The sequence below is a fragment of the Hyperoodon ampullatus genome, assembly GCF_949752795.1.
Source record: "Hyperoodon ampullatus genome assembly, chromosome: 11".
Classification (NCBI taxonomy): Eukaryota; Metazoa; Chordata; class Mammalia; order Artiodactyla; family Ziphiidae; genus Hyperoodon; species Hyperoodon ampullatus.
This window is the reverse complement of record NC_136924.1, coordinates 99,460,151-99,521,098: the sequence shown is the minus strand read 5'-3', so window position 1 is coordinate 99,521,098 and position 60,948 is coordinate 99,460,151. Positions and strand designations below refer to the sequence as shown.

At 47.5% G+C, this 60,948-nt stretch overlaps 1 protein-coding gene across 1 annotated transcript; it reads left to right on the top strand.

Moving 5' to 3' along the window:
- Positions 1-369: 369 nt before the first annotated feature.
- Positions 370-38,726, top strand: TULP3 (TUB like protein 3; the record flags this gene model as incomplete). Its single annotated transcript, XM_079714879.1, has 11 exons — positions 370-410; positions 15,156-15,207; positions 24,868-25,027; positions 25,742-25,918; positions 30,927-31,060; positions 31,438-31,635; positions 34,172-34,284; positions 34,572-34,686; positions 36,908-37,006; positions 37,668-37,839; positions 38,394-38,726. The coding sequence occupies 11 exons, from the start codon at positions 370-372 to the stop codon at positions 38,525-38,527; spliced, it is 1,395 nt and encodes a 464-aa protein (XP_079571005.1). The 3' UTR covers positions 38,528-38,726.
- Between the last annotated feature and the right edge of the window lie 22,222 nt (positions 38,727-60,948).

The window sequence follows — 60,948 nt, the reverse complement described above, 5'->3', positions numbered from 1 at the left end:
GGCGGCCCCCCATGAAGCGCCCTGGGCGGGCCTCCGGGTATGGACCGCTGGGTGAGGGCAGCCTGGGCGCGCGGCGGTTACTGGGGGCTGGGCGGCTCCTCCAATCCAGCTGCGCGTAGCAACCAGCGCGCAGCAACCCGTCCGTAGCAACCCTCCCGCGGCGCCGCCACCTCCCCTAGCAACCACCCGCGGGGGCGGTGGGGAGCAGCGGGCGCGCGGACCAATGGGTGCGGAGCGGCGGGAGCGCGATGGCCAATGGGCGGCGGCGACAGTGCGAGGTGCTGTTGCGGGGCTGGGCCGCTGCGCCAGGCTGGCCCCCAGCGGCCACCGCGCGGGTGTGGTCAAGGTCGCTGCTCTCGGGGCAGCGGGATGGAGGCGTCGCGCCGCTGTCCGGCGCCCCGCGGGGACAGGTCAGTAGCGGTGGCGACGAGCGGAGGCTGAAGGGGGCCGTGGCGTTCCGGGCTGGGAGCCGAGGGGACTGCGGGAGGCTGGGCGGCGGGAGACGAGTGGGGGCGGCGTGCGGGTAGGGGGCCGCTCGCGCCGAGGGCCGGCTCGTGTCCAGTCGCGCCGGCACCCGCGGGGTGGGTCCGGCCTCGTCAGAACGCGTTCGTCAGGGGCTGCTCCGCCTGGGCCGGGGGTGCGGGGTGGTTCCGGGGGCCAGCGGAGCGGTCGTGGTGGCGGCTGCATCCCGCCCCAGGCCCGGTGCTCTGGAGGGGTCAGCGCGGGCCGGGCCGGGCCGGTAGGTTCGGCCGGGATCCCGAAGCGTGGATGCGGGCGGGCGGGGTGGAATCACGGCTTCGCCTGGACCCGAGCCCGCACACGCCGCCCACGCCCGCCTGCTGCCCGGTACCGCCTGGTGGCGGGTCAGCAGCTGAAAACCACTCAAAGGCTTGTCGCCCAGATGGCCTTGCCGCGGACAAAACCCGTTTTTCTCTTTCATCGGGTTTTATTTACGTGAGTGTAGCGCTCTGTGAAGTTGGTTTAGTGCTTTTTGGTTGGTTGGTTTGTTTTTTTCTCTGAAGTCGAGAGAAGAAGAATCTGCGTTTCCAGGTGTAAATATGGAAGCGCCAGGAGGAGATCCCGTTTAAATTCAGCATCCTCGTTGCATTCGGATGGTGCTCGCTCGCTTGTGGGCATTCGGTCAATCTTAAGTGAATTAAGGCAGTAAATTTCCCGGCTACCAGATGTATGGTGTGACTCATGATTTTTGGAAGGAAAAATGGAATTGACTTTGAAATTGAGACCAGGAGGCAAAGAGGTTTTTAAGTTTTTGGACCTGAAGTTTCAATGGATCATTTTAAAGTTCGTCCCTCTTTTTCTTCCCAGAGAAACCAGCTCTTTAATTTTAAAATGGACCTCAAAGGGGAATGTGTGAGTCACCAAGTGTTTCTTGTGCTGTAGGTTCTGTCACTGGTTAACTGACTTGTTGCCGAGAGGGAGTGGAATTAATGTCTCTGACTTTTTTGGCTTCCAGTTGTGTGTTTAGGACGTTTTTGATGAAATACATGGATAGAGTTTTTGGTATCAGTGCCTTTCAGTGTGAAGGATAACATCTGACTTTCAAGTTTCCCGTGACTGTTTTTTTTTTTTCTTCTTTGAATGATGAGACCATTTTCCCATGAGGCAGAGTTATTTTCAACAAAGTAGAAAAATTATGAACAAACACTACTTCAGACATTTTTCCTGTATTTGAAATATTTAGTGGAAATTGGAGATGGAATCTGAAACAGCACTCTCAGATCCTTGGCTGAGGTTAGGTGTTTGTATTGTAGATTCCCCTGGAGATGACAGTGGTCGGCTAGTGCTGGAACTTGAGCCTCTCTGGCCTTTTGTTCCTGATACAGGATTGAAGATGTGATGAGAGAGACTTCTCCACGTGATGTGACCTTGTGACCCAGGGTTGACTGAGAAAGTCCTAGTGTATGGTTTGTCCATATGCTATGATTTTTCCTCAGAAATACAAACAGCAGTGATGGCTGGAGGTTATGTCTTGGCCAGGCTTGTTATCCTCTCTCAAGTTCTCTCTTTTTCAAAGGCTTCATTAGATGAATTAATTGTTGGCAAACAGACTTACCCAGTGCTTAAAAATAGTTAGATTAACTAATATGTGACTACAGTATGTTTGGCAGATATCAAAAGCTACAGTAAAAGCCTAATAACGTCTAACATCCATGTATTTCTTCAAATATGAAGGCTACATAGAGACCTAGGAAGGAAAGAAGAATCCCTGTAATAAATTTCCTTTCCAAGCAGACAGACTCAGACGTTTTTGGAATAGTTTTCATTTCTGGCTTCTCTTATTCTTTCCTTTGGAAATGCTGCTGTTTTCCCTGCCTTTGTGCCCACTGAAAGAAAAAGTTAACATTTCTTCTTACCAAGAGGAAAAGTATGCTTGAGTTACTCAGAAGAGGAGCTGAAGCTGCCTTGCTTCTCCATGTTTGAGGATTTTAGGACTAGAAGGGGTCTTGATAATCCTTAGTTCTATTCAAGAGTAGTTCTCAGTGGAATTGTTAAGGCTTCTTTCAAACTAAAATTTCCTGTGGTCTGCTTTTACTTCCTCTGAGTCAGTTCACTAGGAAGAAGCTCTTTGTACTAAATCTGTGCTGCCTCATCAGACTTTCTTACTGTTAGTAAAGGCTGCACCATTTTCCTGTCCTGGTTAGAGCCTGAATCTACTGATGCCTGAGAAGAGACACACTGTCCACATTCCGACGGCTGTGCTGTCTTTATTAACTCTTAGTACTTGTTATGAGTCTTTTTTTTTTTATTTAATAAATTTATTTATTTATTTATTTATGGCTGTGTTGGGTCTTCGTTTTTGTGCGAGGGCTTTCTCTAGTTGTGGCAAACGGGGGCCACTCTTCATCGCGGTGCACGGGCCTCTCACTGTCGTGGCCTCTCTTGTTGCGGAGCACAGGCTTCAGATGCGCAGGCTCAGTAGTTGTGGCTCACGGACCCAGTTGCTCCGCGGCATGTGGGATCTTCCCAGACCAGGGCTCGAACCCCTGTCTCCTGCATTGGCAGGCAGATTCTCAACCACTGCGCCACCAGGGAAGCCCTTGTTATGAGTCTTGATAATGAGGATTCTCATCTCTGACCCTTTGCTTTAGAACTTCTGTGACAACATTAATGATTATTGTTGTATCATAGAAGTCACGAGGACCCCTGGAAGGCCACAGTTCTGAAAGAGATTGCATTAGTACTTTAGTACTGTTTAGTACTGCCACCTGTTTATCAGGTGGCCCTTGCTGTTTTACCACAAGGCACTGTGGCGAGGGGGAAGCGCTGGAGGCTTCCACTGGGTTCCTGAGCTCTCGGCCCAGCTTTTCCGCTGTCCAGCAGTGCGATATTGAAGCACTTATCTACTTGTTTGGCTTCAGTTTTCTCCTCTGGAATAATAGGGCTTCTTCGGATTCCCTCCATGATTTATACTGAATTAATAAAATAACATATTTTTAACTGCACATAGCTCAGATTTCAAAAGGTACAAAATGATATTCAGTGAAAAGTATGTCTTCTTTTCTCATTGTCTTTGTGTCACTTAGTTCGTTCATTGGCAGGTTTCTTAGGGGGATCTTCCAAAGGTATTCTGTATATTAAGTAATCTCTTCATTTTCCTTTCCTGTTCTTAAAACGTGATGATTTTGAGGGCTTCTGGTGGCGCCGTGGTTGAGAGTCCGCTTGCCGATGCAGGGGATGCGGGTTCGTGTCCCGGTCCGGGAAGATCCCACATGCCGCAGAGCGGCTGGGCCCGTGAGCCATGGCCGCTGAGCCAGCGCGTCCGGAGTCTGTGCTCCGCAACGGGAGAGGCCACAACAGTGAGAGGCCCACGTACCGCAAAAAAAAAAAAAAAAAAAAAAGTGATGATTTTGAGTTTTAGGGTAGAATACGATAATCTAAACTCTGATATCTGCATTCATCATGGGCAAGATATATTTTTAGACTATGAACTATAGTTCCTTCAGGTTTTTTTTTCTGTGATAATTAATGTATAGAAAATAAGGCTTGTAGGAAGAAAACAAGAATTGTTTTTCAGACAAGCTTCCTGAAAAATAAATCATTGCTTCTTAGATTTGCTGGAAGAAATGTCAATAAATATATAGTTTGCCTTTGATTTTAGGTTTTAGAATGAAGCAAGTTTATAGAGGGTTGACTTGTTTTCCTATTCAAATTCAGTGTAATTTTGTTACAGCAATTTGATATGTCATATAAGCCAGGGGCAAAGTAGAAGGAGATGTTTTGACTGAGTAAAGTTGGCAAGCTGTGCTTTTAAAAAGGGAAGCTCTGTCAAGATAAAACAATCAATAATGATGGCTTACATTTGTGTATCCTTTGCAGTGTTCATAGAGCTTTCACGTACATGATCTCTTTTGAGCTTCACAACTCTGAAGAGAGCACGGCCACTGTCGTTATCTTTGTTTTATAGATAGGGAAATTAAGGCTCGGAAAGGGTGTGATATAGCTAAGTTACAAGTAAATGATGTAATCAAAACTAAAATCGAGAAGTAAAACTGGGCTTTTGACTTCTAGTCTCCTCTCTTCTTTTTCTCAATTATTATCAAAATATGTGTTCCAGATAATTTCTGGATGCCATTTGTGCACATAAATGATAACAACTGATACTGGTTACATCCTAGTAATTATTTTTAGGGCAAACAGTTGAAGAAATTGGACATTTTAGCAAAGTACAAATGAGTATTAATTTCATCCAATGGAATGGGAGTGGAAATATTTATTTGGTGTTGTTAGGCAAAAAAATGTACTTTCATCTTTACACAAGAGAGAAGGGAAATAAGTAACATTACTGGAGAGAAACTATAACCCCTGAGGAAAGGAAAATCCAGCAAAAGGTGGAGTGCACTGTGATTCTGAGTAATGTCCTTTTTTAAATCTATAAAGAATAAATGGGGGGACTTCCCTGGTAGTTCGGTGGTTAAAAATCTGCCTGCTAATGCAGGGGACATGGGTTTGAGCCCTGGTCCGGGAAGATCCCACATGCTGTGGAACAGCTAAGCCCGTGTGCCACAACTACTGAGACCATGTGCCACAACTACTGAGCCCGCACGCCTAGAGCCCACAACAAGAGAAGCCACCGCCGTGAGAAGCCTGCGCACTGCAACGAAGAGTAGCCCTCACTCGCCGCAACTAGAGAAAGCCCACGCGCAGCAACGAAGACCCAACACAGCCAAAAAGAAAAAAAAAAAAGAATAAATGGGTTCTTGAACTTCTGGATCAAGTCATTCATTTTAAATAACCTTTCTGTTTGGCTCACTTAAAAGAATGCTTTTTGCTTTTGCTCTGTGGGACATGCAAAATGGAGAGGGCTTCATGTAAAGCAGTCTTCCTTGCTGCATTCTCTGGGGCCAAATGAATCATCTGATCGGTTGCCAAGTTTTCCTTCTCATTGCCTGTCTCTCCCCAAGCAATTCTCCCTTCTCTCTGATTGTCTCTACTAAATGGGCTTCTTCGGAAATGGATCTTCATTCTCTAGCTTCAATTAAGTTAGTTCCAGATTGTGGCAGTCATTCAAGTAGAAGACAGTTGAGCCTAGAATATTAACAATTCTCTACCGATGAGGGAGGTTAGATTTCTAAGGAGCCTTTCTGGCAGTTCTAATTGATCTTTATATGCCTTTTCCCAGAAGCAATGTTTTGTTCCAGCCAGATGTGCTCTTAGGTCTCAGTGCATGTGAAAATATGGCCTCCTGTATTGACATTTGGGATTTGGACAAGGTGAATCTATTTGTCAGTTGACTTAGAGAAAATTACTTTATTAATAGCTATTGACCCAACTACCTGGCACTGCAATCAGTTCAGACACAATGAAATCTGATGACTCTTTTCCAATAGTATTTATACTGTAATCAACTGCTCCCAAGGGCTTCTTCAGAATCCATTCACTAGCTTCGAAATTCTGCTGCCTAAAAATACCAGTGAACTGGCATTTTGACTGAAAAGATTCTTGGGAGACTTACCGAAATACCATAGTAATGAAATCCCGGACTCTCTGCTGACCATTTGAATATTTGTGGTTCAGAGGTGCAGGTCTGCAGGCTGAGGCAGGTGGCGCTGGGACTTGTGGTTGAATTCCAGCTCTTTCACTCACCTGCTGTCTGACCTTGAGCAGATAGCTTCCCCTCTGAGTTTGATACCTCTGTGAAATGGGATTGTAGGTTTATTGTGAGAATTAGATGAGATGGTATGTAGAGTATTTAATGTAGTTTCTGGCACGCAGTAGTTATTTACTAAATGGGACTGTACTGCACCTGGCAATGTGACAACGTATTAATGTTTCAATATCAATAAAAATTCAAAGTTTTGAAGATTTATTTAATACAAGGAGAAATCTAGAAATGTTTAGGTTTCCAGCATAAGAAAGGCTATGAAAAAGTTTTTAAAAGGTGGTAATATCATGGTGAAATTATTAAAGTCCTGTCAGTGAAGACAAGATTAAGGTAATACATTTGTTTGTAGGCTTAAAAAAGTTGTAATGTAGGAAATTCCCCGGTGGTGCAGTGGTTAAGACTCTGCGCTTTCACAGCAGGGGACACGGGTTGGATCCCTGGTCAGGGAACTAAGATCCTGCATGCCATGCGGTGTGGCTAAAAAAAAAAAAAAGTTGTAGAGCAAAAATCTTATATAATAGCAGTCGTTGCATTTATTGAGTGCTTATATGGGCTAAATCTCATTTAATCTTCACAGTAACTTTCTGATTTAGTGCTCAATTATCCTCATTTTGTAGATGAGGTTAAGTTGTGTTAGAAACCACAGACCCATGCTTCCCTAAATGGGGAATTTGACCCTTTCGTTTGGTCTGCACCAGGGGTCAGCAAACCTATCCTGTAAGGAACCAAATGCTAAATATTTTGTACTTTGTGGGCCATACGGTCTCTGTCCCAGCTACTCAGCTTTGCTGTTCTAGGGTAAAAGCAGCTGTAGGGAATACATAAAGGAATGTGCAGTAAATGAAAGAGCGTGGCTGTTTCAGTAAGGCTTTAGCTATAGACAGTAAAATTGAATTTGATATAACTTGTGCATGTCATAAAATATTATTATTCTGATTTTTTTTTAACCTTTTAAAAAAGAAAAAACCATTCTTAGCTTACGGGCAATACGGAAATAAGCAGTGGGCCGAATTTGGCCCAGAAGCTGTAGTTTGCAGACCCCTGTGCTGAGTCACAATATAAGGATGTTTCTTCCTGGACAGTCATATTTATTCATATTATGAATATTATTATAAGAGAGAAGTGGGGTTTTTGTTAAAATAGAGCCAGTGATAATGTAATGTAGAATGCAAAGTTAAATTGATTTTCAGGGTACAACTTGAGGTTCTAAAGATAGAGTATTGTAGATGGTTTCTTTGGGCTACACTTCCCCTCCTTTCCCCATGAAATCACTCTCTTCGGCTGTTAGAGGCACTTTGATGGAAATATTGCCTGAACAAACCCACATAAACATCAGTGTGCCCATAATAGATTATTAGATATAAAATTAGACTTTAAAGGCTATTTATATGTCCATAAGTTGGAGGGAAGTAATGACTGGTGACTGGTTCTGAAATCACAAAAGTAAAACATGGGGTATGGGAAGCTTTCCTGTTTCACTACCCTTGTCTCTGATTTACAGCTGCTGTTGTAATTACTAATTACGTTTATAATTATAAATGTATAATTACTCATACTCTTTTACTCTCAAAAATGTCTGGTTTGGAAAAGAAGGCTTTTTTGATACCCTACCTTTGAGGCGACTTGTTAACAGTTTGTGTATATCCTGGAGTTCTGTGCCTGTGGACATCACACACATCTTTTTTTATTTTTTCCCCACTTAGAAACATACAATCTTTATCTACTGAAAATACAGTATATACACTGTACCTTATTTTTAATAGCTATATTGTATAATTTACATACTGAAAAATGCAACCATTTTAAGTATGCAATTCAATAGTTCTTAGCGTATTTGCAGAGTTTTGCAACTATTACCAAAGTCTAATCTTAGAACATTCCCATCATACACACGCCCCCATCAAAGAAACCTGCCCATTTACAATCATTCCCTTGTCCCTTCCCCCTACTCCTAGCCCAAGACAACCACTAATCTACTTTCTGCCTCTACAGGTTTGCCTATTCTGGACATTCCATATAAGTGGAATTGTATGATACATGGTATTTTGTGACTGGATTCTGTGACTTAGCAAAATGTTTCTGTGGTTCATTCATGTTATTATGTGCTGCATGTATCAGTACTTCATTCCTTTTTATTGCTGAATAATATTCTCTTGTATGGCTACGCCACGTTTTGTTTATCCAGTCAGTTAGTTGATGGGCATTTGAGTTGTTTCCACTTTTTGGCTATAACGAGTAATACTGCTATATGACCACTCGTGTCCAAGTCTTTGTGAGAACATATATTCTCACTTCTCTTTTGTATATATCCAAGTAGGGTTGTTGGGTCCTGTGGTGACTCTGTTTTACAGCTTGAGGAACTGTCAGACTGGTTTCCAAAATGGCTGTGGCAGTTTATGGGACCACCAACAATGTATGCGGACTCCAATTTCTCTGCGTCCTCACCAATACTTGTCATTGTCTGTCTTTTTCATTATTGTTGTCTTAGTGGATGTGAAGTAGCATCTCACTGTGGGTTTGATTTGTTTGCCTAACAATGAATAATATGCAGCTTTTTAAAAAAATTAATTTATTTATTTTTGGTTGCATTGGGTCTTCGTGGTGGCGCAGGCTTTCTCTGGTTGCGGCGAATGGAGGCTACTCTTCCTTGTGGTACACGGGCTTCTCATTGCGGCAGCTTCTCCTGCTTCAGAGCTTGGGCTCTAGGCGTGCGGGCTGCAGTAGTTGTGGCAGGCGGGCTCAGTAGTTGTGGCGCACGGGCTCCGCGGCATGTGGGATCTTCCCGGACCAGGGCTCGAACCCGTGTCCCCTGCATTGGCAGGCAGATTCTTAACCACTGCACCACCAGAGAAGCCCCTGCAGTTTCTTAGTCTGCCTTAATTTGCCTTTACTGACTTTGATAATTTTGAAGAGTAGACTGTTCCTCACTGTGAGTTTGTCTGGTGTTTCCTCATGATTAAATGGAGACTATGCATTTTTGGCAAGAATCCTTGGAACTTCCCTGGCGGTCCAGTGGTTAAGACTGCACTTCCACTCGGCTGTCAAAAAAAAAAAAAAAAAAAAAAAGAATCCCACAGACCTGATGCTGTGCCCTTCTCAGTGTGTCATATCAGGAGGAACATGATGTTGTTATCTTGCTATTGGTTTTGCTAATCTTAATCACTTAGTTAAGATGCTGTCTCCCAGGTTTCTCCACTATACAGGTACTATTTTCCCATTGTAATGAGTAATTATCTTGTGGGAAGATACTTTTTTTTTTAAACACCTTTATTGGAGTATAATTGCCTTACAGTGGTGTTGGGAAGATATTTTGACACTATGCAAATATCCTCTTTCTCATCGTACTTTTGCCTACCAGCTTCAGAATCCATTGATGGTTCTTGCCTGCAACAGTTATTACTGTAGTATTTCCTAATGGTGATTTTTGATTTCTATCATTCTTTTTATCTTTAGTCTCTGAATTTTTTTTTCTTTCTGTAAGGAAGAGCTGTCCCTTCTCCATTTCCTCGTTCCTTTATTTATTCTTTCATATCATCATGGCCTCATGGATACTCAGAGAAGTGTGGCTCCCTCACACTCACTGCCCTATTCCCGTTCTTCCATTACTTCTACCCTGTTCCCACCCAGAAGGGCATTCTCCTGCCTGACCACAGTGCTGTTATATCGCACACGGGACGCTTCCCATTCCTGCTCTTTCCTGATGTGGAGCTCATGGTCTGATATCCTCAGTGCACCAGTGAGAGTCTTTACTGTGTGTATGTCGTGGTCCAGAATTCAAGGGCTGTGTGTTATGTCTGGTTTCCAGAAATCTCTTAAATTTCCTCTACTTGAACCTAGAACAGTTCTCCAGCCTTTTGTGACGGGGGAGGATCTCTCTTGATATTGACGTTTTTGAAGAGTCCTGACAGTTGTCTTCCAGAATTTCCCTCCATTGGGTTTGATTCCTGCTGAATAGATTTAGGTTAAACATTGTTGGCAGGAATATTACATACATTGTGTTGTATTCTTCTCAGTACGTCACATCAGGGGATACCTGATATCAGTCTGTCATATCATAGTTGCTGTATCCCATCACTTGGTTAAGGCGATGTCTGTCAGATTTCTTCGTTGTAAAGTTACCTTGTCCTCTTTGTAATTAATGTACTCTGTGGGGAGATACTTGAGATTGTGTTGAATATCCTATTTCACTCAGTGGTTATAGCATCCATCGATGTTTCTTGCAAAAGTCGTTTATTAAATGGTGGTTATAAGATGGTCATATTCTACTTCTGTCATTGATTCTATATTTATTAGTTGACATTAGTCTGGAAGGAAGATCTTTGTTGTGACTTTTATTTGTTTATTTACTTAGAGTCAGTATGGATTCACGGATCCTGTTTTTAATAACTTTATGGTATAACTCATACAGTTCACCCATTGAAAGTATACACACTTCTTATGGTTATTAGTATATTTACAAAGATGTGCAACCATCACCACAATCACTTTTAGGACATTTTCATCATCTCAGACAGCTACTCCATACCCTGTAGCTATTACCGCCCAACTCCCATCCCCCATCCCTAAACAATCACTAATGTACATTGTCCCTAAATTTGCCAATTTCACAAAAACGGAATCATAATATGTGGTCTTTTGTGACTGGTTTCTTTCACTTAGCATAATGTTTTCATGGTTCTCCCGCGTTTCAATACTTATTCCTTTTTATGGCTGAATGATGTAGTCTATTGTATAGATAATACCAGGTCCATTCATCAGCTGATGGACATTTGGGCTGTGTCTACCTTTTGGCTATTGTGAATAACGCTGCCATAAAAATTGTTATACACAGAACAATGTAAACATACTTAACACTACTGAACTATACACTTAAAAATGGTTGAGATATTAAATTTTATGATTTTTTTTACCACAAGAAAAAGAAAACAAATTTAAGAAATGTCTGTATGATAGAATATTATATAGCCATTTAATGTAATATGTTTAATACTTTTATAATAAAAAGATGCTTATGGTATAATCTTAAGTTTAAAAGATGCAAAAGTCATAAATATTTCAAATATGTAAATGTAAATAAATTTATAGAAACATTTAGAAAGATGTTTGCTGCAGTTAGTAGTGATCATCTCAAGATGATAGAATTATGAAAAAACGTTTCTTTTTCTTTATAAATTTTAATAAGATTTATGAAATGGGTATATATTATTTTTATAATCAATGTAGAACACATATACTATTTAAGAATTCCTTTCTATTAAAGAAATAATATGCTGTAAAGAAAAAAATGTGTATAAGTTTTGGTGTGGGTATATGTCTTTTCATTTCTCTTGGCTATATGCCTAGGAGTAGAATTTCTGGGTCATATGGTAACTTTATGTTTAAACATTTTAAGAACTGCCAGACTGTTTTCCCAAGTGTCTGCACCATTTTACATTCCCACCAGCAGTAAATGAGGATTCTGATTTCTCTATAGCCTCACCAACACTTGTTATTATCTGTCTTTTATCATAGCCATCCTGGTGTGTATGAAGTGGTATCTCATTGTGTTTTTTTGTTTTAATTTATTTTTGGCTTCGTTGGGTCTTTGTTGCTGCACGCGGGCTTTCTCTAGTTGTGGCGAGCGGGGGCTACTCTTTGTTGCGGTGCACGGGCTTCTCATTGCGGTGGCTTCTCTTGTTGCAGAGCATGGGCTCTAGGTGTGTGGGCTTCAGTAGTTGTGGCACACGGGCTCAGTAGTTGTGTCTCTTGGGCTCTAGAGCACAGGCTCAGTAGTTGTGGCGCACGGGCTTAGTTGCTCCGTGGCATGTGGGATCTTCCCGGACCAGGGCTTGAACCCGTGTCCCCTGCATTGGCAGGCGGACTCTCAACCACTGTGCCACCAGGGAAGTCCGAATTTGTCTTATTAAATAAGATTTTGTATTTATAGTTTTTTTCTGGCAATCAACCCCTAGTAAATATTTATAGTACAAATAACTGAGAACCACTTCTGCCTTGTTTTATACTTTACTCTTTCTAAGAATGAAGGGTCACAAAATCTTAAATTAGGGAATTGTCAGAAATAGAAAAGACTTTAGAGAGAGCTTAAAGACATTCAGAAGGGTTTGGTTTATCGGTTGAAGACAGTCATTTGATTCCATTTTTGTGGACTTCCGTCAGTCAAGCAAATCTGTCTCCTGACGGTGTTAAATCTTGTCTGTTCATCCGTACTTGCAGTCTACTGTGATGACTGGCATAGAGTTTTGTATTGTTTTGTTTTGTTTTTGGCTGGGCCACGCAGCTTGCGGGATCTTAGTTCCCCAATCAGGGATCGAACCCGGGCCCCCCCCAATCAGTGGAAGTGTGGAGTCCTAACCACTGGACCACCAGGGAATTCCATGGCATAGTGTTTTATTAATTCTTTTATTGAAGAGGAAGTTACATGACTTGCTAGATCTAAAGGAAGTCAGTGGCCTTAGTAAGATGCTATATACTATCTAACTTTCTGTCTCCCAGAGCTAGCTTCAAAAAAGAAGTAGAATATATTTGATTTTTAGGTGTAATTTAGACTTTGCAAAAGGACCAGGATTAGTGTCTGTTTCTGCTGTTTCTGCATGGCTCTCCAGGTCTGTTTCTTTATCTACAAAGTGTGAAAAATAATAGTACCTAATTCATAGGACTGTTTTGAGGAATAAATAAAATAATACATTAAAAATACTTAGCACTGAGGGCTTCCCTGGTGGCGCAGTGGTTGAGAGTCCACCTGCCGATGCAGAGAACGCGGGTTCGTGCCCCGGTCCGGGAGGATCCCACGTGCCGCGGAGCAGCTGGGCCCGTGAGCCGTGGCCACTGAGCCTGCGCGTCCGGAGCCTGTGCTTTGCAACGGGAGAGGCCACAACAGTGAGAGGCCCGCGTACCGCAAAAAAAAAAAAAAAACAAAAACTTAGCACTGGGACTTCCCTGGTGGCGCAGTGGATAAGAATCCACCTGCCAATGCAGGGGACATGGGTCCGATCCCTGGTCTGGGAAGATCCCACATGCCTCGGAGCATCTAAGCCCGTGTGTCACAACTACTGAAGCCCGCGTGCCTAGAGCCCGTGCTCTGCAACAAGAGAAGCCACTGCAATGAGAAGCCTGCGCACTACAATGAAGAGTAGCCCTGCTCGCCGCAGCTAGAGCAAGCCCGCGCACAGCAACAAATACCCAACGCAGCCAAAAATAAATAGATTTATTTATTTAAAAAAACATATACTGAGTACTCATTATATTCCAGACACAGTGCTAAGTATTTTTTTTTTTTAATCAGTGATAATTCTGTCTTACCTTTGGTCAAACCATATAACCTCCCTGGACTAACTGCTAGTCCTTATCTATGAAATGAAAGATTGAGGCTAGATAGTTCTGAATTCCCTTCAGCATTATTTCTGAAAATGCAAGACTTTAATGTAGTCCCTATTTAACTACACTTTGTTAAGTAATTAATAAATATGAAAAATTGTTTCAACTCACTATATTAAGTGATAATAAACATGAAAAATTATTTAGAAATTGTTTAAAGTCATCAAAACCATAAATTAAATCAAGAGGCCAATTTACCTATCAAATTAGCAAATGTTTTTAACTTTTAATATTCCTTTTTTATTGAAGTATAGTTGATTTACAATATTATATTAGTTATTACAAGATAATGGCTATAATTCCCTGTGCTATACAGTATATCCTTGTTGCTTATATCTTTTTTAAATATTTTAATTTAATTTAATTTATTTATTTATACAGCAGGTTCTTATTAGTCATCAGTTTTATACACATCAGTGTATACATGTCAATACCAATCGCCCGATTCATCCCACCACCATCCCCACCCCCCCGCCGCTTTCCCCCCTTGGTGTCCATACGTTTGTTCTCTACATCTGTGTCTCAGCTTCTGCCCTGCAAACCGGTTCATCTGTACCATTTTTCTAGGTTCCACATATATGCGTTAATATATGATATTTGTTTTTCTCTTTCTGACTTCACTCTGTATGACAGTCTCTAGATCCATTCACGTCTCAACAAATGACTCAATTTTATTCCTTTTTATGGCTAATATTCCACTGTATATATGTACCACAACTTCTTTATCCATTCGTCTGTCGATGGGCATTTAGGTTGCTTCCATGACCTGGCTATTGTAAATAGTGCTGCAGTGAACATTGGGGTGCATGTGTCTTTTTGAATTATGGTTTTCTCTGGGTATATACCCAGTAGTGGGATTGCTGGGTCATATGGTAAGTCTATTTTTAGTTTTTTAAGGAACCTCCATATTATTCTCCATAGTGGCTATATCAATTTACATTCCCACCAACAGTGCAAGAGTGTTCCCTTTTCTCCACACCCTCTCCAGCATTTGTTGTTTGTAGATTATTCATTTATTATTATTATTTTTTGGTCACATTGGGTCTTCATAGCTGCACGCGGGCTTTCTCTAGTTGCAGCAAGTGGGGGCTTCTCTTCCTTGCAGCGCACGGGCTTCTCATTGTGGTGGCTTCTCTTGTTGCAGAGCATGGTTCTAGGCATGCGGGCCTCAGTAGTTGTGGCACGTGGGCTCAGTAGTTGTGGCTCGCGGGCTCTAGAGTTCAGGCTCAGTAGTTGTGGTGCATGGGCTTCGTTGCTCCGCGGCATGTGGGTTCTTCCCGGACCAGGGCTCGAACCCGTGCCCCCTGCATTGGCAGGTGGATTCTTAACCACTGTGCCACCAGGGAGGTCCCCAGTATATGTTTTTAAAGAGAAAAAAAAAATCCCCGCATGCATGGGGGTCTGTGCTCTGCCTTTTTCTTGTCCTTTGGGTACTTCAGTCTCCTCAGGTCCTCTGTGGACTGTGTGTGGCATTAAGTATGGCACGTCCTCCTGCAGTCAGTGTGGGCAGCATCTGGAAACCCGTGCTTTCCCTAAGGTAGAATTAATCGGTTCCAAATAGCCCAAAGGACTAGATACATGGAAAAGATGAGATTGACATGGTTTTAAAAGGATTTTCTCTTTACATGCTTTTTTTTCATGTTTTTTTTTTTAACAGTGCCTTTGAGGATGAGGCCATGAAGCTCCGGCAGCTGAAACTGGATAATCAGGTGAGCAGAGTCTCCTCTCTTGAAAGACGTGGACAGCTATACTGACCATGAAGCTGATGGTCTGGACTTTGGGGTCTGGCAAGACCCACATGCCTTGAGGACATCAGCATTAAAACTGGCCTTGGATTTACAATCACTGAAAATTCCTTGGCAGCTGTCATAAGAATTAGGAAAATGTTAACATTGTATTTCTGTGCAGTTAATTGGATCCTGCTGCCTTAAACACCTCTCTGCACTGTAATTTCATGTAACTACAAGGTCTTTTTCTTATCTTAAAATGCAAATCTGAAAATGGTACTGTGCTGCTTAAAAGCCTCTGTTGTCTACAGAATACTTTTCTTCATAGCACTGGTCCCACTTTTCACTTATGCATTATATTATCTATTTTTTGCACTGATTTGACTTATGTTCATCTCCTCCATTAGACTAAGCTCCATGAGAACAGGAACTGAGTTTGTTAATGATGACCATTATATCAGAAGTTTCTGGCCTAGGGCTGGGCCCATAGTAATCCTTCATTAAATGTTTGAATGAAGGAAGGAATAAATGAACAGTTTTGTATTGTTACATGATGTGATCATAATGATTACTCAGTTTAGAACCTATACCCAACATATATTACTTCCATATGAATGTTTTCTAATTCAGGAAATTCTGTAGGTCCAGGCTGTGATGTAGGATCATTAACAATCAGTGTCTAGAGTGGTAGGTGACTAAAAATACCTCCGAAGTTTTGTCTTGCTTTTTTATGTTGCTGTTGGACCTCGTAACAGGACTTGGAATGTAGTAAATTACTTTAAAGGTGGAATCACTACAAACTAGTTACGAGGTCTCCACGGGGACGCGCCTGGGACCATCTGGCCTCCAGGGCCCCTCCCAAGCCCTTGGTGTCCATGGTGTCTCCGTGGGGCCTGTCACCAAGTCCACCACCTCTCAGGCCACCACCTGGGAGGCCTTCTCATGTGCACCTGGAACAGAGCGTGGCCCAGTGGTCTTCAGAGACCCTCCGCTGCAAGGTGGTGGCAGTCGCCTTGGTGGTCAGCACCACTCATGCTGCTCTGCCCACTGCCCTCCTCCCTGGCTGGGCTCGGCCTCCCGGGCCTGGATCATGGCCTCAGCCTCACTGCCTCTGGAGGAGGCCCAGTGGTGGTGCACACTGTTTGCCCTGCCCACCTCCAGGTGTCCTGGCCCAGGGAGCCCGGCAGTAGCAGCTTCACGGACAGGCAGGCACAACTACTGCTGGCATCCTTTAAGGAGACTGGGGCACATTTTAAGCAAATCTGGTGTTGCATAGCAGGGTAGGAAACGGCCACAAACGTCTCAGCAGTTGCAGGAGGCTGCCTGCATCTCCCTGCGCAGGGCATGTGGCCTGTAAGCAGAGGAACCAGCTCGGGTTGTGCACCTGATTCCGGAAAACTGCTGAGCCTGTGAAATAAACAATTCTTTCTAGTACTGAAAAAACAAATAAACACAGGAAAGAAATGAATCTGGGATCAGGAGGGAAATCCTGATTAGATATAGATTTATCAGCCCCCCTGCCCTGCCCCTGCCCAAGAGCAGAATACTTGTGATGAGCCCTTTATCGTTTACATTCCATTGCATAGCAGACTGTATTTAGGGAGACATACCACAAGATTTTAGATTTTTGTTTAGATCTTTGATTTATTTTTATAAGGCTCAGGGGTACATCCCTTGCTAACATAAAATGAAATCTATGGTCATCTACCAAGTAATGAAATAAGACATAAGATTTAAATTTGTGTAGTTTTTGAGTTTTGTATATAGGTATATTTTCTGGATTTTTATTTTTTTATTTATTTATTTTTTTGCCATACGTGGGCCTCTCACTGTTGTGGCCTCTCCCGTTGCGGAGCACAGGCTACGGACGCGCAGGCTCAGCGGCCATGGCTCATGGGCCCAGCCGCTCCGCAGCATGGGGGATCCTCCCAGACCGGGGCATGAACCAGTGTCCCCTGCATCGGCAGGCGGACTCTCAACCACTGCGCCACCAGGGAAGCCCATCTGGATTTTTAAAAAAGAGGGCCCAACTATTTTGTAATTTTTATTCTTGTCAGTGAGAATGCTACATGTAGTGTGGTATGAGTGTGGTATTTTGGGATTTGGGGACTTTGTAAGCCTTTTTGTAGTACAAACATTTTTAAACTATGGTTTTACATAGGTCATAAAAGCATATGAAGGACTTTCCTGGCGGTCCAGTGGTTAGGACTCAGTGCTTCCACTGCAGGGGCACAGGTTCTACCCCTGGTTGGGGAACTAGGATCCCTCCTGCCGCATGGCCAAAAAAATAAAAAAATAATAAGAATTCAAATAATACAAAAAAGATATTTGGTCTTTCTCCCTCTACTTGGCTAGTTCTTTACCAGAGATAGTCAGTGAATATAAAGACATACAATTTTATGGGAATTTTTAAAGATTCAAAGCCATCTCTTTGGACCTGATGTATACATTTTGTTGCTAAATAGTGTATGAGAATACTGTGCGAGCCCTGAAATGCTGCCATGAACAGAAGAGCAGGGGGTCAGGGACTTCACCGTCAGATGGCCTGGAGCAGGAAAGGCAGCGCCACATACTGAATACAACACTGGGCCCAGAAGCAGACTTTGGTTCCCGTTCTAGCTGTTCCTTTAATTGGCTGTGTGATTTTAAGTAAGGTCCTCAAACTCTGTGAACCCCAGTTATTTCGTGTGTGGAGCGAGGTCAGACTGGGCAAAATAACAGGTTGTCGGGGAGGATCTTAGAGCGTGGGAGTCTGGGCTGGGATGGATGGCGGTGCCTTGAGCACGGCTTGGATGCTCTCACTCTGGCCTCCAGGCGGGCAGCCTCTTGGTGGGAGGCTCACCGTCCAGGGCATGCCAGTACCCCCCCTCCCCACCTCTGAGGGGTACGGGGCATTCCCATCCGTGACAGTGAGTGTCAGTGGAGTTGGGAGGGCCTGGGGACCCTCCCTCTCCCCACCCTGCCTGCAGTGTGGGAATTCTGCTGTGGGAATGTCCCTGTGGGTGAGAGTTACTGGTCTGAGCTTGAGAAGTAGTTTGCTGAGAGCAACCAGACTTCATCAGTCTCGTGAGGATTGGTTCATACTAACCAGTATCATAAGCAGTGACTCTAAGTCGGGACTAATGTATTAATTGCTAGTGAACCATATACCAGAATCATCAGGTCATCAGTTTCCCATTAGAGGAGTCTGTCTGGTGAGTTCGAAATCAGAGCAAGTGGAGTTTGTAAAATGAGCTTTATTGTAAATATCATTGTGTGATGGTGTAATTAATTCACCTCTACTAAAGGGATATACCTGCCCAAGGAATGAGATACATGATATCTGGCCAGGACACTCCCTGCCTTGGATCATTCCTACTAGAGACACAAGGTGCATCCTGCTCTTCAGTTCTACTTACCTTATTTCCACAGGGACCATTTCCCTTCTCTCAGTGTATTCTTTTGTCATCCACTACAGTGTTATTGATTTGATTAAATTCACTTCCTTCATATCTGTCCTGTTTTTCTGATAGTTCATCTTAGAATTGAATGTTTAAAAATCCTAGACTTTCAGATAATTTACACATGGCTGTTTTTGTCCTATACAGATTTTTTTTTTTTTTTTTTTGTGGTACGCGGGCCTCTCACTGTTGCAGCCTCTCCCGTCGCGGAGCACAGGCTCCGGACGCGCAGGCTCAGTGGCCATGGCTCACGGGCCCAGCTGCTCCGCGGCATGTGGGATCTTCCCAGACCGGGGCATGAACCTGTGTCCCCTGCATCGGCAGGCAGACTCTCAACCACTGCGCCACCAGGGAAGCCCCTTATACAGATTTTTGAACAGCTTTATTGAAATGTAATTCACATATTATTAATGCTCAGTTACAGTGTACAAATGATTTTTAAATCTTGTGTAAGTGGAATCATACAATATACAGTCTTTTGTGCCTGGCTTCTTTGGCTTAGCAAAGGGCTCACCCATGTTGTAGCATGTATCAGGAATTCATTCCTTTTTACTATTGAATACATTCTGTTTTGTGGACAGACCATGTTTCTCCATTCATCAGTTGATGGACATTTGGGATGTTTCCACATTACAAATAATGCTTCTCTGAGCATCTGTGTACAAGTTTTTGTGTGGACGTGTTTTCATTTCTCTTGGGTGATCTACCCAAGTATAGGTATACCAAGATATACCTAATATGCCTTGGGTAATAGGAGTGGCTTTGCAGGTCATATGGTAACTCTGTGTTGAACATTTCAAGGGACTGCCAGACTGTTTTCCACAGCCACTGACCATTTTACACTCCCACCAGCAGTGTATAAGGCTTCCAGTTTCCCCACTTTCCTGCCAGTACTTATTATTGTCTGTCTTTGATTAGAGCCATTTTAGTGAGTCTGAAGTAGAGTCTCATTATAGTCTTTTTTTTTTTTTTTTTTTTTTTTGTGGTACGCGGGCCTCTCACTGTTGTGGCCTCTCCCGTTGCGGAGCACAGGCTCCGGATGCACAGGCTCAGCAGCCATGGCTCACGGGCCCAGCCGCTCCGCGGCATATGGGATCCTCCCAGACCGGGGCACGAACCCGTATCCCCTGCATCGGCAGGCGGACTCTCAACCACTGCGCCACCAGGGAGGCCCCTCATTATAGTCTTGATTTGCATTTCCCTAATGACTAGTGATGAGCATTTTTAGTGGCCATCTGTATGTTCTCTTTGGAGAAATGTCCATCCAAATCCTTTGCCCATTTTTAAACTGGGTTACTTTCTTTTAGGTTTTGAGTTGTAAGAGTTCTTTATATAGTGTAGACCCAAGTTCTTTATCAGAAATATTATTTGTAAATATTTTCTCCAATTCTGTGGGTTGTCTTTTTACTTTTTTGATGGTATCACCTTCAACCCAAAAGTTTATCTATTTTTTCTTTTGTCACTTGCACTTGGAGTGTCATCTAAGAAACCATTGCCTAAACGAGGTTACAAAGACTTACTCCTGTGTTTTTTTCTAAGAGTTTTACACTTTCCATGATCTGTTTTGAGTTAATCTTTTCATATGGTATGAGGCAGGGTCCAAAATCACTGTTTTGCATGTGGATATCCAGTTGTCCCACCACCATTTATTCCCACTGAGTATATTTTGCTTTTATTTTTACTGCTGTCACTAGATACTCATATTTTCGGGGTATGTGACACCTTAGCTAGCTCCAGAATGTAAAGATTTTCAGATTCTTTCAGGGATGTTACTCAGACAGGAATGCACATTAGGTGGAGAACGTTTATGCCATCTGGCGGTCATTGGATTAAAGTATAGCACAGTCCCTTTGGGCTCGGTCCCCATCTATGGATACGCACCCTTCGAAGGGAGGCAGATATCAGTGCGTCGAATCGGGACTTGAAGAAGTCTGATTCAGGGAGTCCTGGCGGTCCAGGGGTTAGGACTCGGCGCTTCCACTGCAGGGGCCCGGGTTCCACCCCTGGTCAGGGAACTAGGATCCCCAGAGCTGTTTGGTGTGGCCAAAAAAAAAAGTCCGATTTTAAACTTTTAGTTTCATCCTCCCATGATCTCTCTTTGTGGGCCAGGAAGGTTGATTATTTTTAGCCAAACTGATAGACCTCTGGCAACCATTGTGATCTTGGTGGTTGTACCTGCGGTTACGCAGTCCGTTCCAAGAATGTCATAAAGTAACCAACCCATTATCTCTGGGAGTCCTTAGAAAATTGAGAATCAGTGGAGTCTCAAGCTATCATTAATTTGAGGCTTGCATGGGATTTATTATTTTATTGGATAGAGTCCTTTGATGGACCACCCCCCCAAAATATAATCTCCTTTATTTCCTCATTTATTTTGGTATTACCATTCAATATTTTGCTTCAGGGAATGATAGGGCCTACCACCAGATTCTGGAGAAGATGGATTCTTTGAGTTATTGCTCAGTTTCCAGGGAGCTGGGAAATTTAAAGGTTTAGTTTATGGGACACTTAAAAGTCCTGAAGTCAACATTTTTAATTGTATTTAGGCATCAAACAGTCACCTTTGGCTCTTTTCCCGACTGCCCTGACCTTCCCCTTACAAAGGTAAGGAGTCCTTTGTTTACATAGCCACATCTAAAGCACTCTTAGCTTTTCAGGGAAGGTAAAGCATAAATAAGTTGACACCATTACATTGAAACTCAACCACATCTCTTCTCCTTCGTCCAAATTATGTGAGGGTGATTAGAATGCTAAGTTAGGTGATTTTTTAAGTTTTTACCAGGATGGCAGTTTGCCCATTTGTGGGTATTTTGTGGGGTTTTTTCTTATTTACAAACTTGGACACTAGGAGGGTATATTCAGTGCAATAATGTAGCAGCTGTGTCCCTGAGGTTCACAGTTTGAATCTAGAGTTGTTTTTTCTTAAGTTGTTGATCTGAGTGGGTGTGACTAGCGTTGACATGGATAGAGAAGGGCTTCACCAGACACGTTAATAGGATCACTGTGGCCACAGATCTAGTCTACCTTTGCAGGTCTCAGAACTTGGTTTTGTCAGTGAGCCCAGATGTAACGTGACATCTAGCTCTTTGGTTCTCCTTTTCTAGACCAGAGGCAGCATTGTGCTCTGGAACAGATGCACACCAGTCAAACTTACAACACTCAGTCATGAAGCCAGATGCCAGTTTATTCATTTACAGTGAGAACTCTGTACTCTTGCAGTATGTATTCATTGCTACTGTTTATGATGCTGTCTTCTTGGGAAGAACAAGAAGTTAGACTGAAAATGAGAAGGCTGATTAGTAAGCAAGGAGTCAGGAAAGAGAAGGAGATAGTCCTGAGGGCTCGTTCAACAAGACCATGAAGAAGCCTTGGATAGTTTCCTGTCCTCAGAGAGAGGGAGCTTTCCCAGTAGATAGGGTGCGCTTGTCTGCCAGGGTCAGTATCTCTCTTTCTTGGACAGGATGGACATACTCTGTCAAATTCTTGCTCTTTGGCTGCTTTTTTCTAGACTACAAGCAGAATGCTCCTTTTCTGTACAACAGTTTTTTCTTTACATATGTTAATAAAATGAATTCGCTGTAGCTCGTGTTCTTGTTTCATCAGTTGTTTCACAGTTGTTTTATTTTATTTTTTATTTTTTTGGCCATACCACGCGGCATACAGGATCTTAGTTCCTGGACCAGGGATCAAACCTGTGCCCCTGCAGTGGGAGAACGGAGTGTTAACCACTGGACCGCCAGGGAAGTCCCAGTTGTTTCACAGTTATGAGACTATTTGAGACTAAATAGCTGTGGCCACATGGATAATATGCAACAGTTTCTCATGTCTTTATATTTCATGTTTACCATCTCTTTCAGGCAGTTAGTTTACTTCTTATCCATTATACAGTCTTCTTAGTTGCTAGAAGAATCTTATCAGCAAGTTCCAGGGGGAGAACCTCATTATAACCTCCTGTGTATTTAGTGTTCCTGGGACATTAAGGTCCACCTGTGCGTATTAATTCATGGATCTCAAAATAACCTCAAAAACCCCAATTATTCTTTCCCAACTTGCTCTAAGCTCTCTTTTCATTCTTGACAGTATAGTCCCTTTGGCATAATATTTTAGCACCCCTAGTCTTTTTCCTTATGCACAAGGTTGGGTAAAAAAGAATAGGTATATTTCTTCTGTCTTCTGAATTTATCTGCAAGCTTTCATCAGGCCAGTTCTGGAAAAAAATGGTTCCTTTCCTACTAATAGTCTCACCCCTTAGATTAACTCTTCTTCCTAGTGGCACTTTTTAAAAGCAATGTCAATGAAAAAAGTAAACAGTTGGCTTTTTGCCTGAGAAACAGTAAAGTAGGTTATATATCTTTGCTTTTAAATCATGGCTTAATTTTTTAGCTTGGGGCTTGACACTCGCCTGTTCTGAGACGTCTCAGATCCATAGTAATTTCTATGTATTATAAGCTCTTATTTGCCAAGGCTTAAAAATAGTATATATGCTGGTACCTTCCTTTTCACCTCACTGGATTTTTTTCTGATCGTCTCTCATGCTTTTTTCCTGCTACCCTACTCTTCTTGCTTGCTTTTATCCATAGAGTTGATTGTTTTTTAATTGGAATTTTCCAACTGCCATTTTTTTCCCATCTTATCCTTGGCGCTAATTTGTTGGATTACTAATTATGTAAAAATGAGCAAGAACGCAAAACTTACTGCTTTTTAGCTGATTAAAACATGAAAATAGGGCTTCCCTGGTGGCGCAGTGGTTGAGAGTCCGCCTGCTGGAGCAGGGGACACGGGTTCCTGCCCCGGTCCGGGAAGATCCCACGTGCCGCGGTGCGGCTGGGCCCGTGAGCCATGGATGCTGGGCCTGTGCGTCTGGAGCCTGTGGTCCGCAACGGGAGAGGCCACAACAGTGAGAGGCCTGCGTACCGCAAAAAAAAAAACGAAAAACATGAAAATAGTTTGGGGTTTAGAGGATAATAAGTTTTTTTTAATTTTTAATTTTATATTGGAGTATAGTTGATTAATAATGTTGTGTTAGTTTAAGGTGTACAGCAAAATGATTAAGTTATACATATACATGTGTCTATTCTTTTTCAAATTCTTTTCCCATTTAGGTTATAACAGAATATTGAGCAGAGTTCCCTGTGCTATACAGTAGGTCCTTGTTGGTTATCTGTTTTAAATATGAGGAGTGTGTACATGTCAATCCCAAACTCCCGTTCTATCCTTCCCCCCGACCCCAGTCCTTCCCCTTTGGTAACCACAAGTTCATTCTCTGTGAGTCTATTTCTGTTTTGTAAATAAGTTCATTTGTATCATTTTTTTTAGATTCCACATACAAGCGATACCATATGATACTTGTCTTGCTCTGACTTCACTTAGTATGATAATCTCTAGGTCCATCCATGTTGCTGTAAATGGCATTATTTCATTCTTTTTTATGGCTGAGTAATATTTCACTGTATATATGTACCACATCTTCTTTATCCATTTATCTGTCGATGGACATTTAAGTTGCTTCCATGTCTTAGCTATTGTAAACAGCACGGCAATGAACATTGGGGTGCATGTATTCTTTCGAGCCACGTTTTTCTCCAAATATATGCCCAGGAGTGGGATTGCAGGATCATATGGTAGCTCTATTTTTAATTTTTTAAGGAACCTCCATACTGTTCTCCATAGTGGCTGCACCAATTTACATTCCCATCAACAGTGCAGGAGGGTCCCCTTTTCTCCACACCCGGTGCATAACAAGTTTTATCTTTTTCTTCCAGTTATAAAAGTAAGAAAATTTAGAAAACTAGGAAAAGGAAAAATAATCATCCATATTCTACCACCCAGAGAAATCACCATTACCGTGTTCCTTCATCTTTTCTCCTGTTCATATGTGTTCATATATTTTACACTTGATTGTGCTTTGATCATAATATGTTAATTACTATATCTTCTTAATATACTTAGATCATGGTCTCAGCTTTGCTAGAAATACATTTGTATAATTTTAGATAGATCTTTTATAGGCATTTAGTAAATATTTATTAAATGAAGTGAATGAATCCTTACCTCTCTCTGTGTCTCAATTTTCCCATTTCTTAAGTGGGAAAATTTAATTTAAAAGATCCTTAATTTGTAAGGATCCATGAAAGACTGTATATGCTAAAGTAGCTGGATCTCATCATCACTCCCCTGGCTGCGCTATCACAATTCTCCCCAGAGAGCGCTGCTGGAGAAGAAGCAGAGGAAGAAGCGCCTGGAGCCGCTCATGGTGCAGCCGAACCCAGAAGCCCGGCCACGTCGGTCAAAGCCGAGGGGAAGTGAGGAGCGCGCTCCGCTGGTGGAGCCTCAGGCCCCGCACAGCGGTGTCATCCTGCACGGTGTGTGTACTCAGGCAGCATCTCTGCCTGCTGCTGCGCGGTTTGCACAAACCTGGGGGAGGCAGGAGGATTCTCAGGTGGACCAAAGGGACAATATTAGCATCGTTACCAGGTACCTTCGTTTATCTTTATAATCCCATTCAGGGCCTTTGAGTTGGAATAAAAGCAGTGGTCTCATCAGTGGAGGATACCTTAAAGTTCACAGCCGTCCTGGAACCGTTGTTTTAGATGCAAAATGAAAGTGTCCAGAACTGCCCACTTGAGGAGCTTCCAGGCTTGATTGTTGCCTCCTGGCAGAGTTAACCATGAAGCCAGGAGCAGGTAGAGAGCACCCATTCTTCCAGTAGCCGGACTCAGAGGGACATCTGAGTCAGCGACGGGATAAAGGAAGAACAGGGTTAAACAACTCCAAAGCTAGCCCCCTCGGCTCCTGGTTTGGACGAGATCTGGATGGACTTCGGAGGACCTACTTGGCTTTCAGTCTCATTCTTAAGTTTCTAAAGCACAACATCAGGTACATTTACTTTAGTGGCAGTCAGGCGTGTTGATAAAATAAGCACCAGATAATAAAATGGATCCCTCTGTTATTAACAAATGTTAAAGAAGGAGAAGTGAACCGGTTTGGTGGTTCTTAATTCAGATCACGTACACCAAGACCATCCAGCCAAGTGGTGGATAATGCTTTCTTCTTTGTTCTTTTTGTTGGGCCCCTAGGCATTGATGGTCCCGCTGCCTTCCTGAAGCCAGATGCTCAAGATGTGGAAACCAGACTTCACGTTCTCTCAGTAGGATCTTCTGCCACGGAGGAGGATACTGAAGGAAGTACTGATGCAGATAGCACTTGGGACCCTGCTTCCAAGCCAGATCTTCAGCAGATTCTCCAGAAACATGGTGAGGATTGGTAACAGTTTTGAGGCAGTGAGTTAGTTAAATAAAATATAAAACGGAATTCCCTGGCGGTCCAGTGGTTAGGACTCTGTGCTTTCACTGCCAAGGGCCCAGGTTTGATCCCTGGTCGGGGAGCTAAGATCCCACAAGCTGCGTGATGCAGCCAAAATACATATATAAATATGTGTGTGTGTGTGTGTGTGTGTGTGTGTGTGTGTGTGTGTATAATATCAGCAGCATTAGCTACTAGTACGGCTGTTTCCTTCCTTTTGACATTTATTTTTGTCATCCCCACCCTGTTCCTTTGACTGAGTTGCCCCTCAGCACCCTACCCTGCCTCTGTTTCATGGTTTATATTCCTCTAGTGATAAGGGGAGAGATAAATACCCAGCTTAGTGGAAACACAAATTGGATCAAAATATCCTTAAACTAATAATACTTTTTCCATTAGAGCTTGGTTTCTGCCAGTTGGAGTTATTCTCATAAATATTCGTGTACGTTTCAGAGGTCCTTTGTAGTCTTCTCCTTCTTAGAAAACTAATTTTATAGTAAGAAGGAATTAAGCGTCCCCTTTTCAGATGAGAAGACTGACAACCAGTAATGACTGGATATTTGCTGGGTACCTGCTTTGTCATAGGCATTGCTGGGTACTGGGATATGTGAGTCAGGAGGTTCTACCACAGACTGGCAGGATAGATGTACATTCAAATGGATTCATATATTCATTCATTTAGAAAACATAAATTGAGGATATGCTATATATCAGGCCTTGTTCTAGGCACTTAGGATACAGTTGTGAACGAGGTTCCTGCCCTCGTGGAGCATTTATTCTGATTGAGGCTTCATGGACCTAAATAGCCAAGAGAGTGTGGAGATGGGTGGTGCCCAACCAGAGGTGATCTGGAGGTGACGTCTAAGCCGGAGCGTGATGCGGGAAGACGAGCCGGCAGCTCAGAAGGGCTGGAGTGCAGAGCGCGAGGTGACAGGTGGGAAGGGGCCTGGAGAGACATGGGCTGGAGGGGTGGGCGGGCTCCGATTACGTTGGGTGTTACAGGCCGAGCTAGGGTGTGGACTTGCTGTGAAGAGTCACAGGAACCTATGTGGGATTTTAAGCTGGAGTGATAGCAGATTTCGGCTGTAGAAAAATTACTCTGCACTGTGAAGAATGAATTGGAGCGGGCAAGTCTGGAAGCAGGAAGGCTAATGAGATAGTTTGGCTGATGGCCTGATCTCGAGTTACATTTTGGTGTATAGAGTAGAAAGCAGGAGAAATAGAACCCCACTGCGGGGCAGTGAGAGGGACAAGAACCACATCGAAGGAGGTGGCGACTAAGCGGAGGCGTGAGGGGTGCGTGTGCTCCTGTGCACAGCTGTCAGCTCAGGAGCGGCTGGAGACTGACACTGAATGTCTTTTGCTTGTCAGGCACTTGACATACCTTATCTCAGTATGTGTGACAGTACTGTGAGGGGTTACACGTGTTAGCCTCTCCTTTTCACATGTAAGAAAATTGGTTCTCAGAAAGGCTAAGTAATTTGTTCTAGATCACACCGCTAGTTGGTTAGGTGGCAAACTTGGGCAGAAGAAATTACGTTAGCAGAGGCATCGGGTGTATAGAGCATGACGTATTTGTGGAAACGGGGGCAGGGTGTGGCGTGCTTTAGAGCTCAACTCTGGGGCCAGCCAGCGTGGTTTGGAGTCTCAGCTCTGCCACCTCTGGCTGGTAAAGGGGAAAGCAGCGCAACTTTTCTGTGCCTCAGTTTCCCTGTCTGTAATATGAATGTGGCCGTGGTAATTCTGTTACTGTCATATCGTTATTATAACAAAAGACAGTGAAAGACATGGAGGAGCCAGAGCAAGGAAGACTCTCAGTTTAACCAAAAGCTAGATTACTTACCCCAGGTCATCGAGCTGAATAGCGGCAGACCTAGATTTTCTGAGTCTTAGTCTAGCTCTTGATCCCTTACTGTAAATACCAAGCCGTCCCTTTTACTCTGCCCTATTAAATGACCGCTGTGTTCTTTCTCGGAATTGGCCTTTCAGGACCAGATGGGTTAATGCCTTTTTGAGTCTGAACAGGTTGCATCTGGACCATAAAAGCCATTAAGTGCTCTCTTGACTAAGACTTAAGAAGTGCCAGTTTGGAAGATAACGTTCCTCAAGTGGGGATCCAGTTTGCTTGTCTTACAAGTTTGGGAGAAATCCTTGATCTCCATCTTAAAACATGTATTCACATAAACTGAGTTCTTGGTACAAATATGGCATTTGAACACATAGTACTAACATTGTAAATCACCTATACTTCAATTAAAAAAAGAAGAAGAAAACGTAGTACTGAGTGAAGATATCCACATGAGAGTGAGATCCCTAGAGTTTTATGCGTTTTGCTACCCGTCCCCAAAAATTAACATTTTAGGAAAGAAAACAGAAAGAAAGAAATGTCCTTCACAAACCAAAGAATTTTTTAAATAATAGCTTTATTGAGATATAATTCACATACCATACAATTCACCCATGTAAAGTGAACAATTGATTGGTTCTTTAGTATATTCACAGAGGTCTGCAGCCATCAGCACAATCAATTTTAGAATGTTGTCTGACGCCAAAGAAAGTTCACACTTGTTAGCAGTCACTTCCCATTTCCCTCCAACTCCCCATCCCTGGGCAGCCACCAGTCTACTTTCTATCTCTGCAGATTTGCCTGTTCTGGTGTTTCCTATAAACAGAATCAGCCATACACTGTGTGGTCCTTTATGCCTGGCTTTCACTTCGCATCATGTTTTCAGAGTTCATCCATGTTGTAGCCTGTGTCAATGCTTCATTCCTTTCTGTCGTTGAATCACATTCCGTTGTATAGATAAGCCATGTTTTGTTCCTCCCTTTATCAGTTGATGGGCATTTGGGTGGTTTCCACTCTGGCTCTTATGAATAATGCTGCTATAAATAGTTACGCATAAGTTTTTGTATGGACATATGTTTTCCCTTGAGATTAATTTTTTAACTGGCCTTAGTCTTATCCTTGGGTGTCCTTGAGAGAAACTTGATACCGTTTATTTGTGAACTGTGTACAATAGACCATCAGTGTCCGTCCTCTGAGGTGGGTGAATGTGGGCAGCACTGCTTGTTGTTCAGTCTCCTTGTCATGTGGGATTCTGGGGCTGTTCCAGCTATTGTATGAGGGGTGACTTCACCTTGCAGACCACAGAGGAAAGCGAGGTGGGCAGAAATGCTTCTCCTGGAGCATCATCCTCTCACGTGTAAATCTGAGTGTCGTGCTTCTTTTAGAACACACAGCACACTTTGTGTCCCATAAACAAGCAAGAGACAAAACAAAAAATAAGACTTGGCAGTCCCTGCTCCTCAAACTCATACAAATGTGAGGATAAAATGAAAAAATAGTTTTTAATCAGATAGTTTGAAGTTTTCTGTAAAAGGTCCAAGGTAGTAGTACTTCAAACATTCCCAACTCAAATTCATTCACAAGACTAACGATGAACAAAATGTAGGAAAACAAAGAAGTAACTGATAGAGACATCTATTGCGTAAAATGTGCATAGTGTTTACCATTTTAACCGTTTGTAAGTGCACAGTTCCGTGGCATTAGGTACATTCACACTGTTGTGCAGCCATCACCACCGTCATCTCCAGAACTTTCTCATCTTCCCAGACTGAGACTCTGTCCCCATCAAACACCAACTCCCCATCCCCCGCCCCACCCCCAGCTCCTGGCAACCTCTGTTATACTTTCTGTCTCCATGAATTTGACTATTCTAGGCCTCATAAAAGTAGAATCATAAGGTATTTGTCCTTTTTGTGTCTAGCTTATTTCACTTAGCATAATGTCTTTAAGATTCATTCATGTTGTAGCCTGTGTCAGAATTTCATTCCTTTTTAAGGCTGAATAGCATTCTATTTATGTATATACAACAGTTTGTTTATTCATCAGTTGGTGGATAGTTGGGTTGTTTCCACCTTTTGAAAACCGAATGATGCTGCTGTGAACATTGGTTGTTCAAGTATCTGTCTGAGTCTCTGCTTTCAGTTCTTTGGGGTATACACCCAGAAGTGGAATTCCTGGATCATATGGTAATTCTGTATATATTTTTTTAGGAACCACTATGTTGTTTTCTACAGTGGCTGCATAATTTTACATTGCCACCAGCAGTTTCTGCACATCCTCACCAACACTTATTTTCTGTTTTTTGGGTTTTGTTTTTTATAATAATCATCCCAATGATTGTCAAGTGGTTTCTCATTGTGATTTTAATTTGCATTTCCCTAATGACTAGTGATGTTGAGAGCATCTTTTCATGTGCTTATTGGCCATTTATGTATCTTCTTTGGAGAAATGTCTGTTCAAGTCCTTTACCCATTTTTTTAAAAAAATTATTTTTATTTATTTATTTATTTTTGGCTGCGTTGGGTCTTCGTTGCTGTGTGTGGGCTTTCCCTAGCTGTGGCAAGCGGAGCCCACTCTTCACTGCGGTGCATGGGCTTCTCACTGTGGTGGCTTCTGTTGTTGCAGAGCGCGGGCTTCAGTAGTTGTGGCGCGCAGGCTCGGTAGTTGTGGTTTGCGGGCTCTAGAGCGCAGGCTCAGTAGTTGTGGCACTCAGGCTTAGTTGCTCCGCGGCATGTGGAATCTTCCCGGACTAGGGCTCGAACCCGTGTGCTCTGCATTAGCAGGCGGATTCTTAACCACTGTGCCACCAGGGAAGCCATCTTTACCCATTTTTGAATTGGGTTTGTTTTTGTTGCTGTTGAGTTATATATTCTGGATATTAATCATTTATCAGATATATGATTTGCAAAAGAGGATAAATTAGGTAACGGAACAGCAGGAAGGGAAAACAAGGGATGGATCTAGGTGAGAATATGAAGAAAGAATTGTCAAAATTTGGATTAAATAGCCATGTTTTAAGTCAGAACAGCTTGGACTTCTTAAGCAAGGAAGTTAAAATTATATTTGGTTCAGAGGTTTCTGGCCCTTTTTGACAGTTTCTCCCTTTCTGCCAGGTATCTCAGGGAGTCTGAACTTTGATGAGGAGGAGACTGATGGGGAGGAGGAAGAAGGGAAACAACCAGGATCTCACTCGTCCTATTCAGAGGCCGAGAGACCCAGTTCTGCATCCAGCCAGAAGCCAGCCACAGTATGTAGTTCTGAAACGTCTTCCTCTGAGCTAATTTCACTGCTTCCTAAACACATCTCCGGTATTTAAATGCCATTACTGGATGAGGGCTGCTTCAAAGATTTAAGCTGGAATTTACACTTCAAGTCCACAACTCCCTAATTTCTTGCGTCTTGAACCAGCTTCTGTGAAGCCGTATCCCATTTTCATACTTTGCTGCTGCATTACTCCCAATATTCGTATACCTATTTAACTTCTCAGAGTTTTTCCCTACCTTGTCAGAAGACTGAGACATACAGGTAAATCATTAAGTTATTTTGTCCTTCAAGTGTTTCTCAAAGAGAATATGAGGTTTCCTGACCCAGCCGCCTACTGCTCACATATGGCTGTTCTTTCAGGATACAGGAGCTTCCGGAACTGCAGCCCAGCACACTGATAACCAGCTGGGAGAAATAGAGAATTTAGAGGGCTTCGCGTACAGTCCTGCCCCTCGAGGTGTCACAGTGAAGTGTCGGATAACTCGGGATAAAAAAGGAATGGATCGGGGGCTTTTCCCTACCTACTATATGCACTTGGAAAAGGACGAAAATCGGAAGGTATGAGAAGTGGGTCTTTTTTTTTTTTTGGCTGTGTCAGGTCTTAGTTGTGGCATGTGGGCTCCAGAGTGTGTGGGCTCAGTAGCTGAGGCACTGGGCTTAGTTGCCCCGAGGCATGTGGGATCTTAGTTCCCCGACCAGGGATCGAACCTGCGTCCCCTGCATTGGAAGGTGGATTCGCAACCACTGGACCACCACCAGGGAAGTCCTGAGAAGTGGTTCTTAAGACAGATCTTGAGATGGAGGGAAGAGTGCTGTGGGCTGGGTTGTTGATGGTCTTACGATGGGGGGTGGAGATGGGGGAGCACCGGGGGGAGCACTGGTATTCGACAGGAGCTAGGCTGTACTTACTAGTTCCCAAGTGCTGTGTTCTCACTGTCTTCAAAGAGGTCATAGTCTAATAGTCAAAACCTACCCACCCTGCAAAGAGAAAGTTTTATCCAGAGGTAAGAAGATGGAAGAGACTATTTGAATGTAATTATTTTTACCTCCATCCCTTTTTCGGGGTGGGGGAGTTTCCAGTGTGCTCTTTGATTTTGATTATGACAGTGTGGAAGAAAGAAGTGTTTAGGGAATAGGAGGAATTGGAAAAACAGAAAACATGCAAGTAGAATGTCTTGTTTTTCATCCTAGAAATTCTAATTTACTTTATACATAAATTTGAGGCAGTTAATACTTGCTAATGAACAATGTATTTTGTAATACCAGGTCTAAGTGGATGATTTTAAGAGCCTAGAAATGTGGTTGAGAGTGGTTGAGAGTCCGCCTGCCGATGCAGGGGACACGGGTTCGTGCCCCGGTCCGGGAGGATCCCACGTGCCGCGGAGCGGCTGGGCCCGTGAGCCATGGCCACTGAGCCTGCGCGTCCGGAGCCTGTGCTCCGCAACGGGAGAGGCCCGCGTACCGCAAGCAAAAAAAAAAAAAAACGAGCCTAGAAATGAGATGATGATAGTAGATATTAATGTTGTTATAACCACTGTCTACTGAGTGTTTACAGTTACCAGGTGTGTGCTAAATGCTTTATGTATATTATTACCTACAACCCTTAGGACAACGCTGTAAGGTAGGATTTCTTATCCCAGCTTAGGGAATGCCCCCAAACACACTAAGGAGTGGCAAAGCCAGATTCAAACCTGTATCTCTTGGATTCCAGAGTGCCCCCCTCCCCTTAGTTACTGCCCGCTCCTGCTTCCTTATTATTGTCCAAGTCGAGGAGTGTTCGGGAAGGATGCATAAATACGACAGTGTTCGTATCGCTGAAGTCGCAGGAGTTTAGAACAACAACACACAAAATGCAGCAAGAAGCATCAGGAGAGCCGTTGCAGGGAGAATGGGATGCACAGTGTCCAGGGTTCTGCCTTTTCCAAAGGTGGAAAGACTCTTACTCATGAAATTGGATGAAGCTTTTTTAAAAAGTCACTGGAGGCTTTAGGGATAAAGTTGTAAATAATGATATGGAGAATCAAGCTAGTGAATTTAGAAAAATTGTGCACTAGGGAAACCCTGATAGTGAATTCTGAGAAGCATTATGAGGATTAGAAAAAGTGATAAGGACCCAGAGATTGGTCTTCTTCCAGAAAACCCCAAATGGCAGGTACACTGGTGCTACGATAGGGCATGGAGGCCCCTCAGGGGCCCAAGGCCACAGAGCTTGCAGGGTCAGGGCCGGGGGCAAGGATTGGCTACCCCTCACCCAGCTGGGCCGCCTGGTCAGGACTCTGGAGGAGACCCGTCTCTTCTGCTCATCCATCCGGGAATCCGAGATGACTGACTCTTCCCTGGGAGCATCCCTCCTTCAAGGATGAGGTTTTGACAATGATGCCTGAGCATAACCCATTCTGCCCTGCGGCCCAGGGTCATGGCGTTTGTTGCTATTGGGGGTTGCCGTAGACAGATGCTGGTCTGGGTGTTCAGTGCTTCGAGGAGATCGCCACTGCCATCGTGAGGCCATCGTTCTGGCCAAGTTCTCCGTAGTCCTCATGTGGTGAGGCTACTGGGGGAACAGGATCGGCCAGCCCCAGACCATCCTGCAGGCTGACCAGCCACTGTGGCTCTGGGCCGGTGCCTCTCATCCTGCCCCGGCACACTGGCGTCATCCCAGCCGCTGTGCCTGAGAAGCTGGTGCTGGCTGGCGTGGACGATGCTGCACCTTGGCCAGGGGTTGCACCGCTGCCCTGGGCAGCTTTGCCAAGGCCACCTCTGTGCTGTCTCTAAGACCTAGGCTGCCTCACCCCCGAGCTCTGGAGGGAGACCATGTTCACTGATTGTCCCTGTCAGGGGTTCACTGAGCGTCCTGTAATGACCCACACTAGGTCTCCATGCAGGAGACCCAGGCTCCAGCTGTGGCCACCACATCGTTTTTCTGCAAGAAAAGTCAAAGTGAATTAAACCTGTTTAAAAAAAAAAAAAAGACCCAGAGATGGACTGCTTGGTACATGATAGGCAGTTGCTAAATATTTGCTAACTAAATAGGTAGGACAAACATGGCAGTTCTCTTGAGTGCATTTTTTACTGAAAAAATTTTTTCCTTTTCTAGATATTTCTTCTTGCAGGTAGAAAGCGGAAAAAGAGCAAAACATCCAACTACCTTATCTCCACTGATCCAACAGATTTATCTCGTGAAGGGGAAAGTTATATTGGCAAACTCAGGTGAGAGCAGCCTTATATCCTGTCCTGCTTTTCTGATGGTTTGATTCCTGTAGTTTCAGAACAATCCATATCGGTTTTACAATGAGCCGGTCGATGTCATCTAAAAAAATAAAGTTAATAGAAAGTCTAAGGCCCTTCCTTGTTTTAAGGCTAGATCTTTGAGAAAGTGATGATGACCCCTTGACCTTTGGAGAGTGGGCCGAGAGGCTGTCCCATACCTCTCCTAGCTTGTGTTTGTATGGGAGAAAAATACAGATCATTGTGGTGGCTTTTTCTCTTGATTCTAGGTCCAACCTCATGGGGACCAAGTTTACAGTGTATGACCATGGTGTCAGCCCGGCCAAGGCCCAGGGTCTGGTAGAAAAGGCCTGCACGCGGCAGGAGCTGGCCGCCGTCTGCTACGTGAGTGCCGCCTCCCGTTTGCCCAGCCTCCTGGGGTCCCGGCCCTGGGCTTGCAGTCCCCGTCCCAAGCTTGTTTCTGTGTACTCAGGTTATTTATGAATTGCCGAGTTGAGCTGTATTTACTGTTTCAGCCGCCCTCACTCCTCTCCTCCTCTCTCAGTGCCGCCGTGTTAACGCAGGCCTGCCTTACCCCCTTACCCGCTGGCTCGCTCAGGGGCTCACTGAGCGTCCTGTGATGACCCACACCAGGTCTCCATGCGGGAGACCCAGGCTTGGAAGCCGGTCTCTGCTTCCCGCCCTCTCGACCTGGTTCACCCTGTACAGCTGCTGCTGCTCTTCTCCTGCTCCACAGCCCCTCAGGCTGCCCAGCCCCTGAGTCCAGAATCAAGCCTGGACACTGCACCTCTCCCCTCCGGCTCCCCGGGGGGCACGCGCCCTGCGCGTTCCCGTCATTCTAGCCGCTCCTCCCCGTCCCTGCGCCCCGCCTGCGAGCCTGCCCCGCCCCTCCTTGCCTCTGCCTGTCCCCCGGCGTCAGCAGAGGGGTCTCTCCTGACACTAGATGTGCTTGGTGCTCCCCTCGGTGCCCCACGCCTCCTCCAGCGCCCCGGACTGCTTCTTCAGCACCATCCTTCTCTGCCAGTTCGTAAAGTCCCATTCACCGCTGTTGCCACGTGAACACGGACCTGGCGCGTAGTGGGCATGCGAAGTTGTGGAGTCAAAGAAGCAAGAAGGAATTAACCCGACTCAGTTGTTACTTTGATCCCAGAGTCTCAACTTTCCATCAGTTGGAATTAATCTCATCACTTGATTCCCATGAGATTTTATCTAAGTGACTGAGAATCATTTGACTTAACACTTTATAATGTATAGGTGTTTTCTCTTAGCTTCAGAATCAATTAAGTATTTTAACTATGCATGACTTTGTGTGTATGTATATGAATACACATATATCCATGTATTTAATGTACTTATTTTATTCACATATAATCTGCCTAGTTTGACAGGCATTTGATTTTTTTTACCTCCAGATACAGGTCCTATTTAATTAATTTATTTATTTATTTTTTGTTTGTTTGTTTGTTTGTTTGTTTGTTTTTGCGGTACGCGGGCCTCTCACTGTTGTGGCCTCTCCCGTTGCGGAGCACAGGCTCCGGACGCGCAGGCTCAGCAGCCATGGCTCACGGGCCCAGCCACTCCGCGGCATGTGGGATCTTCCCGGACTGGGGCACGAACCCGTGTCCCCTGCATCAGCAGGCGGACTCTCAACCACTGCGCCACCAGGGAAGCCCGGTCCTATTTAATTTAAACTGTAATTCTCACTCTATATCATATAGTGCCGTGTCCTCATTGGGAAATAGATATTTATTGAAGATGACAAAATTGGACAGTATGCTCATAATTGTCTGAAATTTCACTTAAAGCTAAAGAGTAAGAGTAGGGTTTCAAGCCTCTAGAGTGTTTTAAATTCAAATGTTCAAATTAGGTTTAAAAAGAGGAAACAGTCTTATTTTCCTGGGCTTGATTCTCCGTCTCTCTTTGTTTAACTACAGTGAAGTAATAGAATAGTGTTTAGTGCTCTCCACATTGTCCCCGTTTTACATGCCCAGGAGGGCCTTGCGTTAAGAATGAGGTCTTGTGTGCCTCCCTGATGGCGTAGTGGTTAAGAATCCACCTGCCGATGCAGGGGACACAGGTTCGATCCCTGGTCCGGGAAGATCTCACATGCCACGGAGCAACTAAGCCCACACGCCACAACTACTGAGCCTGTGCTCTAGAGCCCACGAGCCACAACTACTGAGCCCACGCGCTGAAATTACTGAGCCTGCACTCTAGAGCCTGTGAGCCACAACTGCTGAGCCCACGTGCCACAACTACTGAAGCCCGTGTGCCTACAGCCCGTGCTCCACAACAAGAGAAGCCACCGCCATGAGAAGCCTGTGCACCACAACAAAGAGTAGCCCCTGCTTGCCGCAACTAGAGAAAGCCGCGCGCAGCAACGAAGACCCAATGCAGCCATAAATAAATAGATAGATAGATAGCAACAAAGACCCAATGCAGCCATAAATAAATAGATAGATAGATAGATAGACGCAGCCATAAATAGATAGATAGGTAGGTAGGTAGATTGATAGAAAGAAAATGCATGGTATTAAAAAAAAAAAAGAATGAGGCCTCGTCTTCATTTCTGTTTCAAATTCCTGTTTATTTCCCTCTCTTCCAGGAAACAAATGTACTCGGATTTAAAGGCCCGAGGAAAATGTCTGTGATCATCCCAGGGATGAATATGAATCATGAACGAATCCCATTTCAGCCACGAAATGTAAGTAAGAGCATATTTCATCAACAAAGGACTCTAACAACAAGACTGTGGTACAGGCAAGATGAATAGAAAACAGTGTTGATTCCTCCTGAGCCCAGCCTGGAGAGTGGCCCACTCTTCCTCAGGAGAGCCAGCCCTCCAGACCCTCGGGGTAGGTGCTGTTGCTAACGTGGTTGATTTGCAACAAACGAGAGTCCAAATGTCTTGAGAAGCACATATTGCACGGTTCTGTTTTTTTAAACAAACAATAAATTTACTTTCAATGAAAAAAAAAAAAAAGGGCTTCCCTGGTGGCGCAGTGGTTGAGAGAGTCCGCCTGCCGATGCAGGGGACACGGGTTCGTGCGCCGGTCCGGGAAGATCCCACATGCCGCGGAGCGGCTGGGCCCGTGAGCCATGGCCGCTGAGCCTGTGCGTCCGGAGCCTGTGCTCCGCAACGGGAGAGGCCGCAGCAGTGAGAGGCCCGCGTACCACAAAAAAACCCACTGGGTCTGCAAAGAGAGACGCTAGTTATTCTATAAGAATCCAACAAAGCTCTGTTGGCTCTGTTTCTGTTTTACTTTCTGAAGCGGAGGAAATAGGCCCCTGCTTTGCTTCCCACCTCAGCAGCCTTGAGGGTGAGCGGTTTGCGATGGTCCTCAGCACACACTCCTCTCCTGCAGGACCGCGAGAGCTTGCTTTCAAAGTGGCAGAACAAAGCCATGGAGAACTTGATCGAGCTGCACAACAAGTCCCCCGTCTGGAACGATGACACCCAGTCCTACGTCCTGAACTTCCACGGCCGGGTCACTCAGGCCTCTGTGAAGAACTTCCAGATAGTCCACGAAAATGACCGTAAGCCCCAGGAAGAGAGGTGTTCTGATAGGATTCGGATGAGCAGTGCCCCGCATTGGTAGGAAGTTATACTCAGGAGAGCGTGATTTAAGAAAGAAATGACCTCCTCGGACAGACAGAGCTACAGTCTTGCAGTCGGCCGTCTGAGCCGCTGAGTTGAGGGCAGGAGCGTGTGAGGGGTCTCTTGTGGCAACCGGAGGAGTCCTGGGGTGCTGCTCGGGGGGCAGAGGCCCTTCCTCAGGAAAGGTTCTTGCCCTTCCGGCCCCCCCGAGCTTGCACTGCCCCCCCCACCCTTCCGGCCCCCCCGAGCTTGTGCTGCTCCGCCTCTTGCCCTTCCAGCCTCCCCCCCGGAGTTTGCACTGCACCCCCACGTCTTGCCCTTCCCTGCTGGTCTGGGCAGGGAGCCGAGTGGTCGCAGTAGAGCCTTGGTCGTGCTCGGCAGGCACTCTTGGTCAGGCCGCTTTCCATCTTTCTAAGGGTTTCCCATTTTAAAGAGACCTATTTGGAGGATGTCTTCCTTACCTCCTGACGTCCTGATCTCTCTCTGCCTCTAGCTGACTACATAGTCATGCAGTTTGGACGTGTGGCCGACGACGTGTTCACCCTGGACTACAACTACCCGCTGTGCGCGCTCCAGGCCTTCGCCATCGGGCTCTCCAGCTTCGACAGCAAGCTGGCCTGTGAATGACAGCCGAGCAGGCGCTGTGCTTTCTCTCTGCAGAGCTTTCTGGAGCACGTAGCCGCTGCTCTTGCGCTTGCCCAGGACACAGAGAGTGACAGGCCCCCCTTTTGGAATGGTCCCTGAAAGTATGTATGTAGATGTGCACAGATGCACATACGTGTGTGTACACATATATGTACACACACACCCCTTCTCGGGGTCTCACAGCCCTGGTCAGGGGTCACAGCTTGACTCGGGTGAGAGACTGTCCAGAGCTCATGGTGACTGTGAAGTCACCGCCCAGCGGTCAGAATCCCGTTCTTGGAAACTTGCAGCCAGAAGCAGCTTCTCATGCTTCAGTACTTGGGTCTCTTTTTTTGCAGAACTTTTCAGAGAGGGACATTCCCTGAATTACCTTTAGTCTCCAGGTCTGCAGAGTTTTTCTGTAAGTGGGCGGCCGGCCGGTCCCGGCTGTAGGGTATCTCTGCCCCCTGTGGGCTTGGGCATCTTCCAGAACGGCCGTGTCGTGAGAGCACCTGAGTGGGGACGGTGCCTCCAGGAAGCGCAGGCCTGCAGGTCGGATCTGAAGCGGCACCCGGCCTCATCCGCTGTGACGTAGCCTTGTCTTTGCTTTGGCCACGGTGGTTTCCAGAGTGTCACTTACCATTGGTGATCATTCCTCACCCATGGCGGGGGCCCTGGGAGAAGCGCTCCTCTCTGCCGTCTCTGGGGGGGAGTGTGGTGCCCGTTCCCCAGAGCCAGCCACTGTCCCTCAGCTCGGGAGGCACTGTGTCACGGTCCCCCTTCCCTTAGGGCCAGCTGGCTGGCTGCACTCTCAGAGTGGCTCTGGCCCAGTTTGTGATCAGTGATGTGAGCAATTTACGTACTTGTCTTTTTTTTTTTTTTTTTTTTTTTTTTGCGGTACGCGGGCCTCTCACTGCTGTGGCCTCTCCCGTTGCGCAGAACAGGCTCTGGACGCGCAGGCTCAGCGGCCATGGCTCACGGGCCCAGCCGCTCCGCGGCATGTGGGATCCTCCCGGACCGGGGCACGAACCCGCGTCCCCTGCATCGGCAGGCGGACTCTCAACCACTGCGCCACCAGGGAAGCCCGATGTACTTGTCTTAATCGCAGGGTAGGCTGCAAGCATAACCTCTCGAGGTGGCCTAGTCTGCTTACGACTGAGAGGGATTTGACAGAGGCCTTCACCATCTTCAGCCCAGGAGTGCGTCCCCGCTGGGTTACTGTGGAGCCGTTAGTGCAGACTCACCTGTAGCCCGCGTGGGAGGGGAGAGAACAGTGTGTGTGGCACTTCCCATTGTCACTGCCCAGAGGGGCGAGGACCGGGCCTGGCTGGCAGAGCTTGGGCCCCTCTTCTTGGCTTCAGTGTCAGCAGCCCCTGAGGCCTGGTTCATCCTTGGCGGATCACGTCCTGTCACTTTCCTCACGGACTGTAAGAGTTTCGCTAAGCCGTTCAGATTGTTAGCCTCTCCCAACAAATCACGTGACTCTGCTGCTAGTTCACGGCGTCCGCGTGCATCCGAGTCCTGAGGATCCAGGAACACCGTGAGCTCTGCATTGGTGTCGGCCACCTTCCACGCCTCGTGCGCCAAGCTGTCTGCCAGCCTGGGGCCAGGCATCGGCGGCTTTCGCTTCGTCCCGTCCCTTCTGTGGACGTCCTCTCTGTCCCTGCTCCTATCCCTGCTCCACATCACATAGCAGCGGGAAGGAAAGAGACCCGGGGGGTGAGCAGACCCGCGGCTCACCCCACGGGTAAGTCCCACCCGCTCTGCCCTGACACGGCTGCTTCCCCTCAAGTGCCTCACTCATCAGGTGCCCGCCAGGCCCGCGGGACCACCGACCTGACCCTGGAAACGGAAGGCTGTTCACTCGTCTCCTGTTGGAGAATATGAAGTGTCTGGGGAAGGGGGGCCGGGGGGTCTGGATCGGACCCTGCTTCCTCCTGCCCGCTCTGGTGCAGACACATACCCCAGCTCCATGTCCTTCCTGCTTGAGCGTGCAGGTGATCGGTTTTACATGAATCATGTTTATACCTTTTGTATGCTACAGAAATAAAAAAGAATTTATATAAAAACGTGCGTGTTGCCGTTCTTCTTTCAGATTCCTGTCCCTCGCGTGCCTCCTACCATCATGTTCTGTCACAGTAATTCCATCGCTTGGCAACAGCAAACCAGTCAGTTCTTTGAAGCCAAGTGGGTATCACCGAAGTTTTCATCCAGGTAGAGCAGGGTCTGCAGACTCAGGGATCTGCGTCCTGGAGACTGTAGACTCACCGTGTGTGCGATGCTGAGAGTGTCCGGGGTAGGTGACGGAGCTGAGGCTGAGCAGGGGAGCCAGAGGGCAGCCGCCTGCACTGGTCCGCCTCCTGCACCGGTCAGCCTCCTGGGTCAGCTGCATTGGTGTTGCTTCCTGATTCAGCCGCAGAGCAAATTAAATACCTGATAATGACAAGGACCCCATGTCTTACCTCTAAGTGTTCACATTTAAAGCTTCCTTATATGGACAAGTTGAGAAAAGTGTGTTCACAAGTCTTGCTGAGGCCTTCCTGCTCTCGGTGTCACGGGGATGGACGAGTGGCATGGAAGGAAGCGGGAAGAGCCCAAAGAGCAGGACGAGAGCCAGAGTCGGTCTGATTTCTGTGGCTTGGCTTCTCTTCCACGTGATTCTTTATGGCCAAACAGGTTATTTGCAACACAGTTTTATACACTTTTCAGTGGCCAGGAGTATCAATGGTCATTGATACGAAAGACACTAGCAAGTGGTGTTTCAACGTCTAAACAGGACTGCAAAAAGCTTTTTTTTTTTTTTTTTTGCGGTACGCAGGCCTCTCACTGTTGTGGCCTTTCCCATTGCAGAGCGCAGGCTCAGAGGCCATGGCTCACGGGCCCAGCCACTCCGCGGCATGTGGGATCCTCCCGGACCGGGGCACGAACCCGTGTCCCCTGCATTGGCAGGCAGACTCTCAACCACTGTGCCACCAGGGAAGCCCCAAATAGCTCTTTTTGATTAGAAGGTTAGTAGGTGAGAAAAAGGAATGAATGAGAATCAATTCCTTTTCTTTCTGTTTCTCTTTTTTGGCTTGTGGGATGTTAATTTCCCAGTCAGGGATCGAACCCATGCCCCCTGCATTGGGAGTGCGGAGCCCTAACCACTGGACCGCCAGGGAATTCCCAATTCCCTTCCTTTAGACAGCAGCACGGGTGCAGAAATAAAGAGACGGTTCAACTCAGAGTCCCTGGGTTCTGGCCCTTTTCCTGCCAGTGATTTGGAGGTTTTGAGTTACCTGATCTCCTGTTCCTGAGTGATAAGAGTGCTGGCAGCCACCCGGAATTCCCGAGTGTGTTTTGAATCGAGGTCTCTGCTTCTCTCGTGGACAGCTACGTGCCGTTCGTAGCTGGAGAGGCCTGGGGAGGAGCCCCTGGAGGCTGGAGCCAAGGGCCTAGAGAGGGGAGACTGGAATGGCGGGAGCGCGCCCCGGGGAAGGGCGTGGCCGCGCTGACAGAGAAAACTTAGGGGCGTTACGAGCTGTCCCCCTCCGCAGAGTGGCTCCTGCCCGTGTGCTCGCGCCACGTGTGCCACGCCTCCAGCCCCTGGTCCTCCTAAACTTCCCCACGTAGACCCCCGCCGGGGGCTCGCCCAGGACTGGTTAGATTCTTCCCCGCCCGTCACACATTTCTTGGCCAGGTGCATGTGGGCTAGTTTTGCCCCTTCTCCCCGCTTCGGTCTCCGAGCTATTGTAGTCGGTGTGTACCCTTCACAGGTCCTACAACTCTTCCCTCTCCAAAAACCGGGGATGCGGTCATGGGGATGCCGCGCGGTCAGTGCGGTTTTCAGGCAAGCCCTCCCGAAACCGCGGGCAGCTCCCTGGCACCACCTACTGACCCAGGGGGCACATTACAAGTGCATTAACACGATGAGCGCAGGTTCTGCAACCCAGATGAGGCGACTTCACAGTGGACCCTGTTGTCATGACTCTCTTGAAGGTCTGGGAACAGTAGCATTTGTGGAGTGTAGAAAGTGGAGGAATTCCAGGCAGAACGCGTGGGCTCTGGCCCCAAATGCCTAGGCATTTGGTGTAGGAGAGAGGCAAATATCAATATTATTTTTATTAATGTTGTCTTAAAATGGGATAATGCATTTCGGTTGACTTTTGTAGCCATGCAATTAGGCAAAATGGTTTATAAACGCTCATAAAGCAATTTAAGGTGGTTTTCCAGGGACTCTGGTGAGAGGAAAGAAAAATAGCATGGCTTTACTGGGTAACTAAACATACCCTGCCTGCGTTCTGGTCTCAGGCCTGAGCCTACCTCACCTTCCTTACTTTGTACCGATCTCTCCTTTCCTACTTGAAGGGACAGCCTAGGCAAAACAAACAAAGCAAAACAACAAGAAAAGTAGCCCTGATGTTAATGGAAGTTTCTGGAATATTTCAAATATGAAAGGGGCCTCCATGATTTTCTCCGGCTCTGCCAGGTCCTTCGGTCCATCAGGCCCAAGCTCCTTTGCACAGGGCAAGGCTGAGGCCCAGGAGGCCAGGTGCAATAAGAGTGTGCCACGTAGACGGTAGAGCTGGTGGGCCAGGGTGGCAGTGGGACTTTTCCTGGTCTGTTCCAACCTTTTATTACACATTTTGGTATAATATAGTGCTTCTCAAGCCTCAGGGTTTTAACATCTGGTTAAGCACTGTCTACCCAGATTCCATCCCTTGTGATTTTCAAGACCTCCAAGAATAATCAGTAGTTCTCTCTCTTCCGTAGTCTGGGGGCAGGAAGGTCAGGAAGGAAGGATGGTCTGAGACGAAAGGAGGGTGACAGGCAGAGGGGGGCTGGCAATTAGATCAAGATTTTAAGAGTGGGTTTAAATGCAATTTTTAGGGTACTGATGCATGCTCAGGACAGACTCCATCAGGGTAAGATAGAAGGATGTCCCTAAAAATACATCCTGATTTTGCCTTTGGTCAGTCTCCTGTGATTCTGTATCAGAGGGAGAGAGAGATACAAATTTTAAATAGTAATAATTTCATATTTTTTAAAACACTTTTTAAGATTATACAATTAAAGCCTCCTCCTGTATCTGTCCCCTTCTGTTTCCCTTGCCCTGTACTCTCACAGTTGACCACTTTCAGTTTCCAGTGTATCTTTCCAGTATTTCTTTATGCAAAGATAAAAATGTATTTGTAATTTCCCACTCTTTGTGCACAAAAGGTAGCATACTATATACTTGGTCCAGTAGCTTGCTTTTTTTTTTGTTCCTTTGGCTGGGCCATGTGGCACGTGGGATCTTGGTTCCCCGACCAGGGATGAAGCCCCCACCCCTGCAGTGGAAGCACGAGTCTTAACCACTGGACCACCAGGGAATGCCCACACCTTTATGCTTGGTGTCTCCACAGTCCTCAGCTCTCCCCTTCGCTCCGCAGGTGTTATCTACCTGCCTGCCAAGCAGCTCCTTTTGGATGGTCGACAGCTGTGCTCTCCAACACCATCACCACCAGTCACATGGAACTATTAAAGTTAATTAAAATTCAGTCAACTAGCTGCATTTCAAGGGCTCAGTAGCCATATGTGGCTCATGCCTACCATACTGGACAGCACGGATAAAGAACACTTCTTCATTCCAGAATGTTCTGTCAGAGAACGTGGGTCCACAGAAATCTCAACTTCGGGTTCTGAAAATGTAACCCTCTTCTCACCAGGTGTCATGCCCTGGGGAAGTTGTGCTTGTCCAACTTCCCCACTAGAATGTCAGTAGCTTGCGGGCAGGGCTGTGACGTTTCTGCTCATCCCTAGCGCCTACCTGGCACAGTGCCAAGGACACCACACATGCTCAGTCAACGTGGGATGGAAACATGAGTGATAGGAGACTGAGGCCCAGACTCTAAGGGTCCCCAAGGTCATAATTAGTATCGGCCGAGCTGTTGTTTGAACCTGGGTTAGTTTAATTCCCCAGTAAGGACATAATATGTGACTTTTGTTAACTTTCATTTTCAAAATTTTGTATCAGGGTCACTGAAAATGAAACTTTTAACACTTAGACTGGAGGAAGCCTTTTCCCCCTTTTGATTTTTTCCAGGAAGCTCCTGGATATCCAGATCCTAAAGACCCCCTGGGACCCTCAGAGAAATTCTGAGAACTGTATGGAGAAGCCTTCACCCTCTGGGCTCCAGAAACCAAGAGTTTTGCGTAGGTCTGGAAATACACTGAATTAGTTTGCTCGGGCTGCCATAACAAAGTACCACAGACTGGGTGGCTTGAACAGAAATTTATTTCTCACAGTTCTGGAGGCTAGAGGTCCAAGATCAAGGTGTAGGCAGGTTTGGTTTCTCCTGAGGCCTCTCTCCGTGGCCTACAGATGGCCATCCTCTCCCTGTGTCCTCTGTGAGAAGTCTGTGTCCTAATCTCTCTTATAAGGAGGATTAGGATGGGCCCTAATCTAGGCAGATTGGATTAGGGTTCATCCTAAAGACCTCATTTTAACTGAATCACCTCTTTAAAGACATCTCCAGATCCAGTCACATTCTGAGGTGCTGGGGATTAGGACTTCAACATAAGGAATTGGGGGGTGGGGTGAGGAGGACAAGTCAGCCCCTAGCACACACTGCCCCCTAGATGGTAGACCTGGAGTCTATTCTTGTCCACATTTCTCTAGGATGAAGAGATAACAGAATTAATATGATGCTTTTCAAATCACAGACTGCTTTTATTCTATAGATGAAAGACTCCAGCTTTGATAAAGGTCGGTCTGTTTTGTCCTTCAAAACACAAGATGCATGCAGTTCAGGTGGTATGGAGTGAAGAGTCTTCTCAAGGAAAAAAAAAGCGAATAGAGGGAATTCCGTGGCGGTCCAGTTCTTAGGACTGCACTTTCACTGCCGAGGGCGTGGGTTCAATCCCTGGTCAGCAAGCCATGTGGCACAGCCGGAAAAAGAAAGAAGGAAAGAAAGAAAGAAATACAGCGTGCGTGGGTTGAAAAGAAGAGGACCTGGAGTTACAGTGACCATACCCCAGCACCGAGTCAGCCGCATCCTACTTTTGAAGCCCAGGAAGAGGGGGCATGCTTTGGGGATATTTCGAGAGCAATATATTTCCTGTTACCTAAAGCCTGGGGAAGTAATCCTTCCTGGATTCTGCCCTTGTTAACTTCTCATTAGGCTATTAAATCCAGTTGTGGGTGTTGGGTTTTTGTTTAAGATGTGGAAAAATTAGGGCAGGGTTAGATATATAGTTCCAGTTACATCCCACCCCTTACCCCCCCAATTATAAAAGAAGTACAAGTTTGTTATAGAAAATAGAGAACAAAAAATGAGAAAGAGGAGCTTCCCTGGTGGCACAGTGGTTAAGAATCCACCTGCCAATGCAGGGGACAAGGGTTCGAGCCCTGGTCCGGGAAGATCCCACATGCTGCGGAGCAACTAAGCCCGTGCGCCACAACTACTGAGCCTGCGCTCTAGAGCCCACGAGCCACAACTACTGAAGCCCGCATGCCTAGAGCCCGTGCTCCACAACAAGAGAAGCCACCGCAATGAGAAGCCTGTGCACCGCAATGAAGAGTAGCCCCCTCTCGCAGCAACTAGAGAAAGCCTGTGTGCAGCAACGAAGACCAAACGCAGCCAAAAATAAATAAATTAAAAATTAATTAATTTTAGGGGCTTCCCTGGTGGCGCAGTGGTTGAGAGTCCGCCTGCCGATGCAGGGGATACGGGTTCGTGCCCCGGTCTGGGAAGATCCCACATGCCGCGGAGCGGCTGGGCCCGTGAGCCATGGCCGCTGAGCCTGCGCGTCCGGAGCCTGTGCTCTGCAGCGGGAGTGGCCACAACAGTGAGAGGCCCGCGTACCGCAAAAAAAAAAAAAAAAAAAAAAAAAAAAAAAAAAAAAAAAAAAAAAAAAAATTAATTAATTTTAAAAAAATGAGAAAGAAGGCCCCTTAATCTTCAACCTGTCAGAGATACTCACTGTAAGATACTTTTCCATTGATTTTTCAAAAGCAGGACACAGCATTGTAAATCAGCTAAACTCTAATATAAAATAAAAATTAAAAAAAACAAAAAACAGGATTGGGATTTCCCTGGCCGTCCCGTGGTTAGAACTCCGTGCTTCCACTGCAGGGGGCATGGGTTCAGTCCCGGTGGGGGAACTAAGATCCCGCATGCCGCACGGTGTGGCCTAAATAAATAAATAAATAAAACAGGACCATCCCATATACACTGTTTTTAAAATCCGCTTTTCCACTTATTATATCATGCACATTTGTCTGGTTTATTTTTTTAAATCTTATTAATCATTCTAAAGAATTCTATCACATGGATGTGGCTGAATTTGTTTAACAGGGTATCATATGGATAATTTAACTATGACCATGTGGGTTGAAAGAAATTTATTAAAGGAATGGAAATAATACCAAACGGCACATGATAAAAGTAATTAATATGATTTTTGACTTTGATTTTGGAGAATAAACAACACAAATAGCCTCCACGCATCAAACCCAGCTCTGACCACACCTGTGCTGTCTTCTTTCTGCACAACTTTCGTGAAGCTCAACCAGGATCCATCTGTGGGTCCGGGTAAAGTGGCTGGGATCACGAGGAAGTGAGGTGAGGTGAGGTGTGGATTTTATGGTGTAATTTGAGGGGAGCCATGTGCATCTCTCTAGCTCTATCCAGACATGAAATATTTCCACCAAGAGATTCATTCCTGAAGGTCAACAAATGAGTCCTGTCTCTTGAGAAATGTGAATAGCCCTGAAAGGGCAGGCACGTGTGTAAAATCACAGTCTGTCTTTCACCTTCGGGACTTCTAAGAACTTTCCTTTATCCAGAGTGACCTCAACAGCTTGGGAACGGGAGATTCCTGAACGCACAGAGCTCTCTAGAAGCCTGTGGGAGGCTGAGGTTCTGATCCTTTATGGTCTTGGATAGTTAGGGTCTGGAGGGAAAAAGCCAGTCTGATCTCCAAATGCCCTCTCAGCAGTGTGTGCTGAGCGGGCCGCCCGAAGGCTGCTTTCCTGTCTCCAAGGGACTCCGGCCTACCTTCCTCCCACCCCTCTGAGCCCAGCTGGACTGACCTTCCAATCCAACATAGTCCTCTCTCTGTTTGAATTCTTATCTTTGTTAATGGTACCACCAGTCGTTCAGCTGTCAAAGCTCAGTGATTTTTGTCTCCTCTCTCACCTCACACCATTTCTGTTGACTTTGCTTCTGGACTGTTTCCTGGACCCCTTCCCTCATCCTCAGCCTCAGAACCACTACCCTGACTCTCCAATCCAGCCCTAACACCTGCAGTCCAGTCGAGGGGGGGTCTTTCTGATGGAGGTGCCGATTATGTCACACTTGTGTCCCAAGGGCCCTTTGGATGCCCTCTTCAGTGCGGGATACAGTGATCTTCACAACTGGCACCTCTGTTGTAATCCATGCTCCCCGCCTCCTGCTCTCCAGCCACACCAGCTTACTAGACTTTTACTAAACTCCCCTAGTGTACAGGCTACCAGCCTTAGTGAGTCTTCCAGACTCAATTCAGCGAACTCTCATTTATCCTTCAAGAGCTAGAGCACGTCGCCTCTGCAACTTGGATTTCACTGTGAACTCCCTTGGGTTCCCCTATGGTGCTCAAAGCTCACGGACACAACAAATGGTTGTTACACTAAGTAGCCAGTGCTTACCATTTGTACGTCATTCGGTGCCTGCACACTGTCCTGCGCTGCAGACTTTTCATGTGGACGAGGTGTGACCAAGCCCTGACGAGACGCATCATTTAACAAGAAGACCAGAATTTATATCCAAATGAGACCTGCTTCCTTCAAAGTCTTCACCTTAAGAGATTGGATACTTTGTCCAGTGATGCTGTGATCACTCAAAACACCTTTGGAACACCTCTCTTGGAAACAGCTTCAGCATTTATAGCACTTTCAAGATCCTCTGTGGTAGTAGGTTTCTGGGGTTTTTTTTGTTTTGTTTTAACTTAACATTTATTACGCATGTATCTATCCCAGGCACCAAGCTGGAGCTGGGTGAAAGATAAGATAAACTGGACATTTACTGTGTCTCCAAGGAAGTTTCTGTTTGGTAAGGGAGATAAGATCCGGACCCCAGGACAATACAGGGTTAAGTGATAAGGCTGAGGTTGGATCTGATTTTTGGAAAAGGGCAGAAGTCCTTTGGTTTCAACTTCCCAACAAGGTGGATGACAGAGGTATGTGATTACACCCTGCATCAAGCCAGTGTGTTCTGAAGACTTCCAAACAGAAGCCCAGTGATACAGCCCAAATGCGATACAGTGATCTCCACAACTGGCACCGCTGTTGTAATCCATCACGAGACTAAACCCACCAGGCGTGTTTAAGACCCAGACTCGCCACTTTCTGGCGATGCTCCTCCACAGACCGAGTTTTCCCAGCTCAATGGCAAGCTCTGAGAGGGCAGGTGCTGAGGTCTTCTCCACTATTTTCACAGTGTCCAGTGGGCGCATAACAGATGTGGGATAAGGGTTAGACGCGTCTCCTGCCGCGCCACACGCCCGTCACTTCGGGCACCCTCTCCCCACGTGCGCCGCTCTCCGCGGTGACAGCGTCGCAGGTCCGCGCGGGGCGGAAGGGAACGGCTGAAAGGAACGTGCGGGGAGGGCACGCGTGTGCGCGCGGAGCTCCTGCGTCCTGGGACCGGGAGCGGGGTCCCCGGTGGGCACGGCGGGGAAGGGAGCAGCTGCCCGCGCGCCGGACGTCCGCCCTCGCCCGTCCTTTTGGGGCCGGCGCGGAGGGAGAGGCGTGCTGGCGGCCGGGCACGAGGCCAGAGGCCGGCCCGCGGGTCAGGGGGAAGGGTTCCGGCCTCGGCCGAGAGCGGGGGGCTGGCCAGGACCGGCGGGAAGCCGGGCCAGGGGAGGAGGAAGAGAGTCTGGGCCGAGATCAAAGGGGAAGCACGTGTGCGGGGCGGCAGCCGAAGCCGGAGCAGGACGCCGAGGTCGCAGCCTACAGTCCCTGCGGCCGCCCCCCGCCGGCGGCGCCCGCCCCGCGCCCGCGGCCCCTCCCCGCGTCCCAGTCTCCTCCCCGAGGGCTCGGGGCCGGGCCGCCACTCCCTCCAGCTCCCGCCCTCGGCCGCGCGCATCTCATTCCAGCACTCATTCCTCACATTCCAGGCTTCCTCCTTTCAAACCCCAGGCCGGGGGCGGGGAGGCCCGCAGCTCCCGGCTCCGCCGTGCGGCCGCGTCCCCCAGGTGAGTGGCCGCGCCGCCGCGCCCCTCTGCCGCTCCCCGGGCGCTCTCTTCTTCCGGCCTTGGACCTGCGCTCCAGGCCCGCCTCCCCCCCGCCCCACGACTTCCCTCCCTTCCGCCCTCCTGCGCGCGCTCGGTGCCCCCGGCTCCCTTCCTCTCCCGTTGACTCACGCCGCCAGGAATAGGGATCGCCCGTGCTTTCCCGTCAGTCCCCTTCTGGGAAAACTCCTCCCTCCGCGAGCCCCGCTCCGCCCGGCTCCGCGCTTCGGCCACAGCGCGCCGGACCCCGCGCACCGACTACCGCGCACCGGGCACCGCGCACCGAGTATCGCGCGCCGGGCGCGGCGAGCTGGGCTCGGGGCGGCGCGGGGTCGGCTCCGTCCCGCGACCCGCCTTCCTCCCTGCCCAGCCTATCGGCCCCGGGTCCGGAGCCCGGGTCTCCGCTCGCTGACCCCGCGTCGTCCCTGCAGCGCCCTCGCCGGCTTCCCGGGACCTCAGCGGAGCCGCGGCTGGAAGAGCGGCGCCGGGGCGGACTCCGCGGGACTGGCCCCGCGCGCCCGCCCACCTCCCCGCACCCTGGGACCGGTAAGGCGGCGGCGCGGGAGGAGCTCTCACCCGGGACCGGACTGGGTGGCGAGTCGGGCACGTGGAGGCGCGCGGACCGCAGGGCCGTGGTGGGCGAGAGGGCCGGGGGGTGGGGGGAAAGGGGAGCGCGCGTAGCCGAAAGGACCCGAGGCGGAGCCCAGGACGCCGGCGGCAGGAGAGACCCGGCACCCGCGCCTCTTTTCTGCTGGGCGCCTCTCGGGCTCGCAAGGAGAGCCCTGGAGGTGGGTGCCTTGGCGGTTTGCAGTGCCGAGGCTTTGCGAGAGCGGAGAGGACCTCGGCAAAAGGTCCCCGCTCCCCAGGGCTTGAGAAGCCTGGTGCGTTCTACACTGGGGACCAGCGAGTCTGGGAAGCAGAGCTCCCAGACCCCGAAGTGGATATTTTCCCGGCGGGTGGGCCGACCCGGGACTCGCGCCTCCGTGCACTCGTGTGTCAGGGGGTTCGGGCCAGACCCGGAGGGTAAGTGATGAGTTCACGTGGCGTCTGGCTGTCCTGCCTCCTTAGCTTCGAGTGTATGTGAGGGTGACACCGGCTCACAGATGACTCACCTGGCTTCCAGGAGGCGGATTTGTTTGTGTTGAACGGGAGCGCGTTTCCACTCGAGAAGAGCGCTGTTTGTCTGAGAGCTGAGTGTCTCTGAGGACTTGCGAGACGCCACGTCTCTCAGTGTGCGTTTTCCCCGCGAGGATGTTGTTCCCGGGCGGGACTGTCCTTGCTCCCTGCCGAAGCGGGGGCAGGAGACAGTGTCCCTGGTGGTGTGTGTACGGGAGTAGTTGGCTGTGGAAGTGTGTGGCCCTCAGGCTCCACTCGCCCTGGTCCCGCGGAGCTGGAAGGAAGCTGTCCACACCTGCCTCTTCCAGGCAGCTGTCTTTCTAGGGAGGTCGGTTTTGTTCTGCCTGGGCAGAAAGTTAGGGGAAGTTGAGATTCTTGCCTTTCGTGACGGTAGTGAGATTTGGGGATGTTTGTGGTGTTGGACCCCCCAGAAAGACACCATTTTGAATCTTGAGATTTGTGTAAACAGTGCTTTTATTTTATTTATTTATTTTTAACTTTTAAAAAAGTTTATGCAATTTTTAGAGGTAACTTTCCATTTCCAGTTACAACAAAATATGGGCTCTGTTCCCTGTGTTGTACAACACATCCTTGTGCCTATGGTACACTCAATAGTTTATACCTCCCCTCCCCCGCCCCGAAATTGCCCCTCCCCCTCCCCACTGGTAACCACCAGTTTGCTCATATCTATATCTGTGAGTCCTCTTCTTTTTTGTTATATTCACTAGTTTTTTTTTTGGTTTTTTTTTTTGCGGTACGCGGGCCTCTCACTGTGGTGGCCTCTCCCGTTGCGGAGCACAAGCTCCGGACGCGCAGGCTCAGTGGCCATGGCTCACGGGCCCAGCCGCTCCGTGGCATGTGGGATCTTCCCGGACCGGGGCACGAACCCGTGTCCCCTGCATCGGCAGGCGGACTCTCAACCACTGCGCCACCAGGGAAGCCCTAGTTTGTTGTTTAAATTCCACATGTAAGTGATATCCCACAGTATTTGTCTAGACAGTGCTTTTAAATTTGGCCCCAAGAACAAGGAGAAATCGAACTACTTTCTCCTGGTCCAGCTCTCCTTAGAGCTGCCGGGGCAGTCAAATGGAAGAATTCTCCTCCCTGAAGACTTGCTAGACCAGGAGGCACTGTCCTGAGCATTGCAAAGATGCTTTCGTGCCAGCCTGGGAAGGAAGGCTGCCTCTGATTTGCCGGTTGACCTGGGAGGAGAACCTTGCGGGTATCTCTGTTTCCCCATCTCCTCCTTTCTGCTTTGCTTTCTGTTTCCTCTCCATTGGGGTTTCTCCAGGTGAAACATTTTAGAGGAGGGAGCTGGGTAGGGCGAGAGCCACAATGCCCAGGAGATTGGCCGCAGTGTGAGATTGACAGTGCGTGGTGGGGGGCCGACCCCTTATCGAGTTCTTTCTTCATTCTTACAGCCAGATGCTGTGGGCATAATGTTTATGGCTTCTTGAAAGGAAGGGACCCGACACTGCCAGGGGGTGGGGACTTGCCGCCCCTTCTCCACGCGCCCTGAGGACACAGGTGTGCTGCTGGGGGCCACCTCCCCCCTCACCGGCTCAGGCCAGGTGTGGGTGAGGCTTCGAGGGAGTCTGGTCTAAAGATGGAGTAGCGCGGGTTCAGGTTTGGGGTCACACGTACCAGGGTATAAATCCTCACAGTTACTCGCTACTTTGAAGACTTCAGGCTCGGTTTCCTGATGAGTAATATGGGAGGAGTTCATTAGTATCTGTCGGAAAAGTTGGTGGTGACAATGCAGTGTTTGCAGAGCGCCTCGCACTGTGCCTGGCACAGCCAGAGGCGCAGCAGCCAGTGTTTCCTAAGCCTGTTTCAGCGTAGAACCCCTTTATCCTGGGAACGTCTCTGAACACCCTTTGCTAAACCCTGCCCTGCCATTCATGGTTATTTAGCCAAATGGCTTGAGCGTTCGCTGTACGCGGGGCCCTACAGGCTTCTTCCCTCAGACTTAGGAACCAGGGTCGCTAGTGGCCCAGGTGGAGGTGGGAGCCCGGCTTTGTCGCCGCAGAGCACAGGGTCCCCAACTCCTATGTTCTAATTACCGTCTTGCCTTGACCCCAGGGTGAACTCGCTGAACATTAGTGAACTCTAATGTCAGCACATAACTCGCTCATTTTAGTTTTTTTTTTTTTTTGCCGTACGCGGGCCTCTCACTGCTGTGGCCTCTCCCGTTGTGGAGCACAGGCTCCGGACGCGCAGGCCCAGAGGCCATGGCTCACGGGCCCAGCCACTCTGCGGCATGTGGGATCTTCCCGGACCGGGGCACGAACCCGTGTCCCCTGCATCGGCAGGGGGACTGTCAACCACTGCGCCACTAGGGAAGCCCACTCGCTCATTTTAAAGATGAGGAGCGGCCACTACAGAGAACAGTATGGAGCTTCCTTAAAAAACTAAAAATATATGGTCCAGCAATCCCATTCCTGGCATATATCCAGAGAAAACTATAATTCGAAATGATACATGTACCCCAGTGTTCATAGCAACACTATTTACAATAGCCAAGACATAGAAGCAACTTAAATGTCCATTGACAGATGAATGGATAAAGAAGATGTGGTATATATATACAGTGGAATACTACTCAGCCATAAAAAAGAATGAAATAATGCCATTTGCAGCAACATGGGCGGACCTGGAGATTATCATGCTAAGTGAAGTAAGTCAGACAGAGAAAGACAAATACCATACGATATCACTTACATGTGGAATCTAAAAAATGGTACAAAAGAACTTATTTACAAAACAGGAATAGACTCACAGACATAGAAAACAAACTTACCAAAGGGGAAAGGGGTGGGGGAGGGATAAATTAGGAGTTTGGGATTAGCAGATACACACGACTATATATAAAATAGATAAACAACAGGACCTACTGTATAGCACAGGGAGCTATATTCAGTATCTTGTAGTAACCTATAATGGAAAAGAATCTAAAAAAGAATATATATACATACACACACAAAATAACTGAATCACTTTGCTGTACACCTGAAACTAATACAACGTTGTAAATCAACTATATTTCAATAAAAAATTTAAAAATGAAGATGGGAAACTGAAGCCCTGGTGGGACAGTAGCTCGCTTAAGGTCATACAGCTGGGGAGTGGCCCAGCTGGGACTGGAGTCCCCCCTGGTCCATTCTGGTCCATTCTGTCTCCTGCGCCGTCTCCTGCTCTGTGGGTCCCAATGCCCAGACTCCTGGCCACCTTCGTCTAACAGGCGTGGAGGCTGGCGCACTGTGCCTGGGGATGTCTCCCATCTTGTGGCTCAAAGTCGTTGGGGCAGAAATACTCCACTCCTTCCAGCAGAAAGTGCAGAACCCTGGAATCTGAGAACGACCTCTGGAAAGGGCGGGGCCCTCAAGAGGTCTTTAAAATGCACCCTCCTTTCTCCTCGAGGGTCTGCTGGTAGAGAAGGGTCCCCCTGTGTTTCCAGGTCCCCTGGGATGCAGTGTCACAGCCTCCACGTGCCTCCAGCCCGGTCTTGCACTGGTGACTGACTGTCACAGAGACATCCCTGTCTGAGGCTCCTGTCCCTCTTCGCAGTCGCAGTGGGGGACGTGGTCGCCCCGTGCCTTCCTGCAGCCGATGTCAGGCCCGGGTTGCCTGCCTTCCTTTGCCCCCTGTGACCCTTTGCTGGCAGGAGTTGGGACCACAGCTCCCTTTAAGGCTCTGAAACTGTAGCTGAACAGCTGCTGTCTGGGGGGGCCCCCTTCCTCCTAGGGTGTGACCGGTTCAGGGGCCCAGGTGGAGGTGGAGCAGGGCTGTGTAGCCAGGCATAGTCTCCAGTTCCTAGGCTCTCATTGCAGCTTTGCCTTGAGCGCTTCTGAAATGACAGTTCTTCGCACGCTTTTGGTTTTTCCGTGTAGGTATGAGGGATATGGGCTTGGAGCCCTCGGCTGTAGCGACTGGCCCTTTGGGAGCATTTCCACCAGAATCCCAGCCCCCAGGGGCCTTGCACAACATCCTCCGGCCTTCAATACATCAGGAGGATGGGCCCAGCTCCCTGCAGTGCGGACTGCTGAGGGTGGGCGGGCCCCCATGGGTGGGGACTCGGCTTCCTTTGACCCAAACTTCACTCGAACAATAGACTTCAGAGGAGTCACCAGGGGCAGGAAATGGGAGCTGTGCTGAGGCTGGGTGACCCCCATGGGGGAGGGGATGCATATCCGGCCTGAAGGAAAGGCAGGGTGTTGGGGGCAGTGCGAAGGGCACTGGGGAGGGGCCGGTGACACACTGGGTGGGCCTCTCCTCTGCAGGGGCCCTGTTGACTCAGAGAAGCCTGAGCTGCTGGAGCCCATCCTCTGGCTGAACCCTCTGCTTTGTCTTCTCAGCCGAGGTGTCCCAGTGTCTGCTGGCCTGGCCCACCCCTGCCAGAACTGCGCTCCGTTCCCTCAAGCCCCCCGAGATGTTTGCGTGAATCGTCCCGGCCAGGATAAAAGACCGGTCTTGTTCCTCCCCGGCTGATGGCCATCTTGGCGTTGAGCCTTGAGTAATAGTTGACTGGGCTGTGGGCAGAGCTCCAGGTGGGGAAACAGCCGGCCTGGGTCAGCTGGACAACAGAAAGGGATTTTTCTGAGCTACAGTCAGAGCAGGAGGACAACGGGGACAGGCTGGGGGGCAGGTGGCGGAATGCTGTCCCAGTTGGAGCGCCCTTACCACGCCCTCATCTCTGTCAGGGTAGAGCAGGCCTGTGAGAGGGGCGAAGGCCAGCCTTGGACGAGGTGCGTTGGACCACCCTTGAGTCGCTCTTCCTGAGCTCAGGTGGCCAGATTCTCACAGCTCGCGTTTCGGGGACCTGAGAGAAGCTTCTGGGGTCTGGGAGGAGGTGAGGACGGCAGGATAACAAATGCTGTCCTGGTTCATCTCTTCAAGGGGGCAAGACCGGGGTCCTGAAGTGGCCGGCTGGTAAGCTTCTTATCCATCCCTGGCCACATTCCAGGTCAGATATTTGAACATACAGTCTGTGGGGACATCAGAAATGAAGTTGAGGTAACTAGTAGCCAACATGGGTTCACTCTATCTACCAAGTCGTGGGAAAATAACCTAATTTGGGTTCAACAGAACTGAGTGTGTTCTGGCTGATGGCAGCAGTCAGATGGATTTGTAACTGGTTGAAAGACCACCCTGGGTCCTGAGCTCACGCCACCCTGGGGCGAGGTCTCTAGTGATGTATGTCACATCTTTTTTGGCTTTGTCCTCTATCAGTTCTGTGCATGTTTAGGATGACAAGCCTATTGGATGATAGAATCAGGATTCAAAATCATTTCAATTGACTAGAATATGCTGAGATTACGCAGAACCCTGAAATTAAAATAACTTTTCAGTTAAGATTAATACATGCTCATTATAGAACACCAGGAAAATAAAGAAATATGTAAAGGAGAAAATAAAATGGTACATAGTGCCACAACGCAGGGATGAGTACCGCTAATATTTTGGTATATATGTGCCTCCAAACTTGTGTTCATGCAAGTCTATATATGTTAACATAATTGCAATTATACTCTATTCTGTTTTTTTTAACTGCTCTGTACTATAGAGTGAGTATATAAATGATTGAAAAACGTAATTTTAAGGATCTGAATAATATTACATCATATGACAATACCTTATTTAACTGTGCTGTACTGGACTTTTAAAAAAATTGTTTTCAATTTTTAGCCATTCAAAATAACTTGACATCTAGCAATATTAAACATGTCTTCATATCTCAAGATGAAACCTAAAAAGTTTACATGTAAAATCCTGCATTTAAGTTCAGAATATCAATTATATAGGATAGGAACTTACTGTCCATTCTTGTGGGAAAAAAAAAACTTGGGGTTTTTGGTTGATGACGGAAGGGGAAGGGAAGTGAGCATTTATTAAGTGCCCACTGGATGACAGGTGTTATTCTAAACATCTCTCTCGACATCTCTCTTTTAATCTTCACAGCAGCCCTGCGAAATGGGGTTTGTTATTATTTTTTGAACCTCTCCTTTACGGAGGAGGAAGAAGCTACACGGAGATTAATGCAGGGTTTAAGTTTGTACCCGGGTCCATCACGCGCTTCCCTTTGGGCCCTGTGGTGTGCGGAGCCTGTGTCAGAAAGGCTTGAGTCCAGTGCAGTGCTCCGGCCACACTGGGAGCCTCCTCTGGTTTTGGAGGGCGGACACACCGGACCTAGGAAGCACTGAGCTTGTAGCATCTCAGCCGAGTTTGGAGCGGGGGTGGGTGCTGGCATTTCTCTCCCAGGAGGCAGCCCTCCTTGCAGGAACAGCAGATCCATCCGTGATTTCAGGAGGCAGGACCAGGTGGAACTACACAGAATTTCTGTTTCTGTGCAGAACTGGTTAGGGATGCTTCGCCGGACGTCTCTGCGCTGCGCTGGATGGGAGGTGGGATCAGATGACCTCTGGGGCCTCTGCCTCCCCCTTATGGTCCTGGCCTCAGTTTCTCCACATATGGCAGGTGGGGGACCCCACTAGGCGAAGAGGGAGATGTTTTCCCCCCTTTGACCCTCGGGGAGATCCATCCAGCCGGAGGCGAGGCTGAGAGATGTGGGGGAAGGAGCAGTGTCCCAGCGGGTGGAGGATGCAGCACGGGGAGGTGTGGGCGGCATTGCCTGGCCCGCGTCACCCTTGTGCAAGCTGAGTGGACGGGCGTCAGCGTCAGGGGAAGATGCCCCGGCGTCGGGGAGTGGCTGCGCGCACAGACTCCGGAGCTGGTGCTGTCCGCTGGGAATGTGAAATGGTACGTGAGCTGGGAGCCACATTTAAGAGGCGAAAAGAAGCTAGTCAAATGAATTTTTTTAAACTTTATTTTACATTGGAGTATAGTTGATTAACAACGTTGTGATAGTTTCGGGTGTACAGCACAGTGATTCAGTTATACATTTTCCCATTAGGTTGTTAACATAATAGGATCAGAGTTCTGTGTGCTGTACAGTAGGTCCCTGTTGGTCATCCATTGTAAATAGAGCCGTGTGTACGTGTCAGTCCTAAACTCCCTAACTGTCCCTTCCCCCACCCTTCCCTAGTGAAATGAATTTTAAAAATATTTTCTATTAAACTACAGTGTCTAAAATATTATCGCTTAACGTGTAATCAATAGTAAAACAATATTAATGAGATAGTTTACATTGTTTTTCATAAAAAGGGTTGGGATCCAGCCCGTGTTTTACACTCAACGGCACGTCTCTGTTGCACTGGCCACGCTTCAAGTGCCCACTAGCCATGGCCAGTGTTTGGACAATATAGCTTCACAGCCAGCCTGCCTGCCTAGGTTTGAAGCCCCTACCTGCTGCTCTTCAGCTATGTGGCCTTGGGCAAGTTTCCAGGCTGCAGTGTGTCTTATTTTCCCCTTTATTTTTTATTTTTTGGCCAAGCCACGCTGTTTGCGGGATCTTAGTTCCCGACCAGGGATCCAACCCATGCCCCCTGCAGTGGAAGCGTGGAGTCCTAACCACTGGACCGCCAGGGAAGTCCCTTATTTTCCCCTCTTATTAATGGGGGCAATACTAATAACAGTGCCAACCCCATACGGTTGATGTGAAGATTAAATTAGGCAATATCTGTAAAGTGCTTGGTTTCTTTGCCCGGCACATATTAAACACTGTATAAGTGTTTATCAGGTAAATGACCTATAACTGGTCCTTAACCCCTGGAGAGGCAGTGCTGTGCTTGGGAGAGCCCAGCCATAGAGGGGCCCCGTGGTCCCTGGGGGTCCCTACCGGTGCCCGTAGTTCTACAGAGTGAAATGGATTCAGGTCAGATGGGCTGATGGGTTGTTGCTGCACAGAGGGCCACCTCCTGGGAGAGAAATGCCAGCCCCCGATGATGGAACAGGGTCCCGTCCCTCAACAGGTGTGTCCTGAGCCTCTGTCTCCTCGGGGCTCGGAGCTGTGCTTCGTGGCAAGGAGGAAGAAAAGCGTCCTGGAAAAGCGCGTGACCTCGTGTTGACTCGGAGGTTTGAGTGCTTCCGACCCCCCCCCGCGGAGCTCCACCAGCCGCAGCAGTGCCAGCTCTCCTTGGCATCAGCCCCCTCCGCTTGCACCTGCCCTCAGTGGTCACAGAGCACCCACGGTGTGCCCGGCCTGTGCCAGGTGCAGCGGGGGGCACGTGGCAGGTGCTCAAGGAGCATGCGATCCAGCAGGGGAGACGGACTGAGTAGCGAACGCTGAGAGCCTGCGGGGTGCTTGAAGGGCCAATGAGAAGCACAGACAAGGGACTTCCCTGGCGGTCCAGGGGTTAGGGCTCCGCACTTTCACTTCGGGGGGCACGGGATCCATCCCTGGTTGGGGAACTAAGATCCCACGTGCTGCATGGTGTGGCCAAGAAAGAAAGAAAGAAAGAAGGAAAGAAGCAGCAGCAGCAGCAGCACAGGCAAGCGCAGAGGGGATGCCTGGTAAAGAGGATTCATCCTGAAGGGGCTGGGAGCAGTCAGGGAAGGCTTCATGGAAGAAGAGCCACTTGGGCTGGCTTTGAAGAATGGGTAGGTTTTTGACAGCTGAGTGTGTACATGTGTAAGAGGGACAGAGAGAAGGAGAGAGGGAGGAAAGAAGAGGGCAGGAGAAATATCTGTGAGAAGACAGAAAAAGTAGTGATGTCAGGGCTGTGGGCATGAAATGACTAGAGGAGGGACCTTATGAACACGGTCCATTTTCCGGGTACTCTGGGTAGAATAAGGAGGACTTGTTAAAAGTTTCGTTTTTAATTTGCATGCAGCCGAGTTTACTCCTTGTGATGTGTAGTCCTATGAGCTTTGACACGTGCACGGAGTTGGGTGGTTGCCACCACGGTCAGGGTCCACAGCCGACCATCTCCCCAGACGACTCCTCAACGCTGCAGCCCCTTCACCCCATGCCCACCCTGCCCTCCCCGATCTGTTCTCACTGCTGTGGTCTTGCCTCTTCTAGAACGTCAGGTGGAATCATACAGCGTGTAGCTTTGGGCTCTGCTGACTTCACTCAGCAGGATGCCCCCTTCGACCAGGTGGTGTGTGGGTCAGAAGTTAGTTCCCTTTCATTGCTGAGTCATAAGGACCCCGTTATAGGGAATTTTATGGCGGTCCAGTGGTTAGGACACTGAGCTTCCACTTCATGGGGCACAGGTTCGATTCCTGGTCGGGGAACTGAGATCCTGCATGCCATGTGATATGGCCCAAAAATAAAAAATACAAAATAAAGTAAGGACCCCGTTACATGGCGTCCCACACTGTGCTTGGCCGTTTGCTGGTTGAAGGACTTTGGCGTGGTTTCCAGACTTTGATGATCTTGTAAAGCTGCTGTCGTCACTTTGATGATTTTGTAAAGCTGGTGTGCAGGTTTTTGTGCAAACACAGGTCTCCATTTCTCTTGGATAAATACCTAGGAGTGGGATTGCTGGGTCACGTGATACGTGTATGTTTGAAGCTTTAACCAACTGCCAAACTGTTTTCCCACGTGCACCGTTTGGCATTTCTCCCAGCAGAGCGTCAGAGCTCCATCACTTGGTATCTTCAGCAGCACTTGGTGTTGTCAGGTTTCTTTCTGTTTTGTTTGTGCCATCCGCGTAGGTGTGTAGTAGAATCTCCTTGAGGTTTTAATATGCATTTCCTTGATGGCTACCACGTGGAACATCCTTTCGGGTGCTTATTTGCCATTCATACAACTTCTTTGGTGAGATGTATGTCCAAATCCTTTGCCTATTTTTTTCATTCGATTGTTTTGTTATGAGAGTTCTTGAATATTCTGGACACAAGTCCCCTGTCAGACGTGTGATTTACAAATTTTGGGGAAATTCACTTAAGGAGAAAATCTCCAAAAGAAGATGCTAGGTGTGGGGTAAGAGTTTGGTGTCCTAAGCCTTGGCCTTTCTTCAGGGCAAAGGTGGGACCGGGTTGAGGTGGGAGATAGGAGTCCCCTAGAGAAAGACCTGCGGAAAAGATGAGGAGGGGACCGGGTCTTCCATGACGTCCCCACTCCTGGCGCAGCAGCTGCTTCAGAGCAGGAGGCCCCGGTGGTGTCTCGCTGGCCAGCCTGGCCAGGCCCATCGAGAACAGCGAATGCTTGTGCACAGCCTGGGTATCAGCCG